Source organism: Orcinus orca, chromosome 4, assembly GCF_937001465.1.
Source record: "Orcinus orca chromosome 4, mOrcOrc1.1, whole genome shotgun sequence".
In the NCBI taxonomy this organism is placed as follows: Eukaryota; Metazoa; Chordata; class Mammalia; order Artiodactyla; family Delphinidae; genus Orcinus; species Orcinus orca.
The window spans coordinates 35,502,573-35,555,250 of record NC_064562.1 but is presented as its reverse complement, the minus strand read 5'-3'; the positions used below and the strand labels follow the sequence as shown (position 1 = coordinate 35,555,250).

Below are 52,678 nucleotides of genomic sequence, written 5' to 3'. Positions count from 1 at the left end.
GCCACTGACTTACATCATCCATTCTTCATCATTTCTCTCCTACATCTGGGTGACAGAATGGATGTCCTTTGAGTTACGTCTCCTCATGTAATCCATCCTCTATGTTGTTGCAGACTGAGCTCTCGAAGGTGATGATCAGGTACTACTCTCCCTCTAACCTGGCTGATAGCCATCTGCAAAGGAAAATCAGTTACAAGTAGCTCCTTAGAGTAGCTCCACCATGATTTGGAGCCCCTGGTTGTGCAACTTGGCAACAACTGATTGGCCCAAGGATGTCACCTGATCTGAAGGTATCTGACCTAAAGGATATGAGAGTGTCCAGTGGCCCATGAGGCAGCCTGGCTCAAGAACTTTGTTCATTGGAAGCACCAACACTGCACCATGACTAGTCAGCCTAATTAGATCCTTTGGCAGTTTCAGTGAGAGATAGAGACCTGGTAGAGTGAAGCAGAAGTGAAAGAAACAGTAAAGGATTTAAGGAAAGTCATGAAGCATCAGAAGCAACGACACACTGAGTGTTAGTAGCAGCAGGTAGGCAGCCATGGGAATAGCAGTTAAAAGCTCAATGGGAAGAAATGTCGGGGACAGAATCTAGAGTCAGGAAAAGGATGGCACCAGGGTCGCTGCTGGGACAGGGGAGCAGCTGTGAGCTGACTGGGGAGAAGGGAACCATCACCTGTTTGAGGACATTCCTGTACTTCCCGCTTCTCCATCTACCTTAAATAAACCTCTGTCCATAAAATGTTTCTTTTCCTCACAATCTGATTCCACCCCCATTCATCATGTGTCTCACAAAATTGCACGCTTATTAGATTCAGCCAAGGCACTTGGAAAGTTTAGGAAACATTTTCTCTGTACTCGGGACTTTAACAGCGTAAAGCCCCCCCATGGTCTTGCCTCTTGTCTCCAGCATCGCCTGAGCAGAGGAAGTGAGTTCTTTGTAACCCTACTGGGCACCTTTTTCTCAAGGCAACAACATAAACACAGGTGATTGTTCTTAATGACTAGCAGCAATTCAGCTGCAGGAGGGGTCTCATGACTGTGCCTTTGTATTTACTGCTCCAGGTGCCTGCAATGGCCTGGAAAAGGAGTTCTCATTCACTTTAAATGTTTGTATTCTTTACAGCTCAGTTAAGGTGTCAGTGAAGCCTTCTCTGCCATCATCCCTCTCCTTTACTGACCGGTCTCATCTCTCTGTTCTTCTGACACTTCTACAAGCTTATCGTTTTGAAATCTATTGACTTGCCATTCTCTCTCCTTATACTGAGCAGCTACAGAACTAAGATTCTAACTAGTTCATTCTTGTGTGGCTCTGCTTGGAGTACACAGAAGGTCTGCAAGAAATTAATACATTCATTGGAGGAAAGCTTGTCCAGTTTATGGGAGGCCTCAGGGAACTGATGTGGTACAGTGGAAAGAAAGCTGGAGTCAAGGTTGGGATCTGGCTCTAATTATTTGCATAATCACAAAGTATCTCAACCTCTGTGCCTGATTTTCCACCTCTAAAATCTGGTTAGAGGTTTAAGCGTTCAGCCCAGTAACTTCTGTGGTCCTTGCAATGCTGTGAATGCATTTCAAGACTGGCCTGGGACTTGTTCCCGTTGATGCCTCATCCGCACCACACCCATGGCCAGTGTAAAGCTGCAGGCTGCCTCGGTAGCATTACACATCTGGTTATAGAGTTCATGCCCATGGCTCTGATTGTTGTTGTTGCTTGATTTTGTGGAATGGAGAAGGGATTTGTTATTTAATATTACACCGAACCCTTTTCTACATAATCAAGGTAGGCTTCAAGATGTAGATAACATAGATTATATCAACCCGAAGGCAGATCCACAAAAAATTTTAATTTCAAATATATAAAACTATGTTCAGTGAGGGAAGCTTTGAGAGGCAAAAACTTTCAGGGTACCATGTTCAAAAAGAGTGTTTTGTTATCTACTTTTACGTATTTCAAATTCAAAGATGAGAAGGGACAGTATGTAAAATTGATTTTATTGAACATGCATGTATACCAAATATAAAACTAGTTGAGCTGACAGATCTAGTTAGGTAAAGCTCTCTAAACAGATCCTATAAAACAGAATATTAGCAGTCATCATTTCTTATAGCCTTCTCATCTATAACAAAAGACTTTTGCCATTGGCATAACTTTGAGATTGCCAGAAAACATTTTTGATACTTGAAAGTAATAGTATGAAATATAAAATGGAAAAATATGAAATATATATTCTGAAAAAAAATATTTTTTTAAAAAACAAATCTATTCTTATTTGCTTGTTCTTGGTAAGAAACATAGAGCAGAACAAAGATCTGGAACATCCAATTTACACATGGTCACCACATTCATTTATTTTTCAGGAACCAACTTTCTGGCAGGAAAGAAGGATGCGTGACTCCTCCCTGACACCCCACCAGGAGTTACTCATGAGTCAAATATAAGGATTTGGCTAAAGTCAGCTGACATTTCCTTGACATGTTTGCTCTCTGCCCTTACAATTACAGGCCATTACTTGAGAGATTGAGGACCATAACTAGTCTCCTAAGATCCCCTTGTTGTCTTGCCCCATGCCTCCATCTTCTGACATGCTTTTGGGAGTTACCTCTCTGAACCCCAAGTCTCCATTGCCCGTTCATAAAGTCCAAACTTGGTCTACACAAGACTTGCACCTTGGGCTTCCCTGGTGGCACAGTGGTTGAGTCCGCCTGCCGATGCAGGGGACACGGGTTCGTGCCCCGGTCCGGGAAGATCCCACATGCCGCGGAGTGACTGGGCCCATGAGCCATGGCCGCTGAGCCTGCGCGTCCGGAGCCTGTGCTCCGCAACGCGAGAGGCCACAACAGTGAGAGGCCCGCGTACCAAAAAAAAAAAAAAAAAAAAAAAGACTTGCACCACCTGATCACTCTCCCGGCATTTCTCCTCATCAGCCCTGCTCTGCTCTAGCCTCTGAACCACTTGCACTTGCCTGAATGCCCCATGCCGTTTCAGGCTTTCAGTCCCTGAATTAGAAAGTACCTCACTCTTCTGTGCCAGGCACGGTGGGGGCAGTTCTCGTGCATTTGCTCATGCTGTCCCCAGTGTGTAGAATGTCCTGCCCCAAATCTGTCCTTTTGGAAAATACTCCGATTTTCCAAGTCTCAATACAGTTCCTATAATTTTGACCTTATCAGTGAAAACGAACCACTTCTTTTTCTGTGCCTTCAATCAGCTCTATTGCAGAAAGTCTTAATACATCCTTCTGTGTATATGAGACCATCAGCTTTGAGGAGAAGGTCAATGTCTCATTCATCTTTTCATCCCCAACACCTGCAGAGCACCTGATACTTGCATTATTTCATTTTAGCCCTGGCTAGTCCTGTTCAGCCTTTAGCAAGGTATGGCAAAGAACAAAATAAGCCACCAAAAGCTGTATCAGACACTACTGGATTATCATTTCACAAGTTAGAATAGAAATTTGCAGGACCATAAGGATGAATCTTAACTAATGAAGCCCAGAGGAATTCACTAGAGACATTAATGGCTCAGGGTTTCTTCCATAACCACAATCAAAGATATATGCTTCTCTTTCTACCTTGTTAAGCAACTAATCAAACTGAGCACAACAAAACGAAAACTCTCCTTTTCTCCTAGTAATTCAACAAATTCTAGGGAATATAAACCTTCCTTCTGGTTCCCTCTTCCCACAAGTATTGGAACACGTCAGTATAAGGAGACCCCCCTCTTACTATTTCTCTGCCTGATGCTGGTACTTCCTCCTTCACAAAGATTTCTCTGACCCTTCAGGAAGACTTCATTTCTTCTACCCCTCATAGCACTCACAGCACTGTGTATACTCTAATACAGGTAGTTAACAAATAATAATAATTCCAGACCATGAAATTGTAATAGGTCAGTGTCTGGCACATAACGAGCGCACGAATGATGAACTGAGTCTTGCTTTAAGGGTATGAGTCAAGACTAAATATGTTCATTCCAACCTTAAGTACTTCCCTTGGCTTTTAATGAGGGATCATGATCTTTGAACACAGATTTAACATCACACAGTGGTTTTTGCTACCTGCAATACCAAAGTCTGCAGAAGAAGATGTTATTTATTTATGAGGACACCATCTTTTTTAAATGAATTTATTTAAACAATCGCTACATGAGTAATATACAGTAAGTGAAAAACCACTAATACAATGGAGTTCTCACAGTGGTTGTTTTTATGTATACACACTTAAGATAACTTTAAGTGGTTGGAATAGGCCCATAGAACACTTTATTCTGTGGTGTTTGTCATTTCATGCTTCAATTATTCAAAACATTTAAATAATTAAAGTTAAATTATTATTAAACTCCAACTGAATTTGTTTTAGGTAAATTAGTGGTGATGTACTAAAATCTGCTCTTAAATTTGTTTTGATTTGAGTGACTAACCCCACCCTCCTCATACCTCTCATTATGTGACTCATTATTTTGTAATTCTTGACAGTTTATAAAGCAATTTTAATACTTGAAATGCAAGTCTAGCTTGTAGCTTACTTTTTAGAATTCGGTAATTTTGTAAAAGTACTTGCATGCTTGCTTTAACGCTGCTACATCTCAACTCTGATATTAAAACAGCCTCTGTGTAATCAACTTACATGCCTGGTGGTACTAAGACACTTAAAAATGATTTCTAATAGTTATTTCCTTTGCTCCTACTTGTTTGGGTTTTATATATTGCTGAAGCATCATTCTTTTAAGGATGTAAACTATACTGACTTAGCAATGAAATGGAACAACTGAAACAAATCTCAGGGCTTTTACAAACTATACAGTGCATTAGTAAGTGCTTTAAAATTAAACTATCCAATGACGACATACATGCAAGTTACACCACAGACGCAAGGGCATAAGAAAATGGGTTGAACATGCTTTTACGTTCACTTCCACCAATGCTCTATACTAACTACACTGGTATGATAATTAAGCAATCAAGAACTAACTTAATTTGTCTCTCATCAGTCTGAGTGTATGTGGATATCTGTGTATTTAACTGGCACATACGCACTCCAAGTACCCGAATTATTTCAATCCTATGTTCATTTTCCTCTCAGAGTGGTTTACAGTAACTACAGTGAAAAATAAAAGGAAAAAAAATGAATGCCAGGTTTCCTATTAAGTAAAGCCAAATCAAATCAAACTATAGCATTAGTAGCTATTTCTGCAGGAAAACACAGATTTCTATAGTTCTGGTCAGTTACTTTAGCATTAAACCTTACCTTTGTCAATATTGTTTCAAGTAATGAAGTTATTCTTGACCTATTGGAAATTATATATAATACGTGAAAAAACTGTGATTTTTAGGCCAATCATCAAACATGTTTTGAATAAGGGAAATTTTTTTTAGTTTAATATAATTTTTCAATGAAACAATATAAATTTACAATAAAGTTAGTGGTCTCATTCAGTAAATTTTCCAATCTTCTAATTCAGGTTTAACAGAGAAGAACAATGATTACGGGAGGGGAAAAAAAAAAAAAAAAAAACCACAAATAATCTCCTGCGGCCATCATCTTAGGGGCTGATTTTCTTGTAATGGAGAATTCTAGCACAAGCTGTCACGTTTCCAAGATTCACAGTGCTTTGAAATGGAACTGCCTGGGAAGATTCAGAAAGGCTTTGTTCTTGGGCTTACACGGTAAGCACTTTGTGTGATTCTTAATCACATTTTTATCCAGAACGCAGTATTACAGGTCACATTTTTCTCAACGAGGCTTATACTGATTTGTGCTCTATAAATATAAACATATCTACACACAGAATACACACACTGAAACGAGGGTATGAAGTTAGCCAGCCATCCATAAGCAGAATGGAATAAAAATTGCAGGAAGGGTAGTATATGATGCCAAACCCAGACAGACTATAGATGCCAATCCCAAGACTGCCGAAGCAAGAACACTTCTCTGATCGCGAATAATTATCTTCACATTCTCACAAAACTGGAAAATAAAATTTAAGAATATTAGAAAAGGTGGCTAAACCTAGGAAGAATCACATATACCGAACAGTAGAGCTCAACTTTCCCAGCTATTTTCTATCTACCAGAAGAACTAGAATTTTTCTCATGATCTTGGAAAGAATTTAAGACGTTAATAGTTCAGTTTCTTGATTCTACATCCCATAGTAGCTGAAATGATACTTTAGGCAACGAGGTTAATACTGGCAGTTGCCTTTGTACATACACAACATTTATAGAAAACCACAGAGAATGTAACCACATAAAAGTTATTCAGGATTAAAGGTTAAAGACAACATTAAACTGCCTCTCAATAACAATAACATATTCTAAAGTAAAATGAGCAAACGATCTCTAATCTCAAGCAAATAGAATTTAGCCTATCATTATTGGTGAATTCAATTCCTACAACTCACCGTTCTAAAATTTGGTGATACTTTTGATGATAACATTCTGATAAGTCTCAAAATCTAAAGGCATAGAAAGTCTACTTTTGTTGTCATATCCCATTCCCTGCCAAAATATATTAAATTCATAATCAATTATGTGACACAAAATTGACTGCTAGAAATAAAGATAAATTAAACAGGATCCTTACCCCCCGAGGAATGCATTTTTCTAAGATGTATAATTTTTTCTCCCTAGAAAACTAATTTTTCTTAGAAGTAATGGCCTATGTCTGAGTCCTGGATCACCTTTTAATCATTTAACATGTCCAGACTACCCTCTTCTCCTCCATGGGAATACTGAGGTTGTTGTGAGGATCAGATGAGATTTTTTTGCAGGAGTACTTTGTATTCGTCTGCATGCTGTATAAATATAAGGTATTACAACGATTGTTATCACTGCTAGATCTGTTGACAATTATCTCTACTTCATCAGTGTCGGGGCAGAATTCAGCAATTAATTGCTCCATTTTGCTAAGAGTTTCCTACTCATACTGGTTTTAAGCTCCTTTTCTAGATGTGTCATTGTATATGCTTTTAGGGTCTCCTACAGTGGCGTATTTAGTACTGGAGAACTGGGTTTCCAAATTCTTCATGGAATGAATGCACAAGTCCAATATATTTTAACACACTACCTTCACTGCAAGCCTGTCTCTGTCTGTACCTTTATACAGTATCTCAACAAATATGAAATTTCCTGTTGGTTATCCAGATGTCATTCTTTTTATATGTCAAACATATGATTTGTCTCTTTTTACTAAACTAACAAGACATTGAGTAACAAATACACAATCTTAAAATGATGAGGATCAAATGAATGACGTTTTCAGGACAATGAGAAAAGCTGCTTGGCAAATAATGGGGAGATATACATTTAGGTGAATAAGAATGTTGTCTTGATACAGTCATGCTTCTTTTTTCTTTTCCCAATACTTTTTAATTAAGGCCAACATAGAATCATTGTGGACTCTCTTTCCCCCAAAAGAAGACTTGCACAAGGAGCATCTTGTTTCTAATGTCCTGTTCATGTTCATTTGGCCATCAGTCCAGGAAGTACCCCTGGTGTTGCTCCACAGTAGGAAATGTCCTCTAGGTTCTAGTTGTTAAGAAGCCTATAGGGGAACTTTTGAGCACTGAATCCCCAGAAATTAAAAGGGGTATGTGCATTCATTTTGGCAATGCAAAGCAATATCAGCAAAGAAAAAAAAGCATAAGGAATAGTAACAGTTACTAATTAAAGGGCTTTATAGTTTATGAAATACTGAAACTGTTAACAGTAATATAAATAGTTTAATTTTATGATTTCTAAACTTGTAAAGAGCATCACTACAAAGAAAAAAAAAGATTCTCTTCCAGTTCACTTTCACATTAGTTGCAGTGTTTTCCTGAGGGAAAGTGCTCTTGAGAGCTTTTATAAAAACAAATTTAAGTGAGACAACTTTGCAACTCTCATGTTATACTGATAATAGTTATATATATGGAGAACTCAACCATCAGTCCCAGAATTGTCATTCCTTATGTTTCCAAAAAATAGAAACCAGTCCTCCTTCAGTACTAATGACCTACTTCTCTCAGGGCATGTTCAAAAACAGTCCTTAAAAATTGGAAAATTTGGGATGGGGATTTTTTTTTTCCCCGGGAAATCTACTCTGTGGTCAAATTGTTAGACCATTCAAAGTGAAGACAAAAACTCAAGTTTCACAAGAGGCGCTATGCAGCAACAGCAATTAAAGCACTACTCTACGTCCATAAAATCTTACAAGTTTCCAAAGAGGAAAAACTACTCCAACTAGTTATTTATGCTGATTAAACATTTTACTACCTTTAAAAAGCACTTGTACTGTGTTTTTTGTTTTTTTGGAGAAAGGTATAATACAGTGCTATATGTGTTCCATGAAAGGGTAATTCCTAATTATGGGAGGGAAATACTGTTTTTCCTTAGAGAAATGATTTGCTTGGGTCCTAAGTAAATCTGACGTGTTTCCTTTTGAACAGTTTTGGAGCCAGTGTTTGTAAATGTGGTGAAGTTTATTTCTAAACAGGCATGGACTGAAGCTGTGATTCTTGAATCACTGCAGAGTGCTCTAACTGTATTTTTATTTTGCTTAGAAAATAATCCCTAGATCGAGACTGTTGTGGCTTTATAAACAATCTGTAAGGAGTTTTATACACAGATGTATACAAGCACTATACGTTCATGATCTGCGACAGGAGAGAAAGATTTTCACATATGGGTCAAAAAATTAAGATGTGGAGCAATAAAAAAATTGGTTATATGGACTTAGATTCTTTTGGTACCCAAATATCTAAACATGAAGAGTATAATCTGAAGCTCACACGTGATTGCCCAGGTTTTCATTGTGAAGGGTGCGCACTAACAATACCTCGGCTTAAAATTTGATTTTTACAAGTTAGGAGGTTTCAAAAGGCAATAAAAATCCATTGCTTTTCCTTTGTGTTTGTAGCTAATTTAATCATCTTAAATTCTAACAGTTTTCCCCCCTTTTTATAGTACCCATAAAATTACCTTCCAACATTTAATGGCTCTTCTTGAAAGCCAATTGTTTTGATCTCTGGGGAACCCAGAAACAATGTAACGCACCTGTGGGGCTAGTGTGTAAAGGATGCTTAACAATGGGGAAGTCTAGATGGGAATTAAAGCCAACACAGAAGGAATGCAGAATACCCAGGAAAAGACTTCTCTGAAGCTCAGCCACAGGAGTAAGGGATCTACCAGGGAGGTCTTCTTAACGGAACATTTGGCAGTTTATCTTAAGCAAAGGGAATTCACTCTCTGCAGCTTATAGATGGGGGAAAACAGCATGCTTCCTTGTTTTAAAGGCACAACAATTTGTACTATACAGTGTTACGGATTAAATATGAACTCTAGACACCTTCCTTCCAGCTGCAATTCTTGGGTAAAGTTGCAAGCACACGGCGACAGATTTTCTGTGACCCTCCCAGTCACCTGCCCATTGTCATTTCAACTACGCTGGATGGACACCCTGATGACGTCTGCAGCAATAACTGGGCAGCTCTCTGGCATCGCTGGCAGCGGTACTGCATTGCCACACTCTTTCACCGTGCATTTCGAGATATCCTGCAAGGCACATCGCCGTTTATTTATTTATTTGGCTTCCCTGACGAACACCAGAGGGCTCGTTACTAAGTCTAGAACTCAGTCCCTGCTCGCAGGGGATAGGAAAGGTTAGGGATGGGAGGGGGCGTCCCCACCGAGCCCACCGGGGAGTCACACGTGGTACCTTGTCGGCCTGGGGGCTGATCGCGGTGCCGAACCTGCAGTAGGTGACGAAGTGCTCGCAGTTGTTCCACAGGAGGCTGTAGGGAGTCATGCCCAGCAGCTTCTCCGCCCTCCGCGCCACCTCTTCGTTGAGCAGCGCCTTCTTCTTGAGGGACCTATCCAGGTGATTGACCAGGATGTCGGCTCCGTAGGCGAAGTCCTCCACTGTGTCCACGCGGATGCTGGCCACCCGGCCAATGACGCCCAGGATGAGACGCTTGTTGGAGACCACCTTCTGCGTGAGCTCCTTGTCGTCAGTCAGGGCCAACAGGATGTCGGGCATCATATGGGCGACACGGTTGTCGCCCAGGTAGATGCCATAGTGTGTCAGGTGGGTCCGAGGCACCTCCAGCACGTCGCCGCGGAGAAAAGAGTTGATCTCATAGAAAGTGTTCCTTGCCTTGTCTTCGCCCGGGGCGCCTGAACTGAAGAGCTTGAAGTTGGAGATAAGGAGCAGCTTCTCCAGCACTAGTGACACCGCCTCCAGCATTGGGTTCTTCATCCTGCAGGGAAAAGTGTGTCTTGGGGGGACCGTCGCCACTCGGGCACGGCCGGGCCGGGCAAGGTGAGCTGGCCGGACAGGGGCGCTGCGCCGCTGCTCACCCGCAGGCCAGCAGCCCAGTGCCACGGGGCACGCCGTCTGTGCAGGAGGCAGTGAGAGAAAAAAGGGAGGGGGAGAAGCCAGGAGATCGGCTTGGCCGCACCGCACTGGCGACTGAGGAGGATGAGGAGCTGGCGGCGGCTAGCCACGGAATCAGCGGGACCCACCCCGCGAGCCCCAGGCCGGGAAGCGCACCTGGAGGATGTGCCGGGAAGCAGGGCCGCGCGCGGTGCACTCAGCTGAGCCTTTTCTGTGGCCTTTTATCGCCCTCGAGGGGGCGGGGCCGAACGCCGTCACAGACCCAGGAAGAGAGCTGATTGGGCGCCGGCGGCAAACGCCGCTCTCTGCGGTGTAGCGCGGGAGCGCAGGCTCTTTGGAAGGGGCGGGTCGCCTCTGGGCTTCTAAGTTCCGCCCTGCGACCCCTTCCACATGCAGGCTTCCTCTTGCGCTGGATACCTTAGCACTTACCGCCTTTAATTGGCCGTTTTTGGAGAGTAGTGGCCGAGGCGTGACCACACAAAAGATCTTGCACCTGTCTAGACTGGGGCGTGTTCTGGGCACTTTGGGTCGTTTTCTGTGGAAAGTGCCCTCGGGCGAGATTTCTGAGCAGAACCACCTCCCTCTAAAGGGTTCTCGGAGACCGCGGCTTACTAAAATATTTGCATATACTCTGGGAACTGTGCGCGCCTCGAAAGCCTGCAGACTCCTTCCTAAACTCCGTAGAGGCGTGGCCCCGCACACCGCGCACCCTCCTTCCCTTTAAATGCCAGAATGCCCCTAGCTTTCAGCTGGCGCGCGGGTGGGAAGCGACCCCGCGGATGATCGGAACCCGCGGCGCCTCTGCGCTCAGAGGCACCAGTGACCGTTGAGCGTACGGCTCCCAACACTCAGCACGTAAAACGGCGAAGCGCCCAACGTCCTCCTGGAAAGCCAAATTCATGTCAAGTTTCTTTCTCCTGCTTCAGGGTCACGTGGATCCAGCTTCGGTTCACCCACCGAAACTTTGCCGCTCTCTTAAAGCGCAGCCCCCCGGAGGTGACCAAGGAAGGAAGAGGTCCTGCCCCGCAGCGGGCCCCAGGCTTACCGGCGAGGCGGTACTGGGGAGCACTTAGGCTAGGGAGCAGCGGTCTCGGCGTCCGCGCCAGGCTTGGCACGCGGTGTCCAGACCCAGCGCAGAGTTCCGTGCTAACGCATTAAGTAAATGCTTGAATTCCTCGGACAAAGGCCTCAATGGAGAGCCTCGAATTGTTCCACAAAGCCTCCCTGTGTGGGGCTAATAGGTCTCCTCAGCGAGCAGATTCTCCGCTCGCCTGGGGGAGGGGCCTCCCGGCGGGTGATGGATGAAGGGACATTCATCTTACCTGGAAGATGAAGGGGACCATGGAGACCAGACGGGGAGGAGGCCGGCTCCCCATTATCCTCCGAGACCCGGCCTTCGCTCCCGCCCCCTATCTGCCAGTCGTCCCGCTTGCTGGTGACTTTTGTTCATTTCACAAACGATTTCGAATCACATTATAGTCCTGGCAAAGAGAAGAAAACTCCATTCCCCACAAAAGAATCGAAAGAGGAAGGCGGGAGAGGCAGTGGATGAAGAAATTTTAAGACATCCATTTCCCCAGTCTTACCCCAAAATTTAAAGAAAAGTGCAATTAGTGGGTAGCTTAAACTAATCAAACTCCTCCGCACACAGGGGCTTGTTAGCGTCCGGCCAGCACACCAGCTCTGCGGCTGGACGGGAGCTCTGGGCAGTCTCTAGATATTTTTAGAAGTCTGATCCAGACCTTGCTGTACACCGTAACTGCAGTTACGTCGGACTGCAGACGAAAGTTTCAGGCTTCACCTTCCAGCAAGAGACGTCCGACTCTTAGGCGCTGCACGCGCTGGTCTGGTCCAGTTCTGGGAAAGCATGGATACCGGGGCCTCCAGGGTCAAGAGCCAAACGGCCCGGGGAGATCAAAGGGGACTTGGTAATTAGCGATTTCCGTCCCTAGTGGTCACTAACCCGGCTTATAACGCTACGACCGTCTGCACCCGGCAAATTTGCGGGAGACAGAAGCATGGAGAACTGCCTCAAGGCTCCACAGAGAACTCTTTTAGAGCAAAAAAAATATTAAGGAGAAATCACCTATAGACCTTCCTCAATGGCCGCATCCCCACGGCGTTTTGTGAGAGGCAGGCAGCACCAAGCTGATATGCATTTTTCTTTCTTTCCCGGTGGGGTTAATTTTGGGGAGTCACTTAAAGAAAAAAGGAGATGAGATTAATATGAGGCATGCATCCGAGTACCTTGCTCAAGATGTAGGCATTCTGCTGTCTTGGGAAATGAATGGTGGTGGGGAGTGCCCATAGTTTCTTTCTTGAAGAATATTTTGCCTGAATGTTATGCTGTTAAATAAATTAATTTTTCTCATTGAAACTGTCCTGAAGCTGCCCTCTTTGCTTGCCTGCGGGAAATTCGGCTTTGAGGAGCCCGAAGGAGACAGTGGAAGGTCTTCATTTGTCCATTTCTGAAGTCTCCTCAGTTTTATTAAGCTGGGAGGGGTTAGTGAGGATTAGGCTGCTTTTCAACTGGGAAAATGCAGCGTCAAAAGAGCTCTTGTTGGCTGAACTGATTGCCCTCTCCTATTCAGCAATCGTTGAAAACTTCCCTTGCAACTACCCAACGTTCTCAGAGTTGCATATAAGTATGTCTGTGAGCGGTCACTTTTTGATGGCTCCCTAGAGGCACTCTTCATACAAATATGTATATACACTAATAGGCTCACATTCCCCCTAATACTTTCCTGCCTGAATCAATTTGAGCCAAACTAAGGGAAGACAATTGCTATTAGAAGGAAAAGCCCAAGAGAAATCTAACATCATAACTTTCTCCTTCCTAAATCAGAAGGGGTCATTTATTCATAGAGGGGAGAATCTGGCTTGGTAGAGAGACCCCTAGTTCCATTCAACAAGTTTCGATGTGCAAATGCCTTAAATGCACTCAACTGGGTTGCTGGGTCTGGCTAGGGGATTGTGAAAGAGCCGTGGCAGTCCTGGTCAACACGTGGACATCAATGCACTGTGGACTCTCTCCTCGACCACCCCTTCCTGCCATCCCATGGAAACTCGCAAGACAGCCACAGCATCTGCTCAGGCCCAGGTCCATGTCTCCCAGTGGTGAAGGCCAAGATTCCACTGCGTTTCCGCACAGAGGAGCCTGGAAACAGGGCTCACAGTGCCCACCTAACTTTCAGGCTTCACCTTCCTGCCATGGGTCCCACTGAAGGTCCCAGGAGATCGAGCTCCTGTTTTCGGGGACAAGGGGTGGCGGAGTCGTGCAGAAGCCAGGTAGGCTAAGGGATTTCCTACCTAAAGACTTTTTACCTCTGGAGACCCTCTTCCTCAGAAGTCTTTGGAGTGGAGAATAGGATCACAGTATCATGTGCCTCCTATGTACTAGGCACTGAACTAACAAGCATTTTCTCACTTAGTCCTCATAGCCCTATGAGGTGTCCTCTCCATTTTACACAGGAAGAAATTGAGGTTATAGCTCAGTCTCTGTCACCGTGTTAGTGTGGATCAGGACTGAAACACAGGTTCTTTGCTCCCAGGTCCACCACCACTGGGGAAGATCTGACCTCCCATCACTTCATCCACCTGTCATCCATTCATTTACTGAGTGCCTGCCATATGCCTGGCACTGTGCCCAGTCCTGGAAACTCAGTGAAAAATCCAACCCTAAACTTAGATTCCACAGCTTTTCTTTTTAATTTGGACTTCATTTCCCTGCTTCTCTAGTGCCACGGATTCCAATTTTTTTTTTTTTTTTTTGTGGTACATGGGCCTCTCACCGCTGTGGCCTCTCCCATCGCGGAGCACAGGCTCCGGACACACAGGCTCAGTGGCCATGGCTCACGGGCCCACCCGCTCCGCAGCATGTGGGATCTTCCCGGACCGGGGCACGAACCCGTGTCCCCTGCATCGGCAGGCATTCTCTCAACCACTGCGCCACCAGGGAAGCCCTTTTTAACATCTTTATCGGAGTATAATTGCTAGATTCCAATTTTTAATGTCAGTTATTTTATCGCCATAGAGAAAGATCTGGTTACGCTGCTGGTTAATAGTATACCCTCACCAGGCAGGCCCCAGCACTGGAGTGGCCGGCAGTCCTATGCCCTCCTTAGAAACAGAAATAGGAGCGGGGTAGGTGTTGGGTATCTTGCCCAAGGACACAGAGTCAGAGCAGAACCTAAGTGCAGTGTCCCAGACTTCTTACCTCTTAGAACTTCTTTCTCCTAAACCTGATAAATCTGGCTTTCTAAACCTCCTGTTTTTGAATTGTCATCCTTCAGGATTATTTTGTTGTTTTTCTTAGATTTTTTTAGATTATTACATCATTGGACACATAAATAATGATGGTCTTAACACGTTATTCTTCTGAATTAGCTGCCCATCTACTTTACATACGCTTAGCTCTGGCCCCATGGACACAAACAGGCCTTAACTAGCTAACTCTAAGGAGACAGGGAGAATAAAAGCTTTTGTGAACTTCCCTCTGGAGGCAGAGGAAAAAGGGCAGACACCTTTTCATGGAGCCTCAGAACCCAGGGCTGCCTGGAGTGTTTTCTGGCAGAATTCCATTACCTCCTGGGAGGAAGATTCCCCAGCTTCCTTCCTGGCTAGCTAGCACCTTATTATGAGGGCCTCAATCCTGCCTAGAGTCTTTAGAAAGATTAAAGGCAGCAGCTCCACCCAGACAGGATTTAGTTGTTTTGTTGTTGTTGTTTTGGAAACCATAAACTAAGAACACTAAGCACAACAAGTAATTGACAGTTGATGTTGTAGAGAATCACGCCCCTGTAGATGAACACAGCTTACTATGAAGTAATCACAGGTGGGGGAGGCTGCGATGTGTGGGGAAGGGGGCAGAAACCCCGAGCCTAAGGCCTGTGCCACCCTTTCCACCCACGTGAACTCTGACAAGTCGTTTGCCACCCACAGGCCTCAATTTCATTGCTCTAAAACGGCAGTGATATTTAGGAGGGCAGTTTTGAGGATTAAGCAGAACCACACATATTGTAGCATTGTATGAAGGTTCATACCGTGAAACCCCATCTCTAATATCATCTGTATTATTCACCAGTGAAGCAGAGTAAGGCAGAGGCGCTTTTCCCTTTCTGCCTGGACAGCATAGTCATCCAAGAATGCAGAGTAGACAAAGGACATGCTTTTCCTCACAGACCCCTTCCGATGTCTCAGCACAGAGACACAAGGGTGAGCGGAAAGTAGGCACATGAGTGTTTGGAGCTCTGCTCTCTCCACTGCTCACTGCCAAGGAAGTCCTCTATAATTCATAAAAACAAAGATAAAAACCCGCCATTTGTTCGAAAGTGCATGTCACAGGATGCAAAAAACCCCCAAAGGTCCATTTTAGAAATGGACATAATACCAGAGAATGACTAAAATATCTGAGATGTCCATGACACGTAGGGCACATTTCACTTTAAAATACAAATAATAAATGGCAAGCAATGTTACTTCCTAATAACTTGGAGCAGATAGCAACTATCTTATAAATTCATCTTTTTTTCCTTTTGATTCTAATTTACCATTATGAGGCAATAGTAAATACGAATATTGGGGGACCCAGGTTTGTTAACAAAAGCAAATGTGACAATAACCTTTGGCTACATATTCAAAAGACAATTACCACACCACTGTATTCATATAGGAACTGTACAGAGAAATCAGGTACTGTTACGCTTCAAACAGGATAACACTGGCGATTACCAGTACTGCTAACTACCAGGAACGGTGATGAATGCCATGTTATTGTTTATATTTTAAAAATCCTTTCTAAATACATAGACACCCTAAGGGTAAAATGGCAGGTAACTGAATACAGAACTTCCTTAACATCAGTCTTAGCTTTTGCTACTCATATCTGATGGTTTGTGAGATCACTGAGACTCATGAGGCCTCATCTGTGAAGTGTGCTGAGCTGGATTAGAATGAGATGCTCTCTAAACCCCTACAGTGTGAATGGTCCCTGGACCTATGAAAATCAAATTACTCAGGCCCCTCAGAGAGTCTTAGCTGTTGTCCTTGGTGAATTTTCACAGTGAGTAACTAACAGAAAAAGAAGATAAATCACTGTCTACTAATTAGAAAATCTAAATAGTGTTCACAATGACTGCTGTAAAAAGTGCAATGCCTTAACTGAATTAAAAAAAAATTAAAAAAGAAATCACTCATACTCCAGTGAAGCAGTAATTACACAAGGAGGAGAAAAGAGACTGAGCAGGGGTTTGGCAGCGGTTCATGCTGGAAATCAATGACTCTTTTGATAACATCTGTTCAATCGTACAGAAATTTTAAATAATGTAAACACACTGTTTCATCAATATTTTGTAGCAGTATATACCACTGATTGTTGAAATGAATGTCTTTAATTTCTAAAGTTAATTTGAAGGGAAGTGAGTGTACCGTTCTGGTATTTTTGTAATTACATTTACTCTTACCCACCCCATGCTAAAAGAAAATCCAATGCAGTTCAGCTAAAGCTGATTCATACCTAAACAGCTCAAGCAGTTATAAAAAAGGGAAACTGGATTTTAAATTGTCTCATACTTCTTAACTGGCAGAATTCCAAGTGGGCAGCTCTCTCATGAAGAACCAGGCTGCCTGTGTTCTCCAGGGTAGGCACAAGACTTTGTGCTTGAATTAAGTTCACTTATTTTTACCCTGGTTACCCTCTAAAATGACTTGCCTTTATGTTAGATTACATAAAGTTACTTTCATTTTATTTACACCCAGACTTCACCTGTAAAGAATGTGAGCAGAATGGAAATTGGATCACACAGAATTAATACGGAAAATAAATTCAATAACTTTTTTCCTTAAAGATGAATTAAAAATCTTTGAAATTGTTTTCATCCACATAGGAGTTTAAATCAGAAATCACTGTAATTTTAATGTTCAACTGGTTTAACTTTCAAAGAATAAACCAGGATATGCGTCCTCTGGTCATAATTATTTCACATTTTAACACGTGTCTCACACTTTCTTTTTTCCCATCTTCATTCTTTTACCTCTCTTATTTAATTCCTGAAGGGATGGTTCTGATATTTTTACGTGGTATCCTCTAAGGGCACTATTCCCACTGGAGGACAGATGGCATCCAGAAAATCAGGGTCCTAAGTGTGTTCTGGAACCTGGGAATGCAGGCTCGCAGCTAGCACAAAAGTGGGCTCAGGGCCCTTAGATCACTGGCCTCATCCTCTAGGGACTTGCCTCCCAAAGAACAGTAAGTAACCAAACCAGCCAGGCAAGAACCTCCAGTGCCAGGCCAGACTCAGCAACAGGGAAGCCACTGGAGAGCGACCCTGGCGCTGGGCCCAGAGGTTTAGGCAGACTTAGACACCCTCAGCATCAGTATTAGATTTCCTACACTCAGTCCTATATCACCAAGAATATTGTCACAACTTACTTTGTGATTCTAAGTATATTGGTTAAACTTTTCATGCCCTGGTCCACTCATGTACAGAAGCGGTGACTGGCGATGATGACTCTCCCGAAATTTCTGGAATTCAATGTAGCAATAGCTCTAGACAGTCCTGCACACCTCACCACCAAATCAAGTATAAGATGACAAATCTAAACTCTGTTTCCTCAGACTATGGTTCCTCCTGCATTTGTGTTTCCTTTTGTTGAAAGGGAGCAGATTTTCTTATATGTCTTTTATGGCTATACCATTTGCTTTTCAAGTAACAATTTCTGATTTTTGTCCTTTAAAAAAATAGTAAAGTAAGGCCTCCAATGTAGAATATCTAGCAGAGGTTTATTCTTTTTTCAGAATTACAAATTAAGGAAGAATAACTACAGAAAGAGTGATTATTGATATTGTAAAAAAGATGTATTGCCAAGGAGCTATTTTAATAAATGTACTTGACCAAAAATGTGACTTTTTAAAACTCATTTCAGGGGCTTCCCTGGTGGCGCAGTGGTTGAGAATCCGCCTGACAATGCAGAGGACACGTGATCTCGTTCCCTGGTCCGGGAAGATCCCACATGCCGCAGAGCAACAAAGCCCATGTGCCACAACTACTGAGCCTGTGCTCTAGAGCCAGTGAACCACAACTACTGAGCACATGCGCCTAGAGCCTGTGCTCCACAACGAGAGAAGCCACCGCAATGAGAAACCCACGCACTGCAACAAAGAGTAGTCCCCGCTCGCTGCAACTAGAGAAAGCCCGCGCGCAGCAACAAAGACCCAACACAGCCAAAAATAAATAAATTAAATAAATAAATGAATAAAATTCATTTCAGCAATATTATCTAGAAATGTATCATCCTTGATTAAAACAGTAGTCATAAATCTTCCAAGTTCATAGTGGGCATTCAATAAAAACTCCTACTTACAATTTTATCTTAACCATTGTATTTAAAATTTTAATTATAAGTTACTCATATTTGGATTAGTTAAGAATCTTAAATCCATTGGCTAGTATTTCAAAATTATTCCTGTGTTTAAGATTGTATTGCCTTGGGTAAAGGGTCATCTTTTTGAGTGAACTTAAAAGTCCCTTTGATTCTAAACTTCCACACTTCTTTGAGAAAAACAAAAGTAGTACATTTTAGTATTTTCCCGCTAGCCAAATGTCAAATTTATAAAGCAAGTCATAATGCTAATAAAATAGTAGCATAATTTACATTTTATTTAACTATTTTAAAATTACAGATTATATATCAAAAAATTATTTATATAAGTAAAATATTCCCAAATAGATTAGATGAAATGTGCTGAGTCATAATATCTGTGTATTCCTGAAGTCACATACATTTGTTCCTACCAAGGGGTAGGCTGAGTCAGCACACTCCAAGTAGAAACAGTACGGGGCAGTTGTTAAGAATGTCTACTCTGTAGCCAAGTTGCCTGAGTTCAAATCCTGACTCTTTTACTTAGCTCTGTGACCTTGGGTAATTTACTTAACCACTCTGGTCTCAGTTACCTGCTCTTTAAAATGAGTATGATGATAAATATGACGCCTACCTCACAAGGTTGTTGTAAGGATTAAAGAATGAACATGCATATATTATTAATTTAAGAACAATACCTAGTTCTTATTCAAGAAATGATGGCTACATAATAGATTTCATTCTGGAACACATTTAGCAATCTGCAGATTATCCATAGCTCTCATGTAAATTTGCAAGAGGCGGCAAAGATCCACACAGTAGTAAGAAAGTCTGTGAATGGGGATGGGAGAATTCTAATCTCTAACCTACCTGCATAAGGATTTGTTGAATATTTCATCTCAGGTTCTATGTGGGCTCAGAAATACAACAGTGAATGAGGTGCAGTCTCTTCCCTAATGGAACATAGACCCTGGCCAGGAGGAGACAGGCCTAAATAAACTTACATAATTCAGTGTGATGTGCTGAAACGGAAGCATGTACTACAGGTTCTGGGAAATGGATGAAGGAGCAATTCATTCTAACTGGGGCAGGGGAAGAGGGAGGTGGGATAACGCCGAAGTTGTACCGTGAGGAGTTTGTTAGGCACACACAGTAGAGGTAAGTTAATGCCAAACGGCCAGGCAGGCTAAGGAAACATGAATAAAGGCAAGATGTTTTAAAAGTGTTTGGTAGGTTTTACCAAGAGCAATAATGCAGCTCAACCAGAATGTAAGGTGTATGCTTCTCTAAGAGCAGAGGCTAGAGCCCCACCCAGGAGGTTTGAGGGGGCCGTGGAGGCCCCCTAGACCACGCCAGGAGCTCAGACTTTATTCTGCAGGCAGTAGGGAGCTGTGAGAGGCTTTCCAAAAGGGGAAAGAGAAGGTCTGGGTTGGAGGGAGAAGGGAGAGAAGCTGGAATCAGAAGGCCATTTAGCAGTCCAGGGAAGAGAGCTAGAATAAGGGGAAGGAGATGGAGGGGCAGGGGAAAAGCTGAAAGGTATTTGTGGAGATAGACTGACAAGGTTTGGTGACCATGAGGTAGTGCTGGTGGCCAGAGTGCTCAGAGGAATACGGGGACCCGGGGGGACTCTGAAGTTTCTTGCTGGAGCAAGTAGACAAGAGTGAAACCCTTCACGGAGAGGAAGAAGGGAGAAGCAGGAATAGGTTTGTGGGAGGAAGAAAATGAGTTCAGCTTGGGGTCTGTTGTTTCCAGAGTCTACAGCTTTTCAAGTGGGGACGTTCATAGGCAGATAAATGATGAAGCAAGATCTATGGAGAAGAGTCTAGCCAAGAGAAAGAGCTATGGGAGTCGGAAGCATGCGGGTGGCAGGTGAAGTCTTTGGAGGAGGGGGAGCTGCCAGGGGAGGCACTCGGCATGGGGGAGGGGCGGCCAGGACAGAGCTCTGCAGAAAGGGAAGGGGCACTGAGGCATGGCCAAGGTGCCTGAAGCAGGAGGAGAGGCTGAAGAAAGGCGCGGAGGAGGGCGGGCTCAGAAGTGTCCAGGGCAGACAAGCTAGCAAGGGGGTCAAGGTGCCCTTGGATGAGGCAATAAGGAAGGCCCTAGTGCTGGGAAGGGGGCCAGACAGCTGCGGGTGGAGGCAGTAGGGTTAGGCAAGGGGGAGGGCCAGGCAAAAAACGGAGATGATTATTTCCAAAAATTCTGCAGTGAAGAAAAGGAAAAAAGGATCAAATGGAAGGTTTCTTGTTGTTTGTTTCTTTCTGTTTGTTTTAAGGGGGAACACATGAGGATATCTGTACATAAAAGGAAGGGAAATCAGGGGAGAGGAAAAATGTATAGCTGATGGAAGTCAGTCCCAGAGAAAGTGGGACTCTATGGGACCAAAGCTCCAGGTAGGAGGAGACTTAGAGCTGGTGATGAGTAAGGACTGCTATTCCCCTGAGTCAGGAGAGCAGGAAGAAGATAAGAAACGGAGATTTGGAAACATCTGGAAGTGGAAGCAAAAAGACGACATTGCCCTCACCCACTCACTCTAGTTGGTGCTGTAGACTCTGAAGAAGAAAACTGCCAAACCCAACCCGCTGGCAAAGTCTGCATAGACGCCTCAAGATTTGATGCAACAAGGGAACTCATGCCAGTTGATGGGTGTATAATAAGCTGACACAGTGACAGCAGGCCATTTGCTTATGGCACAGATCTTAATGAAAAATGAGAGAGTTCTGAGTTCCGTTCCTATTCAGAGCATTTGTTTACAGTAAATTTTACAAGCATGTTCCCAGGAACTTGATCTTTTTTCTCCCAATTTGTCAAGTAACACTAAGCTCTTCCTTAGTGATGTCAATCTCTAGTATTAAATTAGAGGTGTGGTGGGGTGCTGATGAGGGAATCCTAGTCATGATGGACACTAAGGAAAATCAGAATCATCAGGATAATTCATTAAAATTCTTATACACATTTTTATTATGTCAAATCGCTTCAAAATTATCACCAAACTATTTACTACAAAACAGAAAATATTTATAGTTAAGTTAAAAGTGGTTTGTCCCCTGGACTAAAATGCAAAAATAATTTTATGGCCAACCTTGAACTTAATTTGAGTTCAAAGTATTAGGTCACTATACTATTAACTTTCATCAAACTCTTTCCTACTGAGAAGGATAAAATATTCAAATATTTTCTATTTTCTCAAAATCAGTGTGAGGATACTACGAATGTGTTAAAATTGTATAAGTAATTGATAGACTGCTTCTTTGAACCTGAACTTAATCTGTACACTTATGCATGAAGATTATTTAGAATAGGTAATAAGATGTTTAAACAACAAGGAAGAGGAAGATACTCTTTAAACAAATCACAAGATTAGCCAAGCTTGGATTTGGGTATCAGAGAGAGATACGCTAAAAGTGAATATATTATTAAACAAATCACAGTTTATTAAGGTTTTAAAGTGTATGCTTTACAGAATAAAAGAACACCTTGGTCTTCCCTGGTGGCGCAGTGGTTGAGAGTCCGTCTGCCGATGCAGGGGACACGGGTTCGTGTCCCGGTCCGGGAAGTTCCCACGTGCTGCGGAGCAGCTGGGCCCATGAGCCATGGCCGCTGAGCCTGCACATCTGGAGCCTGTGCTCTGCAACGGGAGAGGCCACAACGGTGAGAGGCCTGTGTACCGCAAAAAAACAAAACAAAACAAAAAAAAAGAACACCTTTATCAAATGCCTAGAGAATATATCTATCAGTCTTCTTGTCTGTCTCATATGTTAAATCTTTATTGTTTATAGTTCTGTGTTAAAAATCACCTACTCTCTTCTGCTTTCCAGTGATCACATTATTAATGCTGCTATTCAATCCACTCAAGTGGGTGTTTACTTATAATGCGTATTTTCTACATCCTTTTACCTTGGATTCAATTTTTCACTTGTACTAAGAAACAATAAGTTTCCCAATGCCAAAACTCTTTATCCATCTACTAATGACTTTAAATCAGGAACACATTTTATCTGAAAGTCCAGTACCATTTGTCCAAGTGCTTTGCCCTGTTGAACAAAACAAACAGAAATGTACTGAATGTTCAGAGGATTCTATTATAGTTACTAATTTTCATGTCACATATTTTTAAAAAGTGACCTCTATTTAAATGATTTGGATAAATAAGATTTTATTTGATATAATGACAATTAAGAAATTTTAAAAAACACATACTAAGGGAACACAGTTACAAATAAAATATATTACTTGGTAGATGAATTCTAGGTTAAGCACTAATGAAAAAAGTATGACAGTAGAACTACAGAGAAGCTGAACTGAGGATAATTTATGTAGTTCTGGCCTTTTAAAGTTTGGATTGAGTAAAATTATTTCTATGACTTCTTATGTATTTTAATTTGAGATATTGATTAAGTACATGATGTGGAAAGAAATATAAAAGAGATACAGAGGAGGATAAAGATCATTCAATTTTTAAAATTTCGTTTCAAGACAGTTCTACTGAGAATATTTTTCCTATATTCGATGCCTCAGAATCACTTTAGGAGCTATTTACAAAGCAGGTTCCTGAGCCCCACATCAAGAGCTTCCAAGTGAGTAGGTCTGGGGTGGAGCTAGGAATCTTCATTCTAACAAGCACCCCAGGTGATTCTGAGGCAGGGAGTCCTCACACCTTGGGAATCACTGAAGCTTGTTTTTCTTCCTTACAATTCTTCCAAACCTTGGATCATTGCTGAGAGGTCATGGGGCCAGGTGAGGTTGACAGTGGAGTCCAAATGGTAAGGAACCCCCACACACATATGTGAGAACCTAAGAGATACGCCCACTAAAAAGGTATTGTAACAATACATTTATTAAAAATTACACAGCCACCACCAGTTGTCAATAATAAGTAAGAAGATCTATCCATAGCAAAGTTTCAAAATAATGGCAAAATTTAAGGCTAAGTGATACACTGGACTGAGTTAAAGTTACAGACTTTTGTTCCTTCCTGGGATGACCCAGGCATATTTGAACCCAAAGCCATAGTATCTGGCATCAGCTTATTCTGCACCATGGTTATAAGATAACAATTTTCTTTACCTCAAATAATGGCTCTTCTTAACCTATAGAATACTAAATACTCTTCAGTTTCAAGATTAAGTCATATATTAACTATTTTCTTAAACGTCGAGATATGCTAAGTTTTTTCTCTTGTTATATGGTCTTCAAATCCCCTAAAGTGACACTCACTAAAATGAAAACAATTAGGTTTCACTAAGAAGGTATCTAAAAAAACTTCACTCCTGTTTTATTCCTCATTCTGAACTGAGAGCTCTGTCGTATTAGTGTATATGTTTCATAGAATGTTGTTGATACAGGCTGGTGTCAACAACACATGGGAAAATACACAAAAGAGAAAGCGCTCACTGTTTAGATGCTTACCTGTGGGTCAGTTCTCAGTGAGGCAGTGCCTCCACCACCGAGGCAATTTTTCAAAACAAAGTTTAATGCATATGTTCCTGGCAATTCATATCTATGGAGTTAAAAAAAGAAAAGATGAATTATAACAAATTTTACCAAATACAAGAACTGCTGAAGGAATTATCCACCTCCCAAGGAAACCCTACAAGTCAGCCTTTGGATAGCCGTGAAAAATTAAGTTTGGAGACTTAAATGTAAATATGAATGTAAACAGATATTTTACTCAAGAATGCAATGAGGCTAATCACCCAGGATATTTTCATTCAAAAAAGAAAAGCACTTGGTAAATGGGAAGAGAAAAGCATTTTTTTCTTTTAACTTTTAATTTTTACCTAATTACAAACTTCTAGAACAGTTGCAAAAATATGAATTCCCTATATTTTTCACCCAGATTTTCCGAATCTTGCTTTATCCTTTCTTTTTCTTTCTTTCTGTGCACACACACACATACACACACACATTCATAAACAAATATGTACTATTTTTTTCTGAATTGTTTGAGAATAAGCTGTAAGTATGATGCCCCTTTACCCCCAAATCCTTCAATGTGTTTCCTAAAAGTAAAGACATTCTCTTATATATCACAGTATAATTATCAAAATCAGAAAATTAACATTGCTACAATTATCTAAACTACAGATTTATTCAGAATTTGCCAATTGCCCCAGTAAAGTCTGTTACAGTGAAATAAAGTTCTAAATCATACATTGCAGTCAACTCATGTTTGGTTGTCTTCTTTAATCTAGAACAGTTCCTCAGTCTCTTTCCTTCTCGACACTGACATTTTTAAGGAATACAGGCCTGCTATATCCACCAAACTGTATTTGATGTTTCCTCATGATTAAATTCACGTTCTGCATTTATGGCAGGAATGCACAAGAGCAATGATGTTTCCCTTCTCATATCAGTATGCATGTGATGTTGATCTGTCCCATTATTAGTGAGAATGAAAAAAGAAGTGCCTGACATCTGGGATCTGAGGATGCCACCAGCTAGGCCTTGGTGTTGCTAGGAGCTGGGCTGGCACTCATAGCTGGGCCTTGGTGTTCTATCGCACATAAACTATTTCCCGAAATGTCAATATTAGCCAAGGCCACTCTGTGACATTGTGACAAGACCCTTCCATTATCATGCCTGCACACAGACAAAATAATGAATATTGTCATCATATACAAATGGCCAAACATCCCTCTATCCTAGCTGATATGTGCACCTGTGATTTCTTTATCAATTATAGCTCTAGTTTCAGTCTAGTCTTCCTTCCTCCTGTATAAGATTTAATGAGATACCCAAGACAGAATTACCCCCGCTTCCTGACAGCTTCCAATCCCCAGGCACTTCCTTAACCCTTCTCCCAAGGGTTGACTTAACAAGCCCACATCCTGAGTCCTTATTCACACCCTCTTACTGAGAGGCCCCAGGGTTTCCCACGCGTGCATTTGCCCTCACTGCTTGTTCAATTACAGGAGTGTTCCTGGCAGTCTTAGACTGCAAGGCACTGACACTAGTGATGATAACTTTGATCAAATGGTTAAAGGATGTCTGCCTGGTTTATCCATTGTAAGTAACTATTTTCCTTTTATAATTAACATGTATCTTATAGGGGGATAGTTTGAGACTATGTATATATCCTGGTAATAATATCCAACTTTCTTTCATAGTTTTTGCATCCACTGATGATTCTTGCCTGAATCAATTATCACTAAGGTGTTTGCCTGTGATATTGTGATTTATAATGTTATCCAACTCAGGTTTGGCTCCTTGCCACCTGAGAGATGAGTGTCGGTTGGGAAGGAAAAGTTACTTTATTCAGGAAGCCAGCAAGCTGGGGAGAAGGTGGATGCATGTCCACCAACTCCAAAGATTCTACTTGAACGTGAAAGTTTTTAAAGGGAGAATCATTTGGGGAAGGGGTCAGAGTTGTTATCTTCCACTGAGTGCAGACTTTCTTTGATTGGTTGCTGGTAACAGGGCAGTGCTTCAGGAATCTTGTGCCCAGCCTGAAGTTACCATCCTCCGTCTGGATGGGGGCCTTAGTTCCTACAGAAGAACTCAAAGATTTTGTTATGTATATTCCTTGAGGAGGAACCAGGACCCTGCCCCAAGGCTGCACTATTGTTTCCTGACTCTCCTTTGTTTCTGCATCCCCTCCCTTCCCTGATAAGCAACTGTTTGAATCTGCCCTTTGGAACTCAGGGAAGGTCAAGGAGGTTGAATGAAGCCTATTTCCTACAAGCAAGAAACAGAAGACACAGAAAGGATTTGTACCTGGGAGAGCCCTACAGGATCCTGCTCTGTTTCAGTAAGAAATATATATTTGGTCTTCCTCCCCATTTCAGGCACAAAGCTTCTAAAACACTTGGAATTTCTTAAGAAGTGCTGAGAGGGATCAAGGTGTCTTTTGTTATGTTAATAAGGTGACTTTTGGAATGTTCCTAGATCACCTAAGGATGGGGGTTGTTCACTAAAGGAAATAACCACATGATTAGAGAGTTGAAACTTTCAGTCCCATCTCCCTGATCTTCAGGGATTGGAGAGGGGTTGGTTGGACATGGAATCAACTGCCAAATGGCCAATGATTTAATCAACATGCCTATGTAATGAAGCCTCCTTAAAAACTCAAAAGGACAGGGTTCAAGAGAGCTTCCAGGTTGGTGAACACATGGAGATGTGGGGAGAATGAACACCTGGAAAGGACAGGGAAGCTCTGTGACCCTTCCCCTATGTATCTCTCCCATCTGGCTGTTCCCAAGTTGGATCCTTTTATAATAAATCAGTAATCTAGTGAGTAAATGGGTTTCATGAGTTCTGTGAGCTGCTGTAAAAAATTAATTGAACTCAGTGAGGGGGTTGTGGGAACCTTTGATTTATAGCCAGTTGGTCAGAAGCACAGGTGAAAATCTGGACTTGTGACTGGAGTCTGAAGGGGTGGGGGGGATAGTGTCGGAACTAATTCAAACTGTAGGACACTCAGTTGTCCAGAGAATTGGTGGTGGTGTGGGAACCTACCTCCCAAGTTGAAATTGGGTCCAGGAACCCAAAATATTGTTGAATAGTAATATTACTATTTTCATCATTCTTTCTACAGTAAGGAGTTAGATTTCTATCATAAGGAAAAGCTTTCCATTCTCCCCTACTTATTAATGTTGTTTTCACCTTCATTGTATTTTTATTTTATTCAATGGATTACAATCCATAAACATTTAATTTATTTTGATGGTCAAATTATTGCAAGTTTGTCTTGTGGGAGCTCCTTCATAATGGCCCGGGTCTTCTTTTGCTTTGTCTCTGTCATTCTTTGAGCATTTCTCTACTTTCTGCCACCACAAGATGTTCCAAGCTCATCTTTTTCTTCCCCATCCCAGTCCTACAATCACCATTTCTCACAGCCCTTGTTCTACTTCTGGGTAGAATAATATTTAGAAATAAAAATTTGGACACTTGGTATGTTCATTGCTACTGGAGTGTCACTGCTTCTAGACCCTCTTGGCCCACAGAAAAAGGAAATAGCTGTATATACATACACATACATGTATACACAATATATGTATATACACACACGTACATAGGTACATGCACACATATGTTGTACTCTACATCGATTTCCTTTCTCTTTATATATTAAAAACCATGAGTTTATCCTGATACCTCCAATCTAATCCTGCTGAGGTCCTTCTAGAGTCAGACTGCATTTTAAGTACACTCAAGCATCATGAATAAGAGTACAGAGCATGCCCTCAACAATGGCAGCTGTAATCAAGGAGGCATTTACAGGATAAGGATGCTATGGTCCTTATGGACATGAATGTCCAGTGCTGTGTTTAGCAATCCCCCTGCCTAAAGCCCTGATGAGAGTCAAGTGATAGTTTCTTCCAGCTACTGCCCTACAGTTATTCATTAGTCTTCCCAAGTCTCAGCAATGGTAATGGTGGCCTTCATATCAGCAACGGGCTTCCATCAGTCCTAAACTGATTTTTTCCCACTGTTTCATTGACAATTAGTTTGAAGAAGGCTTAGTCCATGGTAAAACTTGCATTTTAACACATACAAAATTCCTTCCAGTTTCTTTACTACAGTTTCAGCACCAGCACTAGCATACTGCTATCAGCCTTAGAATTGAAAACTGTTTACCAGGACAAAAATTGGGTGGTAGAAAAAAAGAAGTCTACACATAAAGCATATCTTGTGTTAATCGTGAGGCTGGTATCAGGATGAATTATTTTTCCTCTGAAATTTTTGCCTTCAAGCTTTTGATCATGGACTAAACCAGGTACCATGAAGTATATGCTGAAGTCAGAATATCTCAAGAGACAGCTCATGAAAGTGTTCCAGGGAAGATTTATTAATGACCACAAGACAAAGTTACATTGTATCTTCTGTCCAGTGTTCATTGCACTTACAGCATGGGGAAAATATATATGTACACACACCAGGTGGAATGTGGGCTTAATGAGGAGATTGAAAATTATATGAGAACTGTTATTAATCATACTTCTATAATTACTAAAATTATATTCTCAAAAAAGTCTGCTAGTGAATTTCAAGTGATACAGAATTCTCCCCAGACTTTTTTCATTCATTTCTCGATTTACTGGACAAATATTTCTATGCAGGATATATACTAGTCTTCCATAACAATCCAGGGCAGTGTGTGACAAGAGAATAACATAAGGTCCTTTACGAGCTCAAAGAAGGTTGAAATGTTGGCCAAAATTGATTCATATTATACAAAGCTGAATCACTTTAAGCATATCAGTGCTAGATCAGGGCAAAGCCCCAAATCCACATGTCCCCAAATCCACATGTGCCACACAAGCCATCATGCTTTATAAGCATCAATGTCCAACTAATGCAAGAGCGGTACACCTGGTTACAGAGAGGGAAACTGTGAATGAGATCAACAATGTATCTGTAAAAACAAATAAACATATTTCAGATAACTAAGAATCAAGATACTAACCTTAATATTTTAAAACTGTAAAAATATTTTACCAGAGACTTGAAAAACATAAATTCCAGAATCTTGTTCAAACTAGCACCAAAGTAAGCTCATGATACCCACATTATTAAATTTTGGATCACTTTAAACATATCAGTGCTAGACCAAGGCAAAGCCTCAAACCCACATGTATCGCACATCCTGTTACCTTGGAAGCATCAATGTCCAACTCTGCAAAAAGAAATACCGCAGAGGAGAATGTCTGTCACCTGGCTGCAGAGAGGGAGACTATGGGGGCACTCCTCTGGTGAGGTAAGGGGTTGGAGCACAGGGGTCAGGAGCACAGACTGGGGAACTAGACTGCCTGGGTTTGAATCCTGGCTCAACTACTGTGATCTTTGGTAAATTGTTTCATCACTGTACTTCCCACCCAGTATCATAAGAAGGTTGTGAGGAGGAATAAGTGAATTAATAAGCACTGAAAAAACCCTGAGTAGATCAGATAGACTTTCACTAAATAATTGATACCTGTCAATATGTGTTTATGAGGTCCTTCTACATGCAGGACATTGTGCTGGGGTTTGCATGCTACTTCCTGCAAGGATCTTTAATACGGTCAATATAAAATTACCTGTTAAGCTTTAAAATAACTGTGATTCAGAGACCATTTTATTTGTCAACCAGCTTATGTCTTGTGTATTCACTTCCACTTACCTAATCAGTAGTAAGTTGGGAACACATACTGATGCTGTATGAAGTGCTGCTACTATTGAAATGGAGGAGGACCCTCTGGGGCCTCTGGGTACCAATCCTTTCCACGTTCCCATTTCCCATTTGTAGGAAATAGGTTTCATTCAGCCTCCTTGACCTTCCCTGAGTTCTAAAGGGCAGGTTCAAACAGTTGCTAATCAGGGAAGCGAGGGGATGCAAAGACAAAGGAGGAGCAGCTGAAAAACAACAGTGCAGCCCTTGGGCAGGGTCCTGGTTCCTCCACAAGGAATATACATAACAATATATGCCAGTTCTTCAGCAGAGGCTAAGGCCCCCACCCAGGTGGAGGATGGTGACTTCAGGCTGAGCACAAGATTCCGGGAGCACTGTCCTGTGTTCACACCAACCAATCAGCAGAAAGTCACACACCCTGCAGCCCTCACCCCAAAGTTTGCCTATTAAAAACTTCTCCCCGAAAACCACCTTGGAGTTCAGTGTTTTGGAGCACAAGCAACCCATTCTCCTTGCTCGGCCCTGCAGTAAACCTTTCTCTGCTCCAAACGCCAATGTTTCGATTTGTTTGGCCTCACCGTGCATCAGGCACACAAACTTGGTTTGCTAATACCCAAGTTTGTGGGTGTTAGCGACATCTCTTGGGTCACACCCAAGAGATGTGAGGTCAACTCCGCCTTAGAGGGTCTTAAGTGGTAATAGAGTAGATACGACTTACACAGCAAATGATTACAAAAAGGTGGCATGTATCAAGTGATAGAAAATACATTTGTATGGGTAAAAATACACAAATGAACAGTTATTATCAGGGTCATTCTTTTTCAGTTCAGCATGATTGACTCAATTATTTTCTCTTGGATTGCTGTTTCAATTTCATATTGCTACTCAAGGCTTAATGTTTAAATGGGCCATTACAGTTCCAAAAGTTCTATTTCTCTGTGAGTTTGTTTTGTTTTAAATTCCTAAAGAGTTTCAAAGTAACTTGAATGCTGGGTCCATATGTTAATTTTTTGTGTGTCCCTAGTTCATTTTGTACAGTACATTATATGTGGGTGCTAAATATATATATATATATATTTTTTTAAATTTAATAAATATATATGGAAACCCAAAAAAGGCTAATCACACACTAAAGTGTGAATTAGACAAGTCTCTTTTCAATTTAAACAATGATGCTGAAAACTTGGTCTCTGTGTACCAGTGCCAAATTGTATTTTGGAGATAGAGTTTTGGGTGAAGTAGAAAAGAACAGCTTTACGGTTTTGCCAGGCAAAGGGGGACACAGTGGGCTAATGCCCTCAAAACTGTGTGTCCCCACCTGCAGGGGTTTGGTGAGGAGTTTTATAGCAGTGGTTCAAGGGCGGGGTTGCTGATAAGGATCAGGGTGTGTGCAGGGCCTGCATTCCTTTAATCTGACCTCAGGTGGTCTCCTGATGAGTTTCTGTGAGACTCAAGGTTATCAAACTGTGACCTTCTCTCTGGAATGAAGAATGCTTCAAGTAGTTAACATCTTCCAGTAGTTGGGGGTTTTATTCTGCAGAAGAGCTCAAAGATACTGTTATGTGTATCCCTTGAGGCAGAACCAGGATCCTGTCCCAAGGCTGCCCTATTGTTTCTTGACTGATCCTCCTTTGTTTCTATATCCCCACCCTTCCCTGATTAGCAACTGTTTCAACCTGCCTTTGAAGCTCAGGTAAGGTCATGGAGGAGTCTATTCCCTACAAACAAGAATGGGGGCACACGGAAAGGCTTCCATGCCCAGGAGCCCCACAGGGTCCTGCTGGTTTCAATACTATATAGATTATTAAATTCAGCTTGTATTTCTACAACTGGAGGATGATGTAGACAACTGGTAGAAAAAATGAAGAGAGCAATAGAGTGAAGATTTATAGAATAGATTTTATAAAAAGCAAGGAAATTCATGTTATTTAGCCATGAGAAAATAATCTAATGAGTTAGTGTCACTCAGCAGGGTTTGCCTGCTGATCATTTCCACAGAAAGAAGGATACAGGTGATTTGCTGTAAAGTGCATCCAGAATTATTTAAGTTAGAGATCAGAAAAATGGAAAGCATTGCAAAGTAGTGCTACTTAAGCAGTGGTCTGTGGGCAGGCAGCCCCTGCATAGCCTGGAAGCTATTAGAATTGCATGTTCCAATCCTTGCCCCAGACCTACAGAATCAGGATGGGGGAGGGGCATGGGCAGGGCCAGCAATCTGTTTTAACAAGCCCCTAGACGATTCTGTGACACTGATGTGAGCTCGAGTCTCTTAAGGTCTTCACTAGGAAGGGTGTGTACTTTAAATACTCAGAGGACTTTTATTCCCCTGGAGATTGCTAACCTGAAAGCAATCTGACCAACTGAGGGGTCTCTTGGGTCCCACACCTCCACCCCAGAGCTGTGCCTGTCACTGTGAGTGCTGCTCACCAAGCCCTTCAGACTTCTCTGCCTCCCCCGACCCAACCCCCCCAGCCCCCCAACGTGACACAAGCAAGCTCGCCAGCACCCAGCACTCACCCTGAAAGCTCACTGCCCAGGAAAGTGTTTGGGGAAAAGCGAATGTACTGAAAAAAATGTGATAGGAGGGAAAAATGGCAAGAAGATAAAGTGGTGACTCAAATAGAGAAATAGCTCAGAAAAATGTCAGAATAAGAAGTAAGTATGGGGCTCCCCTGGTGGTGCAGTGGTTAAGAATCTGCCTGCCAATGCAGGAGTCATGGGTTCGAGCCCTGGAACTGGAAGATCCCACATGCCACGGGGCAACTAAGCCCATGTGCCACAACTACTGAGCCTGCGCTCTAGAGCCCGGGAGCCACAGCTACTGAGCCCGAGAGCCACCACTTCTGAGCCCGCGTGCCTAGAGCCCGTGCTCCACAACAAGAGAAACCACCGCAATGAGAAGCCCACATACCGCAACAAAGAGGAGCCCCCACTCACTGCAACTAGAGAAAGCCCACGCGCAGCAACGAAGACCCGACGCGGCCAAAAATAAATAAATAAAATAAATAAATTTATATAAAAAAAAGAAAGAAGTATGAACATGAGAACATAGGAAGCAAGAGAGGAGATTCTACATCAAGTCAGGGTTGGTTTCAATAAGGGGGAAAAGGAGAAGGAGGTGGGGAATTTGTGAGAGAGTCGCTACCAGGGTGACAGGAGTCAGCGTGTGGAAGCGCAGGTGCTCGGTGGACACTGTCAAGGGCTCGTCATGACCGTGACTGCGGCAAAGAGAAACAAGGTGGATGAGCAAGAGGTAAGAAACCACATGAGCTAACCGCGTTCCGGGGGGATAGAGGGCAGCCTATTGTGAAGTACGGTGATGAACCAAATGACCTCTGCAGTCTTTCACAATTAACGGTCATTATAGGACTGGTATGTTATACAGCATGTACACACACACACACACACACTTACTATAGTGTGTATATATATAATTAGCTAGAAATACCTGTGGTACTTATTACTTTTTTTTTTTGCAAATTGAATAGGTACTTCTATTGGCATGTCTAGGCCATTTGCTTCAAAAAATCCTCTTTAAGTTACATGAGGATAATTTTAAAAATAAATATTTATAGAGTAGCGTTGCTACTAACAAATTCTTTAAAATTTTTGTCTTAAAATGTATACTTTAAATTTGACAAAAGCTCATAAAAATAGAAAAATCCTCTGTTTTGGCTTGACCCAGCATACCTAAACACAATGGGGTGCCTTCGTCGTTACTTCCTTTAATGTGCTGAGCTTGGTTTCAGTATTCATTAGAAATCAGACTTCCAGGTCAATTTCCTGTTAGTTTTGGCTAAATTATTACTGGTGAGTTATATGGAAAAATAGAATATATCAATTGATTATAGGTACTTTCTGGAAAGTATTAAATAAAAACACAAGAAAGAAAATATCTCTGCACAGAATTAGAATAGCAATAACAGATGATCAGACTGAATCTCAGAACACAGCAGTGAAAGTCAGCTCTCTCACTGACCGGTGTTAGTAATAATTGGCACCATATGGGTTTGCTCAGAGCAACTAGAAACAATTTACTTCTTCTTAGTGAAGTTACCAGATGGCCCCACGGAAAGTATACAGTATTTCTCCAATTTTATTTACACAAAAAATTAAAATCTTAAATTTAAATATATTGCAACTTTCACAATTTCATCATGATTGAGCACACCTAGGAAATGATGTTACACAAAGAAAATCCCAGCCCTTTAGAAATCAATCTAAACATTAAGTTATTCAAATATATTCAAAGAGATGTTTTTTGTGGTATGTCCAAATTACTCTACTATGGTGAGTTTATTAGGAAGAATGACCAACGAAGTCTTTTGTTCTCAGGAAAATTTCAACACTGCATGTGTGTGTGTGTGTGTTTCTGTGTGGTGAGGGAGGTGGGTGGGTTGTGGTATTGCTGGCCAGAAGGTAAGCCATGTGGTAGCCACATGCTTGCCTAGGTAACAAAATCAGAAATGGCTTTTCTAGCTCTACACATTTCCCAGAATTTGGTTCTTCAAAGCATAGATTCCAAGATTATCCAAATGCCAATAATGGCCATACTATTTTTAAGTTATTGTATTCTGGACTAATATTTAAATTCAACACCCCATGCTGTTGGTGCTCTTTAGCCCAACTGCCGACCTGATTAGGGAAAGTTGTTAATAAACACAAAGTTGGAATTACACAGGGTAATTATTTTTTCAGTCCCTAGTGCAAATGGCTCTAATCTCAGGACCTCCTACAAATAAGAAAGAGGGCAGTGTGGGAGTGTGGGGATGAACCAGTAGAAACCTTATCAACATCCTTAGAGATCAATGAATATTGATGTGCTTAAATATTTAAGGTAAAGAGTGGGTGGGTTTAGGTGACTCCGACTTCAGGACACAGTGTGTTTTAGTAAACTGTCTCTTGCAGAAACCCCCATGTGGGCATAAATCTACACACACAAGATTAAACTTCATTTAATGCTGAATATTTAAGAAACTATTACATTCTTAGGGAATGTACTTTATTACAATACAGAATAGTCACTGAAACAAACTGAAGAACAATAGAATGTATAAGCTTTGCTTTTTCTGACAAAAATACCTCCATTATGATGCAAACTAATCTCCCTGGAGACAGAAGTGTTTTTCTTTAAAGGCAGAAACCTAAAAAATTTAGAAACATGAAAAATGTACATTTTCCTAAAATGCTTTTATTTTATTACATAACTATTCATAAATGACATTCACAATGTGTGTGGAAAAAACAGTTCAATGAATCTTTCCACCTACATAAAAATAAATCTTAAAAAGTAAACCTTTAGGAACTAAAGCATCTTAACATATTCCTTATAATTCCCTTCCACAAATTAAAGTTTCTAACCTTTCCTCCAATAACTTTACTTTCCATTTCCAAAAATTCATTCCCCAAATGATACAATTTAATAATTCAAAGTATTTTAAAATACCCCCCAAAAAACTGTCAAAACAGAAGTACATTTAATAATTTCCTTCCTAAAGATATTTTCTCTTCACTACTAAATTGATAACTAAAAATCGATGAAAAAGTGATCACAAATACTTATAGGTCATCTACTATGTGCCTGGTGCCCAGAAGGAAAGAATGTAAGGACAGGGTACAGGAAGATCAAAACATACTCCCAATCCTTCAAGAAGGTGATGATCCAACAATTTTACTACAAGATGCACAGGCAAGTAAAACAAAGCAGAAAGCGATTAAACAGTAAAAGGTGCAGATTGCTTCTGTCTGGGAGAATTAAGGACCATTCACAGGGGGAGGATCATTTGGGCTAGGGTTTATAAGGATAGATACCTGTATTTGGCTGTGAGAAGATGGATGGAAAAGGGCAGGTTGTTAGAAACAGTGAGATCCAAGACACGGAGCTGGGAAAACCCCAGTTACACTTTGGGGAAGATAAAGTCCAGGCTTTGTAGTGTGGCAAAGAGGCCCTCCATGTCCTGACCAAGGCCCCCATCCTCAGCCTCATCTGTTTCTATATCCTACATGCAAATTCCCTCTCTACTTGCTGAGCTTGGAATGCCTTTCTCTCATTTCCTCCTCCTACCCAAGCCACCTCCTTTCTTCCATCTCAGCAAATTGACACGTATTTGTTCTTCAAGACTCAATCAAGTATCTCCCACTTTTGCTTCCACCTGCTTCCAAGCCCTTTACCCCCATACACACGAGGCTGGGATCAGTTGCCAATTTATCCTCTGGGCTCCCCCAGTCCCAAGTGGCCCTCATCACTCAGTAACGGAACTGACTGTTCATTGTCTGTCTCCCTCCCTGGAGCTTGTTCACTGTTGTCTTCCCAGTCTTATCACAGTGCCTGACACACAGTAGGTACACAATAACCATTTACTGGTTATTGAATGAATGGCAGAAATGACCTAGGTTGACTGAAATGTAGGGTGAATGATAAAAGAAATAAACTAAAAAAGATAGATTAGAGAAAATCATAAAAAGCAAGAATGCTATGTGTGGTAGTCAGTGTTGTTTGCCAAATATTTCCAGTTTTACCCCCTTTCAGGCATACAATTGTACTTCCTGTCCCTCTTGTGTTGGGATGGGATCATGTGACTAGTTTTGGCCACTAAGTTAAGCAGAAATGACACGTGTCATTTCCTGGTCCAAGTATTTAATTGCCAGTATAAGACACTCCAGAGCGCTCTCTTCCCTCTGGCAAGAGTCCATCAGCAAGTCCCTGAGCCACTAAAGATGAGCAGTGTCTCCCTGATGACATGTGATGGACACACAACATGAGGAAAAATAAACATTTGTTGTTTTAACCCACTGAGATTTGTGAACTGTTTGCTAACGCAGCATTGTCTAATTTATTCTGACCATTGCACCATGCTACAGAATCGGATGTTTGGAAAGTTTATGAGGTAAATCACTGGGAACCATTAAGAATTACCGGTTTTTTTGGGGGGCGGGAGTGTTGGTGCAGTAAACAAGAGAATAATGTATCAGAGCTGGATTTCATGAAAACTAGTTTAACCATTCTTTTTAATAATAGATTTGGAAAAAAAAGATGAGCTGAAGTCAAGGAAAGCAATTAGGATGCTATTTTGGTAGTTTGGATCTATATTTTCCAAACTTACACTCTATGGAACTCTCCTTCAGGAGATGTAAACTGATGTAACATCAGAAAGATGCTTCCATGGTAAAATAAATCTGCAAAACTCTATATAATAAATTATATTGCTTTTTAAAGATACAATATATTTTAGCCAATTAAAGGTTCAGAGAGGCTGCTAAGTAGAAGGGGGTTCTTAACTTATTCTGATCCCTCCTAAACTCATTTGCTCCTGTTGAGCTAGTTATTTATGTGTTTGTTTATTTAGCATACCTTCTATCAACCCCTGACAGACTATTTGATAGCAGACTGGAAAATACTGTTCTAAGTGGAAGCACATACTAGCATGATGACAGTGAAAAAATGTATTAAAAAATTAAAAATAAATAAAATCTTTGAGGGAGACTTATCAGACTTGGTGACTCATTGGATTTGATGACCATAGAAGGATCAAAATCATTGAGGTTTTCACCTTGGCTTCCTAGGAAAATAGTAGTATCATTGACATTGGTAGGACAGAAAATAGCAGAAGCTGGCTTGGAAGAAGAGGAGACAAATTCATTCAAAAAATATCTGTGTGGTACCTACAATGTGCCAAGCGCTGTGCTAGGCATTGGACCACAGATATGAAGTACATAATCTATTTTTTAAAAGAACTTTAAGTATTCACTCACTCATCAATTTCTTTACTATCAAATAACATTTTTAAAACACTAGATACTAGAGCAAAAATTAAATAAGAAACCATCCTTGTCTTCAAGGAGTCCTTAGGCTGGTAGTGGAGACAGTCACCTATAAAAAGAATCACCAAACTTAAGGTGCTATAAAAGAAACATACTAGAATGTTTTAGATTTTATTTTGTTAAATTTAGGGAGTGGTAATGAACCATTGAATGGAATTATCTGTCAGGTAGCTGGCAGCCTAGCCTAGAGTTCAAGAGAGGGAGTTATGGTTAGTTATAGGTGTAGGTTTCAGGATCCTTCACCTAGTTGAGAAGAAGGCTAAGGACAGTGAGTGCAGCCAACACCCGTATCCAGTGTATGGAAAAAGGATGAGGAAAAGGAGCCCTGAAGATGGAACAGCCAGAATCCTGCCCATGTACAGAGAGGGAAATACCAAAATGGAGCTCAGGAAAATGAAGATGCTCGTATGGTGTGGTTGGCCCTAGTCTTCTTGGGAACATCGAGAAGCAACTGAAGCAATGGGAGGAGGAATGATCTTTAGTCAGGGGTTGATCAAGGATGCAGTTTTTCAGAGAAATGCAAGGAATTTGAAGAGTGAGTGGTCTGGCAACTGACCATTTAGGTAACCTTCAAGAGAGCAGAACTGGGGAGTGGAAACCAGATTATGAGGGTTTTGGGAGCCAGTGGATGATGAAGAAATGAAATGTTAATTTGAGGGGGTAAATAGCAGGTTTAAGAGGTTTTGGTTTTGCTTTTATTTGACATTTGGGATAGGAAAACTTCAAGCACTTTTCTAAGGGGAAGAAGGGACTGGCAAGGCATTGAAGATGCAAGAGACAGAACTGGGATAGCATGGGGTGGGGTGGGACCAACACCTTGGGTGGAACTGTTGCTATCCTTGGAAAGATTTCTTTGAGAGGGCAGGCAGGAGAACAGGGTGGGTACAGATGGAGAATAGTAAGGGGAAGAGATGGGGGATTTGACTAAGTTTTGTTGAATAATATGAAAAGTCTGAGGAAACAAGAATGTGAAATTATGGCAGTAACTAAGTGGTTCTGAGAACAGAAAAATTTGGGACAGTTACTAGTGGACATGCGGCTGGGAGTCAACCAGAGACCTCTACAAGTATTGTCAACCATGGGTGTGCTGTGGGAATTCTATGTGAGGTAACTCTTGGTTTTGCAGGACTGTCTTGTGTATTACAGAAAGTTTAGCATCACTGGCTCCTGTCCACCCAATGCCAGGATTGTTCACCTGTCATTTTGATAACTGAAAAAACTCCCATTAATTTCTTAATGCCCTGTGTTGAGAATCCCTTATCTGACATTAGGTGGCCTGACACTACAGGAGAATCAAATCACACTGGATACAGCCTTCCCCAGTAACACTTAGAAAACTAATATCAGAGTTCAGTAGTTTTTTTTTTTTTTTAATGTGCTTGGAATTCTTTTTTTTTTTAATTTTTAAATTTAAATTTCATTTTTTAAATTTTTGGCTGCGTTGGGTCTTCATTGCTGTGTGTGGGCTTTCTCTGTTTGCAGCGAGTGGGGGATACTCTTCGTTGCACGGGCTTCTCATTGTGGTGGCTTCTCTTGTTGCAGAGCACGGGCTCTAGGTGCGCGGGCTTCAGTAGTTGTGGCACACGGGCTCAGTAGTTGTGGCTTGCGGGCTCTAGAGCGCAGGCTCAGTAGTTGTGGCACATGGGTTTAGTTGCTGCGTGGCATGTGGGATCTTCCCGGACCAGGGCTCGAACCCTTATCCTCTGCATTGGCAGATGGATTCTTAACCACTGCGCCACCAGAGAAGCCCAGAGTTCGGTAGGTTTAAAAGCTTTGATAAGGAGACAGTAGCAGAGTTACTCCTAGATTTTTTCCCCCATTGATTGAGGATATGTATGTCATCCCTGACAAACTGCCATAGATCTGTTTCCAGTTAGAGCAATTGCTAAGCACACACAGCATTTTAGAGCCAAATACAGTTGCACGGGAGATTAATTATTGCCAATTCAGGAACATTTTTATAGACAACGTATGTCTAAGCCCTGATTCAAATCCTGGATTTAGAAGCCTGGCCCTTGGCCCCGGATGTGGGCGTGGGGAGGGTTCACAGTAATAAAAGTCCCACAAAGGAGGCTTAAAGGAAATCCGAGGACTCAGCCTGGAAGAGGGCCCCTGCTGAGGCCTCCGGCCGAACACTGCTATCCCACACAAACCCAGCTCAGGGCTTGGGGGTGAAAATACAGCTGCTGATTTGCCCCAACAAACATGTCCTGGAAATAGACATAGTAGCAGAGCCATCTATGGAAGGCTTGACCTTGCCCAGACAGAGGAAAGGTCTAAATTTAACAGAGCTCACTGAAACGACTTAGAGGAACTGATACTTAGTACTAGCTCAGGGCTAGACCTCAGCTTCTGCTTATCTGGCTGTCTTACGTTCCTTAAGAAATCCTTGGTAGGCCTCCTAACTCATCCGATCATGACCTCAGCCTTCCTGAGCCTGTCCTGTTTGGCTAAGACAATAGGTTTTAACCTGCGAACAGCTTCGCCCTGTTTTGGCCCGGTCTACTGGGTCATGGTCCTCTACTGAGACTTGCCCCAGTGATTCTTCAATCCCAGCCCATTTCAAACTCTCTTCCCACTCAAAACACTGATGGTGACCTGTCTGGTTTTGGTTCTTGTCTGTCTTCCCAAAACTCTTGCATAAACTGCCTTCTAATTTTGTTTATCAAACTCCAGCAGCACTTTTCAGGCCCAAGAAATAATGATCTGACATTTTCAGACATCTAACATAAGGCAGAGCACTTCATAAAACCCACCTAGAGTGTGAAGGAGTGCCAGCTAGCTTTATTTTGGGGTGGAGCAGTGCCAAAAATAATGTAGAGCCTCCCTGTTGCTTTTAGTCAGGCATAAAACACTAATGAACTAAAATAAAGAAGACCTGCAATGTTTTTAAGTAGGACCACATTCCAAAATCAAAGACTACAGAAAAGATTATTTATATGGAAGTAGTACCATCTATTATACTACCTTTAGCTTTGAATGTTCTAATCGTTGATAATAGATGGCAAATAAATTCATCTAATTATTTCATCTAGTATTCATCTATTATATAGACTTCAATCCTCTAGTCTTAGATTCAACTAAGATATATGAATTTCTAAAAGTCAGCTATCAGAAAATGAAGTTAAATAATAATGAACTCATAATCTGATTAAAAGAAAAAATTGTACAGTTTATATTTTCATTGCAAATATTATCTTTAAAGAAAACATAATCAAGTCAAACAATACATATATAATTTAGAGTTTTAAAATGTATATACTATCCCATATTTTTAATATATTTCTTATGTCTTTAAAAACTCTAATTTTAAAAAAGTTAGACTATTTACATTTCACTTAGATTGAGCAACCAAAAGAAATTTACATTTCTTTAATAAATATTCTCTGGCATATGATTCAATTATATTAAGATTCTGAAACTGAGGCAACATTTAAAGGGCCCATATACCATTTCCATCATGTTTTTCCCTAGCCCATGGCACACAGCTCTCTCTCATCTCCCAGGTTTAGTATTTGGACCACCCAGTTCAACATGTATCAAAGGGTCTCATGTTGACCTCTAGATGCTCCAAATCTTGTCAATTGAACAGGTGTAGAAAGCATGCCAATTTAGCAAGAGCACCAATTCATTTTGAAGAATAAAGATCAAGTTTTCTGCTTTTTTGTTCTTCCCATAATGTGGGCAAAAGATAAAAGTCCTAGGATCAAAATAAAAGCTATTGATCTCCTAATTCAAAATCAACACCCTCACCTATTTATAAGTCCTAAATATAGATGTGGTAATTCAATCACTTCAGATGAGCCATACCTTATAACTGAATTCCCTTCAGGCAGTTCTTTATGCAGAATATGCTGGAAATAATCTTCCATGGCTTGAGCAGTTAGAAATCTTTTTAAGTACGGGTAGTAGAGAGGGTGCCGTGTTATGATGCCTATTGTATACAAAACAGCACATTCATAAGCACTTATGCTGAAGATCGATCAAGATGACTTGATAATTTGAAGTATCTTACTCTGATTCAGTGAGGATACTGTGTGTCAGGTGGGGATGGGAGAGATGGGGGGACTTGGTGGGAACACAGCGTCAAATTGTTGCCATCAGAGTGAGTCTCCTGGCGGTGAATGTCATTCTCCCTGTTTTGGCAATGTCCAGAGTTTCTCTAATTTAGGATTGCCAGATTTAGGTATGTCTAATTTAGGGTATGGGGCATACTTATACTAAAAATTATTCATTGTTTATCTGAAATTCAGATTTTACAAGGCATTCCTTGTTTTATCTGTCAGCTATAATTATCTCAAGGGGTATTATGAAATTCTAAGAAAATTTATTTTCATTCCTTTACGTTTTGAAACTAAGCATATATCATATAAGGGGATGGAAGATAGATGCAAAATCAAATGAAGGATATTAACTTCAAAAGACTATGAGTTTTAGAGGTCAAGGACCTTGACTATCATGCTCACTGCTCTATTCCCACCCACAAATGATATTCGAGGGAATTTTTTTTTTTGAGTAAAAATTAGCAGATATAAGTATCTCAATTTTTTTGCAGATGCAAACTCTTCTTTTTTATCATCAGGAATAAAAGGTTGGCTAATCCATTCCTTTTAGTCACCTCAACTCAAACAGCTCAAATAAACATAGCAGGTGTTGGTAAAGCTGACACACACACACACACTAACTGTGGCTATAACCCTGATTGCTTGCCTGGTATAGATGGAGTGTCAATGTAGTCACTGTTTATAGGACTGAAGACACAGGCACCTTTAAAAGGAACTTGTAGATGTGCCTTCTTTACTTTACTATTTAGAGAACATTAGGGAAAGGAAGATTTAAAGGGAACTCTTGGCAAAAGGCCAACTCAAAGAAGAAATGCATTATAATATTATGAAATAGGACTGGATTTTCTGGCCAGGTGTGTTTAAAATATTTATTTTTGGTGAAAATGATTTATTATACTGAGAGCCATGAATTATTTTAAGCACACATTTTTGTTTTATTTATTTGTTATATCAGTAAGAAAATAGCTATATAGTATTGGACAACTTAATGTAACTTAACCAGTATAGTAAACAAAAACTTTAATTGTTTGAATCCAAATGAATACTTACTAAATGACTGAAATCAATTTTAGAGGTGTAAAGACTAGTTTTTATAAGCAAAACATACCTATATTCACAGAGTTGCCTTTGTCCCCACTTCTTGTATAGGCCAGATCTTCTGAGCGATAAGTCAGTGAGCCACTTGGTAGATATACCAATGGAAGAAAATTGAAGAGACATAAAAAATTAAGAGGTGGTCATATGGAATATGGCTGTTCCAATTTGGGTGTTATACAGAGCAGCTTATTTGGTCAAAATTAGATAATCTCTTTTTGGAGGAATCTTCTCTCAGTACTGTAGGTTGGATATATGTTCCTTTAGACTTCTAAGAAAGCTTAACATTTATGTGGCATAAATATGCTTTGCTTTAAAAAATCCAATTTTTATGTAAAGCCAATAATAAAATAAGAGTAGGTGCTGCAATGAACATTGGGGTGCATGTATCTTTTCAAATTATGGTTTTCTCCAGGTATATGCCCAGGAGTGGGATTGTTGGATCATATGGTAGCTCTAATTTTAGTTTTTTAAGGAACCTCCATACTGTCCTCCATAGTGGTTGTACCAATTTACATTCTCACCAACAGTGTAGGAGGGTTCACTTTTCTCCATACCCTCTCCAGTACTTATTGTTTATAGATTTTTTTATGATGGCCATTCTGACTGGTGTGAGGTAATACCTCATTGTAGTTTTGATTTGCATTGCTCTAATAATTAGTGATGTTGAACATCTTTTCATGTGCTTTTTTGGCCATCTATGTGTCTTCTTTGGAGAAATATCTGTTTAGATCTTCCACCCATTTTTGGATTGGGTTGTTTGTTTTTTTGATATTGAGCTGCATGAGCTGTTTGTATATTTTGACCTGCTGTATAGCACAGGGAACTCTACTCAGTACTCTGTAGTGGCCTATATGGGAAAAGAATCTCAAAAAAAAAAGAGTGGATATATGTATATGTATAACTGATTCACTTTGCTGTACACCTAAAACTAACACAACATTGTAAATCAACTATACTCCAATAAAAATATTTTAAAAATCAGAAAAAATAATGAGAGTAGGTGATGATGTCAGTTGAGATATTCACAACATCCTAAATGAGTTGGACCTGCATAATTGCTAGAAAGTTAAATATCTACAGTGCCATTTAACAAATGGGAAGAAGGAATATTCAGATTTTTTCTTTTTATGATGCCAAGTAAAAATTGTCACTTGCCATCTGCCTCTACAAGGATTAGGTCACTAGCCACTGCAGTCGCTGACCTTCAACACACCCTGAAAGGAGTTCACAGTGGAGATCAGGAAGGAGGCACTCTGTGCTTTGGAAAAAACTGGCAAATAGGCTTTCAGATAGTTGATATTTTCAGAAGACTGTATGAGCCCAATTTCTTGTATCTTCTCTTGAAGATACTACATCTTGAAAAAGCACTAAAATCATTAATGGAGACATCTGCTCCTCGTGACTCTGCAAAATGTGTGTGTAACTGCTCATAGCCCCTTCACTAAAATCATATATAACACCGACTTTCCCCCTACCGCTTCAGAACACTTCCTCAGAGCTATTTGAGAGGCTGTCTTCTGGGCTGTAGTCCTCATTTTGCCCCAAATAAAACTTAACTCACAACCCTCATGTTCATTTTTTTTTTCTGTCAACAATAATGCTTTTGTGGGAAAATAACATTTTGTTTAGACACTAAATTCACAACTCATCTTCCTGGGAGAACAAAATTTTATAGATACTCTCTAAGGTTGAAGAGCATTTAATTTAATACAGGGAACTATGCAATAAATACCAGTTCACCAAGATAAAGATAAAAAATGTGCAATACCAATAAAACCTCCTTAAAATGAATTAATAAGAAAACTAGTCCAAAAAGCGGGAAAAAAATCCTCAATTGTAAAATACCTTTAAAGCAAATTTCATAAGCATACAAAAATCAAATTTATGCCAAGAAGCACATGGACAATTACACTGTAAAAGCTTTGAATACATAGGCAGTCCTCACTTTGCACATTTCCAATATGCAAAAATTTCAGTTATCAAAATTTGGTTGATTAACATTAGTCCCCCAACAGCATGGTTCTGATTTCAGTTACCAAGATATATCGACTGGATGTAATTGCAAGGTCATTATTCAGTTCATGCACACACAAAGTGTGTAGTTGTGTTGCTTCCCTGTCTGTCAGTGACAAACCCACACAACATTTTACAAAAATGGATCACTGGAAGAGAGACCTGGCCAAGAAAGATGAAGGTGTACCAAAAAAAGGATAAGTGATATCAGGGGAAGTAAAATTCAGATCAGTTGTAAAGGAATTACAGAAGGAAGAGCTGGCAGGAGGAATGCTGACACTGTCAACATTTGAAAGACTAGATGTGCAGCCAGAAGAAATGAGTGAAGGCAAACTTATCAACATAAAGGAAGAAAATGATTGTGATTGAAAGGATGACGATGTCCCAGAAGAAATGATGCCTGCTGAAAGAAAATCTTCACCTTAAAGGAATTCTTAGAGATATTTCACAACAGTGAAAGCACAAGGGATAAAAAGTTGGAAGCTGATCCAAACGTGGGGAGAAGCATGACAAGTCAGAGTAGACTTGTGGATTTATTTTAGTTTCCTGAAACTGAGTCTCTAAAAGGCTGAGAGCCTTCCTAAGCTCTCCCTCTCTTTCTGATTCAAATGCTTCATGACTATTTCCCATAACCACGATTGCCTTTTATGTGCCCTTCCTACCTTCACTGGAGTGTTACCTCTCCCTCCTCGTAGGAGAGGATCATTTTTCTGAACGTTTGCCTCTCAGAATCCAGGCTAAAATCTAGCCTTCCATTTGTGCAGACCAATTCTTGATTTATATTTGCTTGGATCCTTTCATCCTGGAAGAGAGGAGAGATCAAGTGGAATTGTAGGCTCATCATCTTTCTCCCTGAAAAGTGGAGCCTGTTCAGTCTACTCAGTCTCTTTCATGAACTAAACCCCCAGCTCTGTCCTGCATGCTACTCCCAGGTCTCACCAGGCCCTGGCCTCAGGGAAACCACACTAGTACTTCTTGCCACAGTGTCCTACATACTTGCCATATCATCTTTATAGACCCCAAAACATACACTGGAAGAAAGAATAAGTAATGTAAAATGGAGAGAATAACTGCTTTGGCAGAAAATACCAGATAGCGAAAATGAACATACCTTTTAGGTCATCATCTATCTTGGGTAAGTTTGGTGGAGTCAATGTGTCCAATGTAAAGGTGAGATCTTCCTGAAAGGTTTCAACATGTTCTCCATTAATGTAGATATCAACCTGAAAAAAAAATTTTTTTAAGCCAGGAAATGGGGAAAATAGATATTATGAGTAAGAAAGTCTGCACTTATTTAGTTTAATTGGAATACGAATTGGTTGGTTCTTTACTCCCCCCTTGGAAGTTCTGTTTTTGAAGCTTTTACAAACTGCACGGAGCTGACTGCATTGTTGCTCCTCAGTGCAAACAGATAATGCATAACCTGCTTCCAACTTCTATTTTCTTCTGCTTCTGAGCAAGCATTCCTCTCTCAGGCATGCTTGCCTCTGCTTGCTGTTGGTGAGGACAGAGTAACAATGAACTCTAGCTGGTAGTCTGGGGCAAACTAAGATGAAGAAGCACTAACAAGTATGGACCTGTCACTGACACTGGAATCAAAGACTTTGTTTCTTGAGAATTAATGACTGATGGCTGCCTCACTGGTACAGCTCCCTGGAAAAGCATTTCCAGCTTCCTTACCCTGTCTTCCAAGAATTGAATCAGGTCTGAGGCATACCTTTTCTCCAGTGCCAGAGCCTCACAATGGAGCTTTCTGTGTCAAAAGCAACGTCAGCCTTATCTTTTTATCAGAGTAGGGTGAACCTGGCTCACGCACTAATGAACAGTCAACTCACATTTTGACAGGGAGTCTAGAGTAGCATGTCTTTTATATTGTTTTATATGGCTGCATTAATTTATATGATTATATGAGGGTGGAGCCGTAGCTGCTTGTTCTATGAGTCCTAACGCCTAGACAGTCAGTTCCTGCAACATACAAGCTCTCAGTAATTGTCATACTAAACTTAAGAATTTTGTTTGTTTCTCAAAGCTTCCCTTGCAGTTACTCTTGATCCTCTTCATCAGCAATCCCCAACCTTTTTGGTGTCAGGGACTGGTTTCATGGAAGACAATTTTTCCATGGACGGGGTAGGGGGGACGGTTTTGGGATGATTCAAGCGTATTACATTTATTGTGCACTTTATTTCTATTATTATTGTATTGTAATACATAATGAAATAATTATACAATTCACCATAATTCAGAATCAGTGGGACCCCTGAGCTTAATTTCACTTGCCACTCACTGACAGTGTTTTGATATGACTCTGCAAGCAATTGATTTATTATGGTCTCTGTGCAGTCAAACCTCTCTGCTAATGATTGTCTGTATTTGCAGCCACTCCCCAGTGCTAACATCACCATCTCAGCTCCACCTCAGATATCAGGCATTAGATTCTCATAAGGAGGGCACAACCTAGATCCCTTGCATGCTCAGTTCACAGTAGGGTTCGAGCTCCTATAGGAATCTAATACCACCGCTGATCTGATAGGAGGAGGAGCTCAGGCAGCAATGCGAGCGATGGGGAGCGGCTGTAAATACAGATGAAGCTTCCCTCACTTGCCCCCTGATCACCTCCTGCTGTGTGGCACGGTTCCTAACAGGCCACAGACCAGTACTTGTCCGTGGCCCAGGGGGTGGGAACCCTTGCTCTTCATGACCAATGCAAGTGTTGTGAGAACTGGAACCAAGTTGCACAGAGTAGGCAGGCAATAAACCAGTTGCAAGGGTTTTCTGTATATATTCCAGGATGATTTTTGTCTCCAAGATGTTCCATCTAAACAAATGGCATCTTCACTCTCCTCCCAGCCTGTCCAGCTGGCTTAACACTGCTGCTTAGTTTTTCCTGCTTAAGGTTACTAAGGCAAAAGCAACTGATTAACTGTGCCACTGTCATTTTAATATACAAACGATTCACAGCTTGTTCATGCTTCTCACCATTGCAAGCTCTGGGCAAAACTGAGCTCTCTGGCAATAACTGATTTCACTCATTTTACAAGGTGATATGGCAAAAATGGACGCAGCCATACTGAATGCTATTACTAGTACTTCCCTACAGATTCTCATTCAGGATATGCTTCTTCCAAATGTTAAGAAATATACTGAAGCAGAGGCATTTGAATATTTACTCTAATAAATTATCTTTCAAATATTTCCAGATGGAGACCTTCACTAGCTGTGAATTACTTTATCATCCATTTCTCTATTGTTTATGACTTCACAGTGGCTGATGAGAGTAAATTAGCAGTCTTGACTCTTCATTAACAGGTGAAGAGGAGGTTTTTTAAAATCAAATGATAAAAATGAGTTGTAAATCCCTTTTAAAAAGGTAGCTTTATACTCATGCCATACATTAGCAGTCCTAGAAACTCCTTGTCAATTTGTTATGGCCCAAATTTCCAATATCTATATAAAAAATCTGCAGATGGCATTGATTTGTGATGCTACCCACTCCTTTTCCATCATGGAACATTTCCATCATTCTCTATGATCAATGAGACTGGGTCATCTTGATGACAATCTAGTTTCAGTGATATTACAGATAATTGAAAACTTGGCAGCCATATTGCCAAAAATCAGGTTGCCGTGAATCCCACCAAATGAATTCATCAATGTAAAATATTATATTGTGTTATTGTACTTTCTCAAACTCTAAGCAATTTGCTTTTCACAACAGAGGACAATTCAGGAAGATCACAGTTTAGGTGGATTATAAGGACAAGTCCAGAAATCCCTACACAGGATATATTTTCTATGGCCTTTGACAAAGATGAAGTAATTTCTAAGAAGCTTATTTTTGAGAAAAGTAAAAGTCTCACATACTTCCATTTGGAGTTAAAGGAGAAAATAGAAAAAGAAAAGAAATTACTTTGAGAGATAGTGGCTTACAAATTTCCAGAATGAATGAAAAGAACAAATTATCTGGTACAAGAAACCCAATGAATCTCAAACAAGGTAAGAAGGAATGGATAGCTAGACACAACAGGGTGAAACTGTAGAATCTCAAAGAGAAAAAGGAAAGGCCAGGAAAGAGAAGCGGCCTTACCACTGAAGGACCGCCAAACTGAGCTGATTTTTCAGTGGCAATAGTGGAATATCAAGTGCTACCACATCCAGTCTACAAATATTCTCAGTAAAATTAACTTTCAAACATAGAGGATAAATAAGCTCATTTTTTAAAACTTTACCCTTTACCCCCACATATGCACAGCCTTCCCCACTATCAACATTATCCACCAGAGTGGTATATTTGTTACCAAGGGTGAAACTACATTGACAGCGTTATCACCCAAAGTCCATAGTGTACTTTAGGGTTCACTCTTGGTGTTGTATATTCTATGAGTTTGCACAAATGTATAATGATATGAATTTTTTTTTTTTTTTGTGGCACGCGGGCCTCTCACTGTTGTGGTCTCTCCCATTGCGAAGCACAGGCTCCAGACGCGCAGGCTCAGCTGTCATGGCTCACGGGCCCAGCTGCTACGTGGCATGTGGGATATTCCCGGACTGGGGCATGAACCCGTGTCCCCTGCATTGGCAGGCGGACTCTCAACCACTGTGCCACCAGGGAAGCCCTGATATGTATTTATCATTACAGTATCATACAGAGTATTTTCACTGTCCTAAAAGTCCTATGCTTCACCTAGTCATTCTTCCCTCCTCCCTATCCCTGGCAACCACTGACCTTTTTGCTGTCTCCATAGTTTTGCCTTTTCCAGAATGTCATATAGTTGGAATCATACAGTATGCAACCTTTACAGATTGGCTCATATCATTTAGTAATATACATTTAAAATTCCACCATGTCTTTTCATGGCTTGATTAACAATAATATTCCATTGTCTGATATACCACAGTTTATCTATTTACCTACTGATGGATAATCTTGGTTGCTTCCAAGTCTTGGCAATTATGAATAAAGCTGCCATAAACATCTTTGTGCAGGATATTGTATGGACATAAGCTTTCAACTCGCTTGGGTAAAGGAACATGACTGTTGGACCATATGGTAAGAGTATGTTTGGTTTTGTAAGAAACTGCCAAACTGTCTTCCAAAGTAGCTGTACCATTTTGCATTCTTACCAGCAATGAATGAGAGTTCCCGTTGCTCCACATCGTCACCAGCATTCAGTATTGTCAGTGTTCTGGATTTTGGCCATTCTAATAGGTGTGAAGTGGTAACTCATTGTTTTAATTTGCATTTCCCTAGTGACATATGATGTTGAGCACCTTTTCATATGCTTATTTGCTATTTGTTTATCTTCTTTGGTGAGGCATCTGTTAAGGTCTTTTGCTCATATTTTACATAGGTTATTTGTTTTCTTATTGTTGAGTTTTAATAGTTCTTTATACATTTTAGATAACAGTCCTTTATCAGATATGTCTTTTGCAAATATTTTCTCCCAGTCTGTGGCTTATCTTCTCATTCTCTTGACAGTGTCTTCAATGGAGCAAAATTTTTTAATTTTAAAGAAGTCCAGCTTATTGATTATTTCTTTCATGGACTGTGCCTTTGGTGTTGTATCTAAAAAGTCATTACCATACCCAAGGTATATAGGTTTTCTCCTGTTATCTTCTAGGAGTTTTATAGTTTTGCATTTTACATTTAGGCCTATGATACATTTTGCATTAATTTTTGTTAAAGGTGCAAGATCTTTGTCTAGGTTCATATTTTTGCATGTGGATGTCCAGTTGTCCCAGCACCAGTTGTTGAAAAGGCTATATTTTCTCCATTGAATTGCTTTTGTCAAAGATTAGTCAACTGTACTTGTGTGAGTCTATTTCTGGCCTTTCTATTCTCTTCTATTGATCTGCCTATTCTTTCACCAATAGCACACTGTCTTGATTACTGTAGCTTTATAGTAAGCCTTGAAGTTGAATTCTCCAACTTTGTTCTTCCCTTTCAACATTGTCTTGGTTATTCTGGGTCCTCTCCACATAAACTTTAGAATCAGTTTGTCTATATCCACAAAATAACTTACTGGAATTTGGATTGGGACTGTGTAAAATCTATAGAGCAAGTTGGGAAGATCTGACATCTTGACAAGGTTGAGTCTCCCTATCTGTGAACATGAAATATCTCTCCATTTATTTAGTTCTTTGATATCTTTCATCAGAGTTTTGAAGTTTTCCTCATACAGATCTTGAACATATTTTGTTAGATTTATACCTAAGTATTTCATATTTTTCTACATGTTAATATAAATAATAATGTGGTTTTTATTTCAAATTCCATTTTTTAACTGCTGGTATATAGGAAAGTGACTGGCTTTTGCATATTAACCTTGTATCTTGCATCCTTGCTATAATTGCTTATTAGTTCCAGGAATTTTTTGTTGATTCTTTCAGATTTTCTACATAGAAGATTATCTCATCTGTGAACAAAGGCAATTTTCTTTCTTTCTTCCCAAACTGTTTACCTTTTATTTCCTTTTCTTGTTTTATTGCATTAGCTAAGACTTTCAGTACAATACTGAAAAAGAGTGGTGAGAGAGGACAACCTTGTCTTTTTCTTGATCTTAGCAGGAAACCTTCATAAGTATGCTTTTTTAAAGACAAAAACTGAGATTGCCACCAACAGATCTGCACCAAGGAAATTTCCTTATTAAAAGTTTTTTTTGCCCCCTAAATGAAAAGATTGATCAATTTTGATTTGGGGGCTTCCCTGGTGGCATAGTGGTTAAGAATCCTCCTATCAATGCAGGGGACACGGGTTTGAGCCCTGGTCTGGGAAGATCCCACATGCCATGGAGCAACTAAGCCCATGTGCCACAACTACTGAGCCTGCGCTCTAGAGTCCGCAAGCCACAGCTACTGAGCCCACATGCCACAACTACTGAAGCTCGTGCGCCTACAGCCTGTGCTCCGCAACAAGAGAAGCCACTGCAATGAGAAGCCTGCACACCGCAGTGAAGAGTAGCCCCTGCTCACTGCAACTAGAGAAAGCCACGTGCAGCAATGAAGACCCAGCACAGCCAAAAATACATAAATAAATAAAATGAATTTTTTAAAAATTTGCTTTTGTTTATGCATCTTTGTTTTGTTTTACTTATCTCACTCCCTTACTGAAACATGATGGTGGTAGTTGAAACAGTTTTTGCATTCTTGGTTGCTTGCTATTTTTTGTTTTTAAATTGCACTTTTTTCCAAAGAGTCAAGGAGTAGTAGAAGTAAAGGATAATCTTCTTTGCTAACAGTTCTCCAATTTCTCTTCTCTCCCCTTGTGTAGAACTATTTGCTCTATAAACCTTCTAATTATTTCAGCTGCACTAAGAACAGCTACCTTGAAGAGTCAAAAGCTGCCTCTCTGAACCTTTAAGATGAAAAAAAAAATCATTTGGTTTTTTCAAATTACCTGACTGAGACCCTACATCTGATGGATCTGCTCTGAATTTGGATTAAACTGTCCATGACCACATTCATGATTAATATAAAGTTTTTGCAGTAAGCTTCATTTCAGTAGATGCATTTCCAGATAAAACCTGATTCACATTTTGAAAGAACCTATTTTGTATGCACTGGAGTTTTAAAATGTAATTATGAGATGCAGATTTCCAATTATGAGTCCATGGTACAGTTTATAATTACACCGTAAATTTCCTTTTGTATGAATCCATATTTTCCTCATGTCTATATTTCCTAGAGCCACAATTTTCATGAAGAGAAAGAAACAGCTTTGTAAGACAGGAGGCTGGTTTCTCAGAGCTTTATAGTATTAGTACTTTATGTAACGACTCTTTGGGCCTTAATTCTAAGAAAATAAACAGGATTTAATATGAGCCAAGCAAAAAGCTTCTCCTTTGAA

At 40.7% G+C, this 52,678-nt stretch overlaps 1 protein-coding gene across 8 annotated transcripts; it reads right to left on the bottom strand.

The window, feature by feature from the left end:
- Positions 1 to 1,978: 1,978 nt before the first annotated feature.
- LRAT (lecithin retinol acyltransferase) lies at positions 1,979 to 46,339 on the bottom strand. Of its 8 annotated transcripts, XM_033403695.2 has the most exons (9): positions 45,947 to 46,305; positions 42,833 to 42,906; positions 24,139 to 24,229; positions 22,627 to 22,763; positions 15,455 to 15,658; positions 12,461 to 12,572; positions 11,697 to 11,855; positions 9,697 to 10,237; positions 1,979 to 5,970 (listed from the first exon to the last, which is right to left on the bottom strand). In XM_033403695.2, the coding sequence occupies exons 8-9, from the start codon at positions 10,234 to 10,236 to the stop codon at positions 5,818 to 5,820; spliced, it is 693 nt and encodes a 230-aa protein (XP_033259586.1). In that variant the 5' UTR covers position 10,237; positions 11,697 to 11,855; positions 12,461 to 12,572; positions 15,455 to 15,658; positions 22,627 to 22,763; positions 24,139 to 24,229; positions 42,833 to 42,906; positions 45,947 to 46,305; the 3' UTR covers positions 1,979 to 5,817. The 8 variants fall into 8 exon arrangements, 7 of the variants coding, with proteins under 7 accessions (XP_033259586.1, XP_033259590.1, XP_049565082.1 ...); XM_033403699.2 differs by lacking the exon at positions 12,461 to 12,572; XM_049709127.1 differs by lacking the exon at positions 1,979 to 5,970 and adding an exon at positions 7,718 to 9,533 and having other exon boundaries at positions 12,461 to 15,658; positions 45,947 to 46,310.
- Between the last annotated feature and the right edge of the window lie 6,339 nt (positions 46,340 to 52,678).

What these genes read in the sequence shown, in the direction of transcription:
- LRAT (XM_033403695.2), bottom strand. Translation starts at nt 10,236, where the DNA reads ATGAAGAACCCAATGCTGGAGGCGGTGTCACTAGTGCTGGAGAAGCTG. An exon ending in TCAGCCCCCAGGCCGACAAG is followed by an intron (nt 5,971 to 9,696) that starts GTACCACGTGTG and finishes TTTATTTTCCAG; the next exon opens with TTTTGTGAGAATGTGAAGAT.